The sequence below is a fragment of the Nicotiana tomentosiformis genome, chromosome 1, assembly GCF_000390325.3.
Source record: "Nicotiana tomentosiformis chromosome 1, ASM39032v3, whole genome shotgun sequence".
Taxonomy (NCBI): Eukaryota; Viridiplantae; Streptophyta; class Magnoliopsida; order Solanales; family Solanaceae; genus Nicotiana; species Nicotiana tomentosiformis.
Genome location: NC_090812.1, coordinates 2,020,459 through 2,092,547, shown reverse-complemented (window position 1 = coordinate 2,092,547; position 72,089 = coordinate 2,020,459). Strand labels below are relative to the sequence as shown.

Below are 72,089 nucleotides of genomic sequence, written 5' to 3'. Positions count from 1 at the left end.
ACCAGTACATGAGGTCGGTTGTACTGATGCTTGTCACGACCCCAAATTCCCTCCGTAGGAGGTCGTGATGGCACCTAGTCTCTAAGACTAGGTAAGCCTATCAATGCGGAATAATCATAAATATCTGAAAATAAATAAACTACAATTCAAATGATTACAACTCCCAAAACCCAGTAGAAATAAGTCACAAACTTCTAAAAATTTATTCTCAATGTTTCTATGTATCAAGATCTAAAGACAAATAAGGAAGCAACAATAAATGATAGAAGGGGACTCCGGAGTCTGCGGACGCTAGCAGATATACCTCGAAGTCTCTGTGCGCATGTAACTCAATGACGTCTAGACTGGTAAGATGTACCTGGATCAGCACAAAAAGATGTGTAGAAGCATAGTATGAGTACACCACAGCGGTACCCAGTAAGTGCCAAGCCTAACCTCAGTAGAGTAGTGACGAGGTCACGTCAGGCCCTAGTGGAGAATAGATAATGACATGGAAAAATGTTTAAACAATTTAATAAGATAAAATAACTATGAAAATGAATCAAATAGTATATCACATTTAATGACACCAAATAATTACAAATAATATCTCATGGAATCAAAACAAAATTTCTTTCAACTTTATGAAAATCACAACAATTAATCGAAGGCAACTATGGCCATAAATCAATATCAACAAGGGCACTACCGAGGTACCGCCTCGTAGTCCCAAATTATAAATAATTTCACAATATCTCATTTTCTTATATCACCGCGGGAGCCTTCACAATTTATTTAAAGAAAATATTTTTCCCGAAATAGCATCCCGCGTTTTAGCCACCCTTATCACACCGCATGACTTCTAGTAGTCACCCCTACTAGCCACGCGTATCAAGCCACCCTTATCTCACTGCATGCGTTTCAATACCCAGATCTTATACCACCGCATGCGTATTAATATCACAATATATCATAATTTGTACCTCAAGTGCCCAATATTTCAGTTTTCCACAATAAATCAACAACAATATTTTTCAATAATAAAGAGCTCACGGCTCATGCCAGAATAATCCAACAATAATATTTTTTTCACAATAAAGACCTCACGGCTCCATCACAATGAGTACCAAAAAAAATCTTATGAAAATATTCAAGAATAAATAATTCAGAAAAATAATATTTCAAATTTTTAATACGTTGCTTCAATATCAAATTTAAAAATGTCAAATACTTCATATTAATAATATTTAATTTAAAGAAAATCGACCTTCAAATAATGCACAGTATAAAAGAAACCAAGTTTCAATTAAACAGGTAAAACAATTAGCAGGAAAAGGTCAAACAAATTTAAAATATATATCTCAGATCAATGATGAAGAATATAACAAGATAAAATAATTTAATAAATGCGCAACAATGATCTACACAATTTAAAAATATAATCCTTCACATTTAGCCCATGTACACATTCGTCACCTTGTGTACACGACTTTCAACACATTTCAATAATTACATTAATATCAATTCTAGGGGAAATTTTCCCCACATAAGGTTAGACAAGTCACTTACCTCGACTTGCTCCAATTTAACCAAGTATTATGCTTTTTCCTCGATTTTCCGACTCCGATCGACTCGTATCTAGTCATAATTAATTCGATACAGTCAACAAAAATTATAGAAATCAATTTCATAAGAAAATATTATATTTTTCAATGAAATCCGAAATTAGCTCAAAAATTTGCCCGTGGGGCACACATCTTGAAATCCGGCAAAACTTACAAAATCCGATAACCCATTCAATTACGAGTCCAACCATACCAGTTTCACTCAAATCCGACTCCGGATCGACACCGAAATCTCAAAAATTCGTTTCTATGAGATTTCTAAAATTTCCCAAATTTCAATCTCAAAACACTAATTAAATGGTGAAAACAATGATATATTCGTGTATATCGACCAAATCCAAGTTAGAATCACTTACCCAAATATTTTCGTTGAAAATATATCAAAATCGCCTCTGCTCAAGCTCCAATTCGTCAAAAAGGCAAATGAGACGAAGTCCCCTGTTTTTATAACTTACAGATTTGTCACGGAGCTCGATTTTGTGAGGGAGCTCGATTTTGTCAGGGAGCTCGATTTGTCAGGGAGCTCGATTTTGTCAGGGAACTCGATTTGTCAGGTAGCTCGATTTTGTCAGGGAGCTCGATTTTGACAGGGAGCTCGATTTTGACAGGGAGCTCGATTTTGTCAGGGAGCTCGATTTGTGAGGGAGCTCGATTTTGACAGGCAGCCCGATTTTGACAGGCAGCCGATTTTGGCAGGCAGCCCGATTTTGAAAGGCAGCCCGATTTTGGCAGGCAACCCGATTTTTGACAGTATTTCCAGCAGAAAAATTGTAACAGCTTTTGCAGCAGCTAAGTCCCACGTTTGATTCGTTAACCATCCGAAACTCACCCGAGGCCCTCGGGACCTCAACCCAATACAACAACAAGTCCTAAAACATCATACGAACTTATTTGAAACCTCAAATCACATCAAACAACGCTAAAATCACGAATCACACATAGATTCAAGCCTAATGAACTTTAAAACTTTCAATTTCTACAAACAACACCGGAACCTATTAAATCAAGTCCGATTGACCTCAAATTTTGTATGCAAGTCATAAATGACATAACGGAGCTATGAAAATTTTCAGAATCAGATTTCAACCCTAATATCAAAAAGTCAACCCCTCTGTCAAACTTCCCAAAAATTCAACTTTCGGCATTTCAAGCCTAATTCCACGCTCCTAAGTCCAAAATCACCATATGGAGCTGTTGGAATCATCAAAATTCTATTCCGGGGTCATTTGCACATAATTCGACATCCGATCACTCATCCGGTCACTATTTGAACTTAAACTTTAAGTTATCCATATCTCGAGCTAGGGACCTCAGAATTTGATTCCGGGCATACGCCCAAGTCCCAATTCACGATACGGACCTACCGGAACTGTCAAAATACTGATCCGAGTCCGTTTGCTCAAAAGGTTGACCAAAGTTAACTTAATTGTGTTTTAAACATCTAATTCATATTTTAATCCATTTTTCACGTGAAAACTTTTCGAAAAATTTTACGGACTGTGCACGTAAGTCGAGAAATGATAAATAGTACTTTTCGAGGTCTTAGAACACATAATTAATTATTAAATTTAAAGATAACATTTTGGGTCATCACATTCTCCACCTCTAAAACAAACGTTCGTCCTCGAACGGAGTTAGAAAAAGTACCTGAGCTGGTGAATAAGTGTGGATAATGGCTGCGTATATCATGCTCAGTCTCCCAAGTCGCCTCCTTGACCGGATGACCCCTCCACTGAACCTTCACGGAAGCAATGTTCTTTGACATCAGCTTTCGAACCTGCCTATCTAAAATAGCCGTTGGTTCCTCAACATAAGATAGATCCTTGTCCAACTGAACCGAACTGAAGTCTAACATATGAGACAGATCCCCGTGATATTTTCGAAGCATAGAAACATGGAATACCGGATGAACCGCATAGAGACTAGGTGGTAGCGCAATTCTGTAAGCCACCTCTCCAACCCTTTCAAGAATCTCAAAAGGCCCAATATACATAGGGCTCAACTTGCCCTTCTTCCCGAACCTCATCACACCCTACATAGGCGAAACCCGGAGTAATACCCGCTCACCAACCATGAATGCAACATCGCGAACCTTCCGATCTGCATAACTCTTCTATCTAGATTGGCCTGTACGAAGTCGATCCTGAATCAACTTAACCTTTTCCAAGGCATCCTGAACCAAGTCTGTACCCAATAGTCTAGCCTCGCCCGATTCGAACCAACCCACTGGAGACCGGCACTGCCTACCATACAAAGCCTCATGCGGAGCCATCTGAATTCTTGACTGGTAACTATTATTGTAAGCAAACTCCGCAAGTTGTAAGAACTGATCCCAAGCACCCCCAAAATCTAACACACACGCACGAAGCATATCCTCCAGTATCTGAATAGTGCGTTCGGACTGCCCGTCCGTCTGAGGGTGAAATTTTGTACTCAACTTTACCCGAGTACCCAACTCACGCTATATTGCCCTCCAAAACTGTGAGGTAAACTGTGTACCCCGGTCAAAGATGATAGATACTGGTACACCGTGAAGTCTGACAATCTCGCGAATATATACCTGAGCCAGCTGCTCTGAAGAGTAAGTAGTAATCACAGGAATGAAATGAGGTGATTTGGTCAGCTTATCCACAATCACCCTGCATCAAACTTCCGCTGAGTCCGTGGGATCCCAACAAGGAAATCCATAGTGATCTGCTCCCATTTCCATTCTGAAATCTCTAACTTCTGAAGTAATCCACCCGGTCGCTGATGCTCATATTTCACCTGTTGACAATTTAGACACCGAGATACATACCCCACTATGTCTTTCTTCATCCGCCTCCACCAATAATGTTGTCTCAAGTCCTGATACATCTTTGCAGCACCCGGATGAATGGAGTACCACAAACTGTGAGCCTCCTGGAGAATCAACTCATGCAAGCCATCCACATTAGGTACACATAGCCTGCCCTGCATCCGTAATACATCGTCATCTCCAATATTGACTTCCTTCGCATCACCGTGCTGAACTGTATCCTTAAGGACAAGCAGGTGGGGGTCATCATACTGGCATTCCCTGATACGATCATAAAGAGAAGACTGAGAAACCACGCAAGCCAAAACTCGACTCGGCTCGGAAACATCCAATCTAACAAACTGGTTGGCCAAGGCCTGAACATCCAAGGCCAAAGGCCTCTCTGCTACCGGTAAATATGCTAAGCTGCCCAAACTCTCCGCCTTACGACTCAAGGCATCGGCCACCACATTGGCCTTCCCAGGATGATAGAGAATGGTGATATCATAATCCTTAAGCAACTCCAACCACCTCCGCTGCCGCAAATTAAGATCCTTTTGTTTAAACAGATGCTGTAGACTCCGATGATCGGTGTAGATCTTACAATGGACACCGTACAAATAATGCCGCTAAATTTTTAAAGCATGAATAATAGCTGCTAACTCCAGGTCATGTACAGGATAATTCTTCTCATGCACTTTTAACTGTCTGGATGCGTAGGCAATCACCCTACCGTCTTGCATCAACACTGCGCCGAGACCAATACGCGACACGTCATAATACACAGTATAAGATCATGTACCTGTAGGTAATACCAATACTGGGGCTGTAGTCAAAGCTGTCTTGAGCTTTTGGAAGCTCTCCTCACATTCCTCGGTCCACCTGAACGGAGCACCCTTCTGGGTCAATTTGGTCATAGATGCAACAATAGAAGAGAAACCCTTTACAAATCGGTGATAATACCTAGCCAAACCAAGGAAACTCCGGATTTTCGTAACTGAGGACGGTCTGGACCAACTCTGCACTACTTCAATCTTCTTTGGATCTACCTTGATCCCCTCGCATGAAACTATATGACCCAAAAATCCCACTGAATCAAGCCAGAATTCACACTTTGAAAATTTTGCATATAACTTCCTTTCTCTCAAAATCTGAAGCACAGTCCTTAGGTGTTGTTCATGATCTTCCTGACTTCGGGAATACACCAGAATATCGTCAATAAACACAATGATGAAGGAATCAAGATAGGGCTAAAATATACTATTCATTAAGTGTATAAATGTTGCTGGGGCGTTGGTCAGCCCAAAAGACATCACAAGGAACTCGTAATGACCATACCGAGTCCTGAAAGCAGTCTTCAGAATATCTGGCTCCCGAATCTTCAACTGATGATAGCCTGAACGCAAGTCAATTTTAGAGAATACCCTGGCACCCTGAAGCTGATCAAATAAGTCATCAATACGTGGCAATGGATACTTGTTCTTCACTGTAACCTTGTTCAACTGGCGATAATCAATACACATCCGCATAGAACCATCCTTCTTCTTTACAAATAAGACAGGAGCACCCCACGGCGATACACTAGGCCGAATGAAACCCTTATCAAGCAATTCCTGTAACTGTTCTTTTAATTCTTTCAACTCTGCCAGGGCCATACGGTATGGTGGAATAGAAATGGGCTGAGTACCCGATAATAAATCAATACTAAAATCAATATCCCTATCAGGTGGCATACCCGGAAGATCTGCTGGAAATACATCAGGAAAATCCCTTACTACAGGAACTGACTCTACAGTAGGAGGATCAATACTAACATCTCTCACATAGGCCAGATATGCATCACACCCCTTCTCAACCATTCGTTGAGCTTTAAGAAATGAAACAACCCTGCTAGGAACATGATCTGAGGTACCTCTCCACTCTAGCTACGGTAGACCCAGCATAGCCAATGTCACCGTCTTGGCGTAACAATCAAGAATAGCGTGATAGGGCGACAACCAGTCTATGCCCAAAATAATATCGAAATCCACCATACTTAGCAATAATAAATCAGCTCTGGTCTTAAAACCACTAATAACAATTAAACACGACTGATAAACACGGTCCACAATAATGGATTCACCTACGGGTGTAGATACATAAACAGAAGAACTCAAGTAATCACATGATACGCCCAAATACGGGGCAAAATAAGATGACACATAAGAATAAGTGGAGCCTGGATCAAATAAAACTTATGCATCTCTATGACAGACCGGAATAATACCTGTGATAACAGAATCGGATGCAACGGCATCTGTCCTAGCGGGAAGGGAATAATATTTGGCCTGGCCTCCCCCTCTAGGGGCGACTTCTACCTGCCCGACATCCACCTCTAGCTGGCTGTGCACTTGGAGTGGCAACTGGTGCAGTAATCATGGCCTGAGAAGCCTGAGGACCCTGTGGAATAGGTGGGGCCTGAGAAATTTGTGGAGGTGCACCCCTCCTAAATCTGGGGCAATATCTCAAAATATGACGAGTGTCACCACACTCAAAATAAGCCCTCGGAGGACGTGGCTGTTGGGACTGGCTCGGGCCTGATCGACTAGACTGTCTGCTGAAAGCACCCCATACAAGAGGTACAGAAGACACTGGTGGTGCATAATATGGAACCTGAGGTCTAAGAGTAGTCGGAATACCACTGGAAGTTGGAAGTATTGAATAAATAGGACGGCCCACATAACCTCTACCATGACGGGCTGCAACTGGGGCACGAGAATTATTATATGTTCCAGAATCTCGGGGTCTCTTAGCTTCCCTTTCTTCCCTCTCCCGAGTCCGCATACCTTCTAATCTTCTAGCAATTAACACCACCTGTTGGTATGTGATGTCCATCTCTAGCTCTCGGGCCATACTATATCTGATACTAGGGTGAAGACCCTCAATAAATCTGCGAACCCGCTCTCGAACAGTAGCAACTAAGGCTGGTGCATGCCTAGATAAATCACCGAATCAGACCGCATACTCTGACACGGTCATAGAACCCTGGCGCAGCTGCTCAAACTCTACGTGCCATGCATCCCTAAGACTCTGAGGAACATACTCCCTTAAGAATATATCCAAAAATTGAGTCCAAGTGAGTGAAGATGCCTTAGCGGGACTATCCAACTCATATGCCCGCCACCACTGGTAGACTGCTCCTCTAAACTGGAATGCCGTGAAAGAAACCCCAATGGAATCCACAATACCCATAGTACGAAGGATACGGTGACATTCCTCCAGAAAACCCTGAGCATCCTCTGAAGCTAAACCGCTGAAAGTGGGAGGGTGGTACTTCTTATACCTCTCGAGCCTGAGCTGCTCCCCCTCTGAAACTACTGTCCTAATTTCAGGTCTAACTGGGACAACTAGTTGCACTGGTATAACCTCTGGGGTATGATCAACTTGGGCACGTGGCTTTGGAGTACGGGTGGTGGGAGTCTGCGCTCCTCCCCCAGCCTGAGATGTGGTAGGAGCAAGTGGAGGAATGATAAATAGTACTTTTCAAGGTCTTAGAACACATAATTAATTATTAAATTTAAAGATAACATTTTGGGTCATCACAATGCTGCACTCTGCACTTTCTGTGCAGATTTTGATACCGGCTCAGGTTGATCAAGATTTGCTATTGGTCCGCTGTCCGGAGACTCAAGTAGATCTGTTGGCGTTTACAGACCGTGAATTGTGACTCCAGATCCGGGTGGTAGTAATTAATATAGTTTTATGATATTCCGCACTTATTATATTTTATCTTAGTTAATTATTGTTATTTACTGAATAGAAATAAGGAATTGGTTTAACAATTTTTCTAACGTTGGCTTGCCTAGCAAGTGATATGTTAGGCGCCATCACAGTCTCGTCGGTGGGAAATTTCGGGTCGTGACAGTTGGTATTAGAGCACTAGGTTACATAGGTCTCGCGAGTCACGAGAAAGCTTAGTAGAGTCTGAAAGATCGGTACGGAGATGTCTGTACTTATCCTTCAGAGGCTATGAAGTTTAGGAACAATATCACTTATTTCTTATTCTGTCGTACGAATTAATTCTATCATCGATGATTGAACTATTTTTCTCATATTCTCTAGCAGATGGTGAGAACATGTAATACCTCTACCGATGGACAGGGACCAGAACCCCCAGTGGCAACTATGGCCAGGGGTAGAGGTCGAGGTCGAGGTCGTGCTAGAGGTCGAGGCAGAGGCTGAGGTAGAGCTCAGTCCAGAGCTCGAGCAGTTGCACCTGTTGTAGAATCTCAGGTGGACCTTCAGGAGGAGGTTCCAGTTCAGAATGTACCAGTTAGACCAGTTTAGTTCCCGGAAGGATTCATAGCCACTCCAGTACTTCAGGACGCTCTAGTCTGTCTAGTAAGTCTTATGGAGGGCGTGACCCAGAATGGTACATTTTCAGTGGCACCAACAGTCTCACAGGCTGGGGGAGGAGCACAAACTCCCACTACTCCCGCTCAGGAGCATATGGCTCCCCAGAATTAGGCCCCAGCAACCCCGCCAGTTGGGGTAGTTCAGCCAGTTATTGCAGCACAGATCGGTGATATGCCCGCCATGTCTTTTGAGGCCTTATTGAGACTGAATAAGTTTACCAAGCTCTTTCTAGTTCACTTCAGTGGTACACCTTCTGAGGACCCACTGGATTATCTTGAACACTGCCATGAGGTGCTGCAGAACATGGGTATAGTTGAGACCAATGAGGTTGATTTTGCTATATTTCAGATGACGGGTTCCACCAAGAGGTGGTGCAGAGATTATACATTGACCCGACCAGTCGGATCGCCTGCACTTACATGGGAGAAGTTCTCTCAGCTATTTCTGGAAAAGTTCCTCCCTATCACACTGAGAGAGGAATTTCGCAAGCAATTTGAGCGTCTACAGCAGGGCAGTATGACTGTTACTCAGTATGAGTCCCGTTTTATGGATTTGGCCCGTCATGCTCTCCTTTTACTACCTACGGAGGGAGAGAGAGTGAGGGGGTTTATTTAGGGACTCACTCACCCTATCAGACTTCAGATGGCCAAGGAGACCTGAAGTGAGATTTCTTTTCAGGCGGCTGCTAATGTCGCAAGGAGGATCGAGATGGTTCTTGCACAGGAGAGAAGGCAGAGGTCCGATAAGAGGCCTCGTCAGTTCGGTGGTTTCAGTGGTGCCTCGTCTGGAGGCAAGGGTAATTTTGGTAGGGGTCATCCTCCTAGACTATTTCATTCATCACTTCATGCATCTCCCAGTGCTTCAAGGAGTCATGACCCTATTATGCCTTACTCTAGGCAGCCAGTATTCAGTGCACATTCAGCTCCTATCAGTGCACCACTACTCCAGAGTTACTACAGTGGTTATCCGGCCTATCTGGGTCAGCTTCAGCTTTAGCAGCCACGGCATCAGGATGGGTGTTATAAGTATGGAAACATTGGTCACATCCAGAGGTATTGCCCTAGATTGGCGAGGAACAGATCTCGACAAGATTCTCGTGCCATTATACCAGCACCGGTTGCTTCACCGCCTACTCCGCCAGCTAGAGATAGGGGTCAAGTAGCTAGAGGGGGAGGTCAGGCCATTAGAGGTGGAGGTCAGGCTATTAGAGGTGGAGGTCTGACCGTTAGAGGTGTAGGCCAGCCAGTTAGAGGCCGTCCCAAAGACGCAGTTCAGAGTGGTGGGGCCCAGCCCCTATTTTATGCTTTTCCAGCTAGGCCTGAGTTTGAGTCATCTGATGCTGTGATCACAGGTATTATTCCAGTTTGCCATAGAGATGTTTCAGTTCTATTTGATCCAGGATCTACTTATTCCTATGTGTCCTCCTACTTTGCTTCATATTTGGTTGTGCCTTGTGATTCTCTGAGTGCTTCTGTGAGTGTATCTACATCGGTGGGAGACTTTGTTATAGTAGATCATGTCTATCGTTCGTGTGTGGTTACTATTGGTAATCTTGAGACTAGTGTGGATCTTCTACTTCTTGATATGGTAGATTTTGATGTCATCTTGGGTATGGATTGGTTGTCCCCTTATCATACTATATTGGATTGTCATGCCAAGACAGTGACCCTAGCTATGCCGGGGTTACCTCGGTTAGAGTAGAAAGGAACTCCTGGTCATTCTGCCAGCAGGGTTATTTCTTATATGAAAGCTCGGCGTATGGTAGAGAAAATGTGTCTAGCCTATTTGGCTTATATCCGCGATCCCAGTGCGGATGTCCCTTCTATGGACTCAGTACCAGTTGTTCGTGAATTTCCAGAGGTATTTCCTGCAAATCTGCCGGGGATGCCACCCGACAGAGATATTGACTTTTGTATTGATTTGGCTCCGGGCACTCAGCCCATTTATATTCCACCATACTGTATGGCCCCGCCAGAGTTGAAAGAATTGAAAGAGTAGTTACAAGACTTGCTTGACCAGGGATTCATTAGACCTAGTGTCTCTCCCTGGGGTGCACCAGTATTATTTGTAAAGAAGAAAGATGGCTCTATGCGGATGTGTATAGACTATCGGCAGTTGAACAATGCCATTATCAAAAATAAATATTCACTGCCAAGAATTGATGACTTATTTGATCAGCTTCAGGGTGCCAAGGTATTTTAGAAGATCGATTTGAGGTCCGGTTACCATCAGTTAAAGATTAGGGCTTGTGATGTCCCTAAAATAGCTTTTCGAACTCGGTATAGGCATTACAAATTCCTAGTGATGTCATTTGGGTTGACAAATGCCCCAACAACATTTATGGATTTGATGAATTGGGTGTTCAAGACTTATTTGGATTCCTTTTTGGTTGTGTTTATTGATGATATCTTGATCTACTCCCACAGTCGAGAGGAGCATGAGCAGCACCTTCGGATCATTCTTCAGACTCTGAAAGACAGCCAATTATATGCTAAGTTCTCAAAATGCGAGTTTTGGTTGAGTTCAGTTGCTTTCTTGGGTCATGTTGTATCAGCAGAGGGTATTCAGGTGGATCCTAAGAAGATTGAGGCTGTCCAGAACTGGCCTAGACCCACATCAGCTACAGAGATCTGTAGTTTCCTGGGTTTGGTGGGCTATTACCGCCGATTTATGAAGGGGTTTTCATCCATAGCAACCCCGTTGACCAGATTGACCCAGAAGGGTGCCCCGTTCAGGTGGTCAGACGAGTGTGAAGCGAGCTTTCAGAAGCTCAAGACAGCTTTAACTACGGCACCGGTATTGGTGTTACCCACAGGTACAAGATCTTATGCAGTATATTGTGACGCATCCCGTATTGGTCTGGGTGCGGTGTTGATGCAAGGTGGCAAGTTTATTGCATATGCTTCGCGGCAGCTGAAGGTTCACGAGAAGAATTACCCTGTTCATGATCTAGAGCTGGCAGCCATTGTTCACGTGCTGAAGATTTGGAGGCACTATCTTTACGGCGTGCCATGTGAGGTATTCACTGATCATCGGAGCTTGCAGTATTTGTTCAAGCAGAAGGAACTAAATTTGAGGTAGAGAAGGTGGCTGGAGCTATTGAAAGACTATGATATCACCATATTGTATCATCCCGAGAAGGCCAATGTGGTGGCCGATTATTTGAGTAGAAAGTCAGTCAGTATGGGTAGCCTTGCATATATTCCAGTTGTTGAGAGACCGTTTGCATTGGATGTTCAGGCCTTGGCCAACCAGTTCGTGAGGTTAGATGTTTCTGAGCCCAGCCGTGTTCTAGCTTGTACAGTTGCTCGATCTTCTTTGTTTGAACGCATCAGAGATCGGCAGGATGACGATCCTCATTTACTTGTCCTTAGAGACACAGTACAGAACGAGAGTGCCAAGCAGGTTACTGTTGGAGATGACGGAGTTTTGAGGATGCAAGGTCGTATTTGTGTGCCTAATGTGGATGGACTTCGTGAGTTCAGGCACCGCCAAGATGTATCAGGACTTGAGGCAGCATTATTGGTGGAGGCGGATGAAGAAGGACATAGTTGCCTATGTAGCTCGGTGCCTAAATTGTCAGTAGGTGAAATACGAGCATCAAAGACCCTGTGGTTTGCTTCAGCAGATGGAGATTCCTAAGTGGATGTGAGAGCGTATCCATGTGGCAGTTACCTATTCCTCGGAACGATTAGCAGAGATTTATATTCGTGAGATCGTCCGTCTTCACGGTGTGCCCATGTCTATCATTTCTGATTGAGGTACGCAGTTTACCTCGCACTTTTGGAGGGAAGTTCAGCATGAGTTGGGTACGTGGGTTGAGTTGAGCAAAACGTTTCATCCTCAGACAAACGGGCAGTCCGAGCGTACTATTCAGATCTTGGAGGATATGCTCCGCGCTTGTGTTATAGATTTCGGAGGATCGTGGGATCAGTTATTTCCCCTTGCAGAGTTCGCCTACAACAACAGCTACCAGTCGAGCATTCAGATGGCTCCCTATGAGGCATTATATGATAGGCGGTGTCAGTCGCCAGTTGGGTGGTTCGAGCCGGGAGAGGCTCGGTTGTTAGGCATTGACTTAGTACAGGATGCCTTGGATAAGGTCAAGATTATTCAGGATCGACTTCGTACAGCTCAGTCCAGGCAGAAGAGTTATGTCGATCGTAGAGTTTGTGATGTTGCATTCATGGTCGGGGAGAGAGTGTTACTTCGGGTATCACCCATGAAGGGTGTAATAAGGTTCGGAAAGAAGGGCAAGTTGAGCCCTAGGCATATCAGACCTTTTGAGATTCTAGAGAGAGTGGGAGAGGTGGCTTACAGGCTTGCGTTGCCACCTAGATTAGCAGTTGTTCATCCGGTATTCCATGTGTCCATGATTCGAAAGTATCACGGCGATCCGTCCCATGTGTTAGATTTCAGCTCTGTCTAGTTGGACAAGGATTTGACTTACGAGGAGGAGCCGGTGGCAATTATAGCCCGGCAAGTTTACCAGTTGAGATCAAAGAGTTACCCTTCAGTTCGAGTGTATACTTACTGCGAAACTTTCCTTTCTACTCCAGAAAGACGGCAAGACGGTCCTTTTTCACAAACAGATTATTTATCAAAGCTGGAGTGCTAATTACCATTTAATTTATCCTTTGGCTGATGTGTTAGACTGAGTTCATGTCCAAAAATAAAATACTAGTACTAGTTTAAAAAAAGTAGATACATTCACAAAACAATAACTGGTTTGTTTCCATATACCGTCTTCTGATACTAATTTTAATCAAACACTTACAAATATGTTACTCATAATTAGTCAACACAACTTCGATAGATATTCTTCATTAGAGAAAGCAGAAAAAGGACACAGAATAATCCGTTTTCACTTCCTCAGCATTACGGATTCTTGTAGCACATGAACGGTTTATCATAATATAATCAATCTTTGACGTCGTCAAAATTTTAAAAAGAAAACGAGATATTAAAATAGAATTAATATTTTAGGCACAATCTATATATATAAAGGACTTAATATGGAATTCTTAGAAACATATACTACTAATAATTAAGTGATGGGGGTGCTTCAGATCTCTTTCTTTCTCTTAATTGGGATGCTTGTAACCACAAGTTCTTCTGTGTCAAGTTATAAGATCTCAGTTCCATTTAATAGAAGCAGTTTTCCATCAGATTTCATCTTTGGAGCTGCCTCTGCTTCTTATCAGGTTTTTGTATTAAATATCTTTGTTAATGCCTTTCTTCATATATAATTCGTTCTAATGCCTATATATGTACGTTTGCATAGTATGAAGGAGCAGCAAATAAAGATGGTAAAGGTCCTAGTATCTGGGATACCTTTACCCACAATCATCCTGGTAATTAATGTCCTTTCCCCTCTAAATTAAAGTTTAATTCCGATCCGATCCATAATTTTAAAAGTACAATATTTCATTATTTCCAATATCAAGATTTTTGAAGGCTTGAACCATTTAGGTTTAAATCCTGAATTCGTATTTATCATAAAGGTAGAATACTTCTTTAGATGTAGTAGCAAGTATTTGTTAGTAGCAATCTTTGTTAAGGGAAACTTTCCAAATCTCTAGTTTTATTTATTTATTGTTCGTCCAAGTGAAATTTCTTAGTAATTGGATGTGAGCTAACAAATTTCAAAGATCATCATTGTATCCATTTTATGTTTCTTTCTTAGCTTGTTTCGAACATTGCTAAATCTTTTTCTTGTCTATTTATTAATGACACAGTGAGAATAATTAAGTTGGCAAATATAGGGATCCGATTTACGACAAAAATAAATTATACAGTTTTGTTTTTTATTTCCTGATGTTTCTGCAGAAAGGATAGCAGACCGTAGCAACGGTGACGTAGCCCTTGATTTTTACCATCGCTACAAGGTATTAGTTCAAGCATTTTAAAGTAAGAAGCAAAAATCCAAGGAAACGAAAGTTTTTGCCAATGGAAATCCATGGTTCTAAATGCTAAACTTCTATTTTAATTCTACCCTATTATTCAATGTTCCTTAGGATGACATAAAGCTGATGAAATTTGAAGGGTTAAATGGTTTCAGATTTTCCATCTCCTGGTCAAGAGTTTTACCATGTAAGAATACCTCTGTTAGATTTACTTTATTGCAACATGTTGTATGTCACGGCCCAATTTCCCCTCCATGTGACGTCGTGACGGCAACTAGTCTCTACGACTAGGTAAGCCTAACATTTGCGGAATAATGAAATGAAAATATAAATTTAACAATTAACTGTAGCAGTAACAACATAACTGGGTACCATGACACCTGGCATGTACAATAACCAACTATTCAAAATACACAGAAATTCCAAAATCCGGAATATCGTGAATCACAAACTACAGAAGGAAAGTCTAGTGTGTCTATACATCAGAGTCTAACAAAGGAAAAATACAGAAGATAATGGACATGGGAAAGAGTAGAAGGGGACTCTGAGGTCTGCGGACGCGACAGATATACCTTGAAGTCTCCAAAGTTGTCCCGGCTCACTAATAGTGCGGCTGATAAGGAGCACCTGGACTGCACACAAAAAATATATGCAGAGAGTAGCATGAGTACACCACAATCGGTACCCAATAAGTATCAAGTCTAACCTCGGTCGGGTAGTGACGAGGTCAGGTCAGGGTCCTACTGGTATATATATAATAAAACAAGGTAGAATAAAATACCGCAGTAAAATAAAGACTGAAATTTAACAGGAATGAAATCATAGAAGACAACAGCTCAGTACACAGAGATAACAACAGGGGATCTCCCGAGATACTGTCTCATAGTCCCAAACGTAAATGTGTAGTATAGGGGATCTCCCGGAATACCGTTTCGTAGTCCCAAAGTAAATATGTAGTACATGGAGATCTCCCGAAATACCGTTCCGTAGTCCCAAAGTAAATATGCAGTACAATGGGATCTCCTGGAATACCGTTCGGTAGTCCCAAAGTAAATATGAAGTAAAGGGGGATCTCCCGAAATACTGTTCTGTAGACCCAAAAGTAAAAATACAGCTCAAACAATAGAATTAACAGCTACAACACGAAATCCTACAATTTAGACAAAGTACAAATCAAGAAAAAGCAGAAATTTCACTAAACATGTTGCACGGAGTTCAGATAAGCGATTAAGGCAAGTAGACATGATACTCTAAGCTAACAGGATACTACACATGTTGATGTAACTCAAATAAGAAGGAAACAGGTTATTACTTAGCAGAAATCGGGTTTTTACAACAATTAGCTCGTGTACGTACTCGTCACCTCACGTACACGGCGCTCACATATCAAAACAGTACTAAATCCTAAGGGGATTTCCCACACACAAGGTTAGGCAAGCCACTTACCTCGAACCAAGCTCAATCAATCGGTCACAATGCCTTTCCCACGAATATCCGGCTCTGAATGGCCCAAATCTAGCCAAAAGCAATTGCATATCATAAATAGAACCATAATAAACTCATCTAATTAATGAAATCAATACTTTAACAAAAATTTCGTTCGTCCTAAAAAGTTGACCCGGGCCCACGTCTCGAAATCGGGCAAAAATTATAAAATTCGAAAGCCCATTCACTCACGAGTCCAACCATACCAAATTTATCAAAATCCGACCTCAAATGACCACTCAAAACCCCAAATCAAGCTCTTCAAATCCCTAGCCTCCAACTCCCAATTTTCACCTTAAATACACACTAACTAGGTAGAAAAATAAATGGGGAAGCAAGATTATTGATCAAAAATAAGCACAAGGGACTTAATTCAAGAAACCCCTCAAAATGCTCCCAAGAAATCGCCAAACCCGAGTTCAAAATATTGAAAATGAGCAAAAACAGTAAACCTTTGGTTAACAAAATATCTAGCTACTTTGTCAAAAACCCGAATTTGGTGATAGAGTAAACAAAATATCTAGAAACTAAACGTGGTTATTATTTGGTTAATTGACAAGTCAAGTGGCTAGATATATGAATTCTTTTTTGTTTAATATTGCAACAGCATGGTTTTCTACCAATTGGCTCCATTTGATTCTTTAATAACAAATAATCTCATAGATTGGAAGTAGTAATCGCTCGCATTAATGACATTATACAAATAATTTCCCCAACTAACGAATCTTATCTTCTTCTTTTTTATACTTTGTCTCGGATGGGAAGCCTTGTAGAGGAGTAAACAAAGAGGGCATTGCCTTCTATAACAACCTTATCAATGAGCTCCTAGCTAAAGGTCAAATATATTATCTCTATACATTTATTTTTTAATTCTTAACTTTTTCTTATTGCGACTAAATAAGGGGCGAAAACACGTTTAATTCTCCCACAAACCCATTCAGGTATACAACCTATGGTTACCCTATTCCATTGGGATCTACCTCAAGTTCTTGAAGATGAGTATCTTGGCTTTCTAAACCCTCAAATTATGTAAGTAACACTTCTATAAAACAAAATTTTCTTTTATTCTTAATTTTTTTCTAAAAGAAGAGAGATAGTAAAGTGTGTAACATTATTATTGTAGCTATGATTTTCGAGATTATGTGGAGTTGTGCTTTAAAGAATTTGGTGATAGAGTAAAACTTTGGACAACAATAAATGAGCCAAGTGGTTATGCCCTTACTGGTTATGACTTAGGCATTTTCCCCCCTTTGAGATGCTCCATTGGTTGTATTGCTGGAAACTCTGCCACTGAGCCTTACATAGTTGCCCATCACTTGCTTCTTGCTCATGCACAAGCAGCTAAGTTATACAGAGTGAAATATCAGGTAATTAATTATGTTTGATTTCAATTTATATGACGTAGTTATACTCGAAACAGAAACTATGAAAGAAATGAAAACTTTTAAAACTTATAATTGTTGCGGAAGCCAAATGTATATAGTGTGAATGAGTCACAACTACTATACCAAAAATTATGACAATCACTAAATAATAAACAAGACAATATAAGACAACGATAAAAGAACATCAAAATTTACGAGGTTCGGCCAATTTTGCCTACTTCCTCGGACACAATCAATATTTTATTCCACTCCAAAATAACAAGTGAAATAATACTAAAGAGAGAAAATACAAATGCCTTAAAAATGCCTTAAGAAGATAAAAGGCAAATGAGAGGTGTATTTAAATCCTAAACATTAGGCCTCCTTTTATAGGGTGAAATTCTCATTCAAAATTGTCATCCACCGATGTGGTACTTTTGCCAATTTCAACAAATCTCCACCTTGGCAAAATTCCACATCTTCAATTTTCTCTCAATAACAAATTTTGGTTGTGTCTTCATCTTCAATCTTTAGTGTTCAACAATGTTGATCAAATCCAAACAATGTTGAAACTTGACCGCAGTCACCACTTTTGTCAGCATATCAGCAGGGTTCTCCGTAGTATGAATTTTCTTCACCGTGACTCCACCTTCTTCTATGATTTCTCGTACGAAATGATACCGAACATCAATGTGCTTCGTCCTTGCATGATAAACTTGGTTCTTCGCTAATTGAATAGCACTTTGACTATCACAAAAAATTGTAATATTTTTTTGTTCAATACCAAGCTCCTTTAGCAACCCCTGAAGCCAAATTGCCTCCTTCACAGCCTCCGTAATAGCCATGTACTCTGCCTCTGTTGTAGACAAAGCAACTGTTGACTGCAAAGTAGACTTCCAACTAACTGGTGCCTTTGCAAAAGTAAACACATAACCAGTAGTTGACCTTCGTTTGTCCAGATCACCCGCAAAATCTGAGTCACAATATCCAACTACAGACCGATTGCCTTCCTGCTCAAAAACTAACCCAACATCTACAGTACTATGAATATACCGTAGAATCAATTTCACAGCTTGCCAATGCTCCTTTCCTGGATTATGCATATATCTGCTAATAACTCCAACGGCTTGTGAAATGTCAGGTCTCGTACAAACCATTGCATATATCAAGCTACCAACAGCATTTGCGTATGGTACCCTTGACATATACTCATGTTCAGTTTCATCCTTTGGCGACATAGTAGTACTTAGCTTAAAATGGGGAGCAAGTGGCGTACTAATTGGCTTAGTCTTCTTATCTATGCCAAAACGCTGTAGTACTCTCTTCAAATATTCTTTCTGAGATAAACAGAGTTTCTTTGAACGTCTATCTCTTATTATCTCCATGCCAAGAATTTTCTTTGCCTCACCCAGATCCTTCATCTCGAACTCCTCCTTCAGTTGAATCTTCAACTTATCAATTTCTTCCGAATTCTTGGAAGTTATCAACATATCATCAACATATAGGAGAAGATATACAAAGGAACCATCATTAAGTTTGCGCAAATACACACAATGATCGTATTTGCTTCTCTTGTACCCTTGCCGCAACATAAACTTGTCAAATCGCTTGTACCATTGTCTAGAAGATTGTTTCAATCCGTACAACGATTTTTCAAGTTTGCATACCATATTTTCTTTTCCAACAACTTTGAATCCTTCTGGCTGATTCATGTAGATTTTCTCCTCCAAGTTTCCATGTAAAAACGCAGTTTTTACATCCATCTGAACTAGTTCCAAATCCAACTGTGCTACCAAAGCCAACATAATTCTAATGTAGGAATGTTTTACAACTGGAAAAAATACTTCATTGTAATCAATTCCCTCCTTCTGAGCATATCCTTTGGCCACCAATCTTGCTTTGTAGCGAACATCTTCTTGGTTAGGAAATCCTTCTTTCTTTGCAAATACCCATTTGCACCCAATTATTTTCTTTTCCTTCGGGAGATTGGCCAATTTCCATGTATGATTCTGATGAAGAGACTGCATTTCTTCATTCATGGCAATCCTCCACTTATCTTCTTCTGAATTTTGGATTGCGTCTTTATAAGTGGTAGGAACACCATCAGCTACAATTGAGGTTGCGCAAGCAACTGTTTCTATGAGACGAACAGGTTTCGTTATTGTCCTTTTTGGCCTGCTAGTTGCTATTGATTCAAGTTGTTATCGAGGTTCCTGAGTTGGAATCTCCCTCTCTACTGGCTTTTCTTCCCGAGGGTAATCTTCATGAGTTTCCTCCTCTGCTTCTTGTGTAGAAAAAATAAATTTTCCCTCAAACTCCACCTGCTTTGATGCACCACCAGTTTGTTTGACATCTTCAACTGTCACCTTATCTGTTATGGCAGATTCATCAAAGGTAACATCTATGCTGAATATAATATTCCTTGTCTCTGGACACCATAAGCGGTATCCTTTGACTCCAGAAGTAATCCCCATAAATATAGCCTTCTTTGCTCTCGGATCCAATTTTGACTCTTTCACATGATAGTATGCAATTGAGCCAAACACGTGCAAAGAGTCATAATCTACAGCAGGTTTTCCATACCATTTTTCAAATGGTGTCTTGCCATCAATAGCAGCAGATGGTAGACGATTAATGAGGTGGCATGCATATGTAATTGCCTCAGCCCAAAATTCTTTGCCCAAGCCAGCATTGGACAACATACACCGTACCTTCTCCAGTAAAGTCCGGTTCATACGTTCTGCCACTCCATTCTGTTGTGGTGTATTTCTGACAGTGAAGTGTCGGACGATGCCATCATTTTCACAGACCTTATTGAAATGATCATTTTTGTATTCACCTCCATTGTCTGTGCGAATACACTTGATCCTCCTGCCTGTTTGATTCTCCACCATCGTTTTCCATTTGAGAAAAATTCCCAACACTTCATCTTTCCTCTTCATTGTATACACCCACACTCTTCGGGAAAAATCATCAACAAAGGTTACAAAATAGTGCTTCCCACCCAATGAAGGTGTTTTGGAAGCACCCCAAACATCAGAGTGTACATAATCCAAAATGCCTTTAGTATTATGGATCGCTATACCAAATTTAACCCTTGTCTGTTTCCCTTTGACACAATGCTCGCAAAACTCCAAGTTGCAAGTCTTTACGCCTTTTAACAATCCTTGATTAGATAAAGCTTTCAAGGATTTTCCTCCAGCATGTCCCAAGCGCATGTGCCATAGCCTGGTTGCTTCTGCCTCTTTGTCATCACTGGATGTCACTGTCGCTGTCCCAATAACTGTACTACCACGATAGCGGTACATGTTATTATTCTTCCGATTGGCCTTCATTACCACTAGTGCACCGGAGCATATTCTCATCACTCCATTTTCTGCAATGATTTTGAACCCTTTTGATTCTAGGGCTCCCACAAAGATGAGATTCTTCTTCAAACCCGGTACATATCGAACATTTGTTAATGTTCTGATCATTCCATCATGGATTCTTAATCTTATTGAACCAATGCCATATGAGGTAAGAGGGCTGTTATCCGCTGTGTGAATGACTTCATATTCTCCTTCTTGAAAATTCACGAACCAGTCCTTGTTGGGACACATATGATAGCTATAAGCCGAGTCCATCAACCATATGTCTGATGATGTTGATAACTCTGTTGTAACTAATGAGAAGTCTGAATCATCACAATCAGCTACATTTGAATCCATAATGGCCTTTCCATTGTTATGCCTGGCCTTATTCTTCAACTTCGGATAGTCTTTCTTCCAGTGCCCCTTTTCTCGACAAAAGGCACATTCATCTTTGCTGGGTCTAGATCTCGACTTGGATCTTCCCTTCTTAGTCCTCGTTTGATTTTGAGGACGACCCCTCACAATTAGTGCTTCTCCTTCTCCGCCCATCTGTTTTTCTCCATTTCTTTGTTCATAGTTGTACAAAGCCGAACAAACTTCTCTGAGAGAAATTTCGTCATTTCCATGGAGTAGAGTAGTTTCAAGGTGCTCGTACTCATTAGGAAGTGACCCCAACAACATCAAGGCCAAGTCACCATCATCAAAAGTTGCATCCATATTTTGCAAATCTGTGACCAACTTATTGAAACTGGTGATATGTTCATTCATTGTGGTACCAGGAACATAGGTGAAGCGAAACAGTCTCTTCTTCATGTATAATTTATTTTGACTATTTTTCTTCAAAAATTTATCCTCCAGTGCTTTCCATAATTTACTTGCAGAAGTTTTCTTTGTGTATGGATATTTCTGCTCTCTAGCAAGGTAGGATCGAATGGTACCGCAAGCAACACGATTGATAATTTTCCAATCTTCTTCTCCAATAACATCTGGCTTCTTTTTTACAATGGCAAGATCTAGCCCTTGTTGAAAAAGAACATCTAGAACCTCGCCTTGCCACATCCCAAAATGTCCTGACCCGTCAAAAATTTCTACCGCAAATTTCGCATTTGACACAATTCTTGTCATAAGCGAAGATGCCAACGATGACGTATTATTGACACTTGATGTAGATTCTTCTTGTTTACTGTCTCCCATTTTGACACAAATATTATTTAGTAGCTGACGACACAAATCAAGATTATTTCCTTTCTGGTGTGGAAGATCAGACTAAGCTGCAACCACAGAGCATACTCAGACAGAACCTTGACTCAGTTACCAAGATAGATCTTTTCTGATGTGGAAGATCAGACTATGCTGCAACCACAGAGCATACTTAGACAGTACCTTGGCTCTGATACCAATTGTTGCGGAAGCCAAATGTATATAGTGTGAATGAGTCACAACTACTATACCAAAAATTATGACAACCACTAAATAATAAACAAGACAATATAAGACAACGATAAAAGAACACCAGAATTTACGAGGTTCGGCCAATTTTGCCTACTTCCTCGGACACAATCAATATTTTATTCCACTCCAAAATTACAAGTGAAATAATACTAAAGAGAGAAGATACAAATGCCTTAAGAAGATAAAAAAGGCAAATGAGAGGTGTGTTTAAATCCTAAACATTAGGCCTCCTTTTATAGGGTAAAATTCCCATTCAAAATTGTCATCCACCGATGTGGAACTTTTGACAATTTCAACAATAATCATAATATTTGTGTGACTATAAAACTTTTGAAAATTTGATTTTTAACATGCTATAACATTTCTGTGAATATAAAAAACTTTTCATTAAGAGTATAAACTGAAAAGGGGGAAATATGAATATTCTTTAAAAAAACAATGCAACTAGTCATTTCTATGAGAATAATGTCACCATTGGAAATTATTTTATCTGCTTGAAATCTAAGAAATATTTTTGAGAAATTATGCAGGCATCACAAAAAGGGGAGATAGGAATAGTACTAGTGGCTAGTTGGTTTAAGCCCTATTCCAAAATGAAGAAAGATTTAGAAGCAGCTCAACGAGCCATTGACTTCTCCATTGGATGGTGAGTACACTTTCCATAATTAATACTCTCATTTTATATCACACTAGACACAAAAGCTATAAAGTCGATTTGATTTCTGCATTATATTAGTGATAATAGAAGAGATCTTTAATTTAATTGTTTAAAAGTTGATTTACATGTTCTTTTTTTCAGGTTTATGCATCCATTAACATATGGTGATTATCCAGAAAGAATGTGCAAAATCGTAGGAAATCGTTTACCAAAATTCACAACCGAGCAAGCTGAGATAGTGAAGGGATCCTGTGATTTCATGGGACTAAATTACTACACATCATTTTATGTAGCAGATAATATATTTACTCCAAGTAAAGAGAACATTAGCTACTCAACAGATTACCAAGTAAATCAAACAGGTTAATTTCTCTAAGACTTTAATTTGTGAACCAATATACAGATTCTCCACCTCTAATTTTTCATCTTATTGTTTTATAGTTTTTTATTAGACACAAAATTCTATATAACATTTTTTATCTTTTGTTGTTTTCTCTCTTTTGTAGTGGAAAGAAATGGAGAGCTCATCGGTGAACCGGCACGTCTTCATTCTTTTTCATGATAAAGAAATTGCCATATATTTTATTTAATGGTTTAATAATATTACGTTTGTCTTTTTCTTTTTCCTCTTCATCTTGGGATGTAGACAGGATCGGCCTTTTTTTTTGTTGTCCCAAGAGGACTTTTAGAAGTTCTTGTCTACACAAAAGAAAAGTATAACAATCCAAAGATTTACATAACAGAGAACGGTATGATAAGAAATTAATTTTCACAACTGTCTTAACTAAATTAATTTTGCCGGATTATTTTAGTAGAAATTGAAATGTTATTTGTTTAATTATCAATAGGGATGAGTGATGGCAATGTAAGAATGGTTCAAGAAGGAATCAAAGACTTTCAAAGGGTGGATTTCCTACGTCGCCATCTCATGGCCCTCAACACAGCCATTAAGTAAGTCTATCCTTCACAAATATAATTTTGTCTTTCCTTTTCTTTTTGCTAATATCTAAAACAAAACTATCTTGCTCCACTAGTTAATGATTTTATCTAATGAATTTAAGTGAAATAATTACTTAACTATCCTCATTATTGTTGGAAGGTGTTTAAAAGGAATGAAGTATTCTCTGTTTCTTATATAGAACCACATCATACTTGGTAGTCGGTTGAATCATATGAGTCCACTATTGTGTAAACTAGCAAAAGCATTTTAGCGTCGGCCAACAAAGGAAATAAGTTATACAAAAGAAATATTGGTTGTAGTCTGGACATCGTTTATTATGGCAAAATATATTTTTGTTCCTTGAAATAGTTTTGAGGCTCTTTTTTACGGTTAAACTTAGTTATGTCATGTTGAAACGGTTAGGATTGTTGGACTGTATTTCTTAAATAGGTTTGCAAAGTAAAAATCTTAAATCACATCTTAACCATATATGTAAGCGAGATGACGATAATGATGGATTGGGTGACACAAATTAAAGAACTTAAAATCGAGTGTGTTATATTATTTGCTTAAAGAAGGTTTCACGAGAAGAGAGTTTTTCCATTTGAAGTTGCAGACAATAAAGCGCTAAATATTATTTTACATATTATATCATAGAGATTTTAAGACCAGGCATGAGTGAATTTTCTTCTAAATGGTTCTTGAATGTGTGTAGAGCAAAACAAATTACCTCTAAAATGCATGTTTTTAAGAGACTTCCAAAATTTTAAAAATAGAAATTATTTAAATATGTAAACCAGCCGCTATATAGAAAGCTATTAATCATAATTTATATGTTTGGCATATTCTTTGCAGTCATATGAGTAGTAGAGAAAGATATTATCATGAAAAGAAGAAAACTGGAAGTCCCTACCAAAGTCTCGACGCTCTTACAGGACTAGAAAATAAAATCTCTTTGATTTTAATTAATTAAAAAGAAAAACAAATTAGGTTAATTGGGTTGTGTTGATTACAACATGGCGCATGGTTGGAACTTAGAAGAATTGTTTGCTTAACTAAAATTACAAGATGATTGACTTTGCAACTAGAAGCGAATATAAATAAATGTGTTATTATTAAATATAATTGAATTTATAAATGCTTGATTATGCAACTTGATTGAAATAATTAGATTTAATGTGTTCAAACAAACAAAATAATTTGTTATAATTAATTTCATTTAATAGTTACTGCGCATCGCGAGGGTTCTAATACTAGTTATATTAAAAGAAGGGTAGTATGCATTGTGGTTAAGCCAAATGGTAAGCTAAAATGAAGCCACTAGGCAATTTTAGGACAACATTAATAATTAAAAATTATAAATGGAAGCATAATTAATTGAAGTAGTTTAATGAATCTTATACATAATCTAAATAAATATTAGACAAATCTAATCTATATATCTATATGTATATGTATATTTGTATCTATATCTATATCTATATCTACATATTGATCCACTCATAGATTTTCTTTTATATTAGCTAGAAATATGGAGGTAAAAAATTAATTAACAAACTATAATAGAAAAAAATAAAAATAATAGAAAGACGTAAATCTATTACTATTTATACTTTGGAGTAAGTTAAAATATAAAATAAAACTATAATTTACTTAAGATATTAAATATTTATTGAGTTTAAAAATTAAATAAATCCAAGCAGCAAAATAAGATCTTACATAAAGTATACAAAATATTTATAAGGTAAGAAAAAAATTAATAATCAGTACAAAATATTTTAATAACAAGAATAATAAAGTCATATTAATATTGATAAATCGGGCAAATAAATATTTTATACGTAAATATTACTACAACATTTAGACATAATGTGTTCAAATAATTAAGAAAATATTTTTCTTTGATTAGTATTTGAATTGAGTGCAGTTAGTTTAAGTTTGAAAGCATAACTTAATTTTTGAAAATGCGGTCCAATTTAAAAAATAGAATGATAAATATTATTTGAATTTGAGAAGAGAATGGTTTTCAATTTTTATCTATATTATATTAGAATGAGTGTCGTAAAAATAGGTATTAAATTCAAACAATGTAATAACATTAGGTATTGAATAATATAATATCAAAAATAAAGAATAAATTGGGGGAAAATATAAATTCAGATTTTTTATCATAGAAAAAAAGGTAAAAATTATTTAAATTTGAGATGAGAAAGTTTTTTATATTATGATAAGAAAAGTCATAATATGGATGAGTCCATGTAACTCAAGTCTAATAGATAAAATCAAAAATTAAAAATATTGAATAATAAAAATAAATTAGAGATAATTTGAGGATATTTATAAATTATAAGTTTAGAAAATAAAATAAAGAAAATATAAAATACATAAAAATATTATTAAAATATAAATAATTTAAATTTCCGATCAATATTTTTAAAACGAAATAAATATTTATTTTATGATTAAAATAATTATATATTTATCTATATTATATTAAAGAATAATAGTTGATAATGATATTAAATAAAGTTACAAGTTGATGAAAAGCCAAGACTATATATTAGATTAAAAAATAGCAAAATCATGTTAAATTACTAAAAATATACTATTAGAAATGAAAGGGAAAGTCTATTTGAATTTGAGATTAGACATTTCTTAAAACTATGATGAGAATGCTTAGCCTATGATTAATATCACAAAGTTGAAGTCTTATTTAAGAAAACTAATAAAAAATACAATTTTAAAAATACAAAAATAAATTTCTAATATAGGTGATTTTACTAATGAAAATTAAAAATTAAATTTGTATATTAAAACTAAAAAGGAAAGAAAATTTACGTAAAGAAATAAAATGACAGTGAAAATATTTCTACAATATTTAAATATAATGTGTTCAAACAATTAAGAAAATATTTTTCTATGATTAACATCTGAATTGAGTGCAGTTAGTTTAAGTTAGCAAGTATAGCATAATTATTTTTGAAAATGCGGTCCAATTTAGAAAATAGAATGATAAGAATTATTTGAATTTGAGATGAGATTTTTTTTATTTAATAAATTTTTTATTTTTGAAAATATTATGAAAAGAAATAAAATGACAGTAAAAACATTACTACAATATTTAGATATAATGTGTTCAAACAATTGAGAAAATATTTTTCTATGACTAAAATAAAAATTTTAAAAATACATAATAAATTTCTAATATAGGTAATTTACTAATGAAAATTAAAAATTAAATTTGTATCTTAAAGCTAAAAAAGAAAGAAAAGTTAACTGCATTTAATACAAAAATAATTATAAGAGAACTCAATACATTTGGAACATAATAATCAAATAACTTATGTATTAATATTTTAGACCAATTCAAAGTTCAATTTAAAATAAAATATAATATTATTTTGATTATAGATAAAACATTAATATAAAAACTAATTAAAATTTATAGTAGGGAAGAAAATGTATAAAAAAAAATAGAGGTAGTGTGAGGATACTTATACTTTAAATTAATTTAAAAATAAATAAATTAAATAATTAAATTATATTTAAAAAATATTACTGATAAATTTAAATGATTAAAAAATTTCGAATAAGAGGATACAAGCATAAAAATATACCAAATTTCAAGAATAAAATATTTATATTTATTAAAGACTATTAAAAGGATAATAAGCAAGCCATTAATTTAGTTATTAAGCTAATAAAAAAATATTTGATAGTATAATAATATTAAATAATAAATAATACAATAACTATAAAGAACAAAAAGAAAAATCATTTGCTTAAAAAAAGATGTGATGAATAAGACATATTTGACTTTCAGATAAAAACAAAGTGATACGTAAGAGTTTCGTTAAAATAATATGATCTAATGTGCTCAAACAAGACAGATCACAACATGACATATTTAGTATTCTTTAATATTGACAGCGAAACGAAATGCAAGTACTAAAATCAAGGGGTTAGGTTGCTGCATATATATAAAAAATAGGTTGTCCACTACAAGATTTGAACAATAATTTCATATCCTGCTTCATAATTAATATCTAATGTTATATAATTTTTATTTGAGTGGTTTATATTTTAAAGTTATTTACACATGATTCAAATAGCCTACATCATAATTTGACATGATTTGTGTCCGCACAGTACGCGGGTACTAATACTAGTTGTTATTAATTTCTCACAGGAGAGGTGTGGACGTCAAGGGCTATTTTGCATGGTCGTTTCTGGATAATTTCGAATGGACCTCAGGATACACTCAAAAATTTGGCCTTAATTATGTTGATTATAAGGACAATCTAAAGAGATATCCCAAACGCTCTGCTCTTTGGCTGAAGAAATTCCTCCTTAAATAGAGACTGTCCGAATTTCTTGCTAAGGCCTATTTCAAACGATGAAAGGCACGCACGTATCACCGCTTTGGTTCAACAATATATTATCAACTCCTATTTTCAATGTTTGCTGAAAACGTTCTATGATGATTTAGCATAAACAGAATCAGAAAAAAAATTGAACAAATAAATTTTTGATCAAATAGGGAGACACAATCCACTACGTACAAACAGAAAATCAGGATCTTTCAATGAACAAACAATCAATTGACAAAAGCACAAGTTAAAAAATTCTTTTGCGTTCCTTTAATTTAGTTTAATGTTCTACCTTTTTTTATTTTTGTTCAAGTAATTAATTTTCATGATTTTTTTCGTCTGGGCTCCACGCCAGCCCAACCCACCCAACTGACTGACTGGAGTTGGGATAAAAAGGCTCAGTTTGAAATGGGCAGAAAAAAATCTAAGTCCAAATTGGTTAAAGAAATCAATCTAAAGATTTATAATCCAAGTTTGCCAAATGATTGAGCTGTCAACCAGTTTGTGTCAAAAAAGATGAACACTTCGGGTGATTTCCAAGTCACTATTTCTTCGGATTGAACTGACTGAGTGAACCCCAAAAGCAACCATCTTGTTCTTATACCTTTGACTAACTAAGAGAAAAAAGAAAAAAAAAGCAGAAATTTAAAAGAAAAAAATTACATGGCATAGCTCCCGTTTGGATATAGGATTTTTCACTTTTTAAAAATAAAAATATTGTTTGTTCATGAATTTGATCAATTTTTGAAAAAAAAAAAAATCAAGTTCCGAAAATTGATTTATGAAATTTTTTCTTCCACTCACAAAAGTTCAACTTATTTTCAAGTAAAATGCATATAGAAACACAACGTTAACTTTCAAAAATTATTTTCAACACAACTTCAAAAAATATTTTTTCAAGTTTAAATCAAATTTATGTCCAAGCGCTAGCTTAAAATAAAGGAATTTGATCAATTTATGAAAAAAGTTTGAAGAAAAATTTTCAAGTTCCAAAAAACTGGCCAGTTTTTTTCTTTCACTCACAATACTTCAGCTTATTTTCAAGTAAAATATATATACAAATATAAATTCAACTCTAAAAACTATTTTTAACAGAACTTCATAAATTCTTTTTTTTAAGTTTTAATCAAATTTATGCCTAAAACAAAGGAATTTGAGTCTTAAATGAATCATATATATTAAATGACAAAAAGTAGGCCCAAAGGCACACAACTTTTAAGAGAAAAGGTATTCCTAAAAAGTGAAAAAGTGAAGGGCCCAATCTCCAAGTTATGACTCTGAAATAATATAAGCTTGAACAATATTAGAGGTTGTGAATTTTCTGATCAGAGATAAAGAACTAAAGGGAGGAAATGGGGCCATTGGAAGGAGAACATAAATGCACATGGGAAGGGGACATTACTCACATGTAAGAAACATGGGTTTTTCTTTTCTTTGTTTCCTAACTTCTTAGCATTCCCTGTTTTGGCTTTCTCTTTTGGTGCACTCTTTTTTCTCCCCTTATCTGATCAACTTATCAGCCACATTAACACAACAACAAAACCAACAACAACCCAGTAGAATTCCACTAGTATGATCTGGAAAGGGTAGAGAGTACGCACACTTTATCCCTACCCAAGGAGGTAGGGAGGCTATTTCCGGAAGACCCTCAGCTCAATAGACGAGACAATAATATCAGAAAAAAACAAAAGAATAAATCTGTAACAACAAAAGAAACCAAAAATAATACTCAGCAATCGAACGAGACAACAAATAAGTGGAAGAGTAATAACCCAATACTATGCAAAACGAGAAAAACAGTGTTCACACAACATAACCCGCTAGCATTCCTAAACAAAATTCTATCAGACTAACCGGTACAAAGAGAAAAAACGCTTGACTACCCCCTAACCTACAACCCTAATGCTCGACCTCCAAACATTCTTACCAAAAGTCATGTCCTCAGAAATCTGAAGTCGCGTCATGTCCTGCCTGATCACCTCGCCCCAATACTTCTTAGGCTGCCTTTTACCTCTTCTCGTACCTGCCAAAGCCAACCGCTCATACCTCCTAACCGAGACATCTGGGCTTCTCCACCTCACGTGCCCGAACCATCTAAACCTCGCTTCCCCCATCTTGTCGTCCATGGGAGCAACGCCCACCCTTTCCCGAATATCTTCATTCTTAATCTTATCCAGTCTCATATGCATGTGCATCCACCTCAACATCCTTATCTCTAATACTTTCATCTTCTGGATATATGCATTCTTGACTGGCCAACACTCATCCCCATACAACATAGCCAGTCTAACCACCGCTCTATAGAACTTACCTTTAAATTTTATTGGCACATTCTTGTCACACATAATTCCAGACGCTAACCTTCATTTCATCTACCCCACCCCAACACGGTGTGTGACATCCTCGTCGAACTCCCCGTTTACCTGAATAATTGACCCTAGGTACTTGAAACTTTCTCTCTTGGCGAGTTGAGCCTCACTTCTACATCCGCTTCCCCCGTCACGCCACTGAACTTACACTCCAGGTATTCCATCTTAGTTCTACTTAACTTGAAACCTTTGGACTCCAGGGCTTGCCTCCATACCTCCAGTCTCTCATTAACGTCACCGTGCGTCTCATCGATCAGAACTATATCATCATCTTATAACATACACCATGGCACCTCTCTTGAATATGGTGTGTTAGGGCGTCCATGCCAGGGCAAATAAGAACGGGCTGAGCGCAAATCCTTGGTGTAACCCCATAACCACCGAAAAAGGCTGAGTCACCTCCCACAGTCCTAACCCGAGTCTTAGCTCCATCATACGTATCCTTTATCACTCTAATGTAAGCTACCGGCACACCCTTCGCCTCCAGGCATTTCCAAAGAACGTCCCTAGGAACCTTGTCATACGCCTTCTCTGGGTCAATAAACGCCATGTGCAAATCAGTTACATTAACATAAAACTATGAAAGACTCAACTAAGAAGTACTAGTGATTAGGAAATCATTAAAATTCAAATTCCTAATACTGCGATTCAAATCGTGAATTTTATCCAATGAATTTACCTGTCAATACCGGGGTATCGCCGATAATAGTATGTATTTGCACTTTTTGGAATTATTTTGTTAAAACTGATAGAGGATTGGATTGATGATGTATTTCCAGCAATCTCACTTACCCTAGAGCCAATCACATTTATATGTAATGCATGTTGTTTTAGGTGGTGCTCAGTCACATTAACACAAAACTAAGAAAGAATATGCTTTATATATTCAGAAATCTGTGGATTGTATTGCAAGTGTATTAAGAAGGAAGAAACTGAATTCTTTTTTCTTTTTGGCTCAGTAGCTGATCCATTTAATAAATCAACCTAGAAATCATAACTAAAGACAAATAATACTTTTTTTGGTAATAATACTATTCTACTTACCAACTTATCTTATTTGGATCTTGAAGGTAATCAATTCAAGGAAAATCTTCGAAAAAGTAAATTTGGCAGCACTTTTTAACGTGCAATGTTGAAAATCCAGTAGTATCTGTAACACTTATGGAATTGATCAGTTATCACAAGGATTGACTTTTACCCATCATGCGAAGAAGGGAGTTTATTTTGAATTTTATATTGTATCTTTCACTTCTTTCCAATGACTCAAGGGAGCTTTGAAACAACTGTTGAAACAACGGTAAACTTATTTCAGTGTGACCTATAGGTCATGAGTTCGAGCGTGGAAGCATCCACTAATGCTTCTATTTAGGGTAGGTTGTCTATATCACACTTTTTGAGGTGCGACCCTTCCCCGAATCCAGCGTGAATACGAGATATTTTGTGTACCGAACTGCATTTTATCTTTCACTTCCCATGGCCTTCTTCAAGAAACTGAAGAAGGCAATGTAGATAGACACCAAGCTCTCTGATTTGAGTTTATGTTAAACAGAACAATTAAGAGGGTTGGAATTTATTGATTGACCCCCCAAAAAAAGAGTGAGAAATATTACTCTTCAAGCATAAGATTCTCTTTTTGTTGGTGATTTTCAAGAGTAATGTTCATTATTAATTTATACCTTATCCTGTTCTAGCTTTCTTGAAATACACAGAAATTTCATTGCACGAAATTATGCTATGTCAGTTTCAAGATCCAATGGAACAAATGCTTAGCTAGAAAAATATCCTCATATAATTAAAAACATCCATGATTAAAACTTGAAAGGTACTCCATCTTTAGTTGCACCTAAACTTTTTGAGCAAAAAAAATAATGTTTTGTCCTTCTAAAATTCTTGTATATTGTTTTGGATATAGCCCACTAAATATTAAAGAGGTGCTCTTTTTAATGCTCTTTAGATTTCTATTGTATTAAATCACTGTTAAATTCTAAAAAACAACGAGCACATAGCAATTAATTAATCTTAATCACCGCAAAAGTAATATAAGCTCGCACCTCCTTAAACATTTATATTTCCTCTCATTATTTTCTAAAGTTTTTCTACAAGTTGTCCGGCAGAAAAAACTTTTTGAACATGGTAAAAGAATTTGGGATTGTCGGTCACTTTTGTTAAAGATTGGGATGAGCCGATGTCGTGAAAATACTTCGTGATATCAAATTTAAAAAACTAGTGAAAGGTTCCGTACTCTTTTTTTATCCTCTTAGGACGGAGTGGAAACCTTGACTTGAGCGAGAGTGCAATGTGTCTGGAAACTCGAGATCATAAATGAATTCGAGTACCATTCTAATCGCCTCTTTCATGATCTTTTCCATAGGTAGAACTAGGTCGTTCTCTTCTAGAAATTCATCTTTAATTGTTTGTTATCTAAGTTGACATTGTGGAAGAAGATTTTGAGGTCATCATAAATGTCACTATTTATCAAGCTTTTATTTTCTTACATTGAATGCAAAGCATACTCTCTAAAAGTCCAAACTATGAAATCATTTGAAACAGACATTGATCACACAAATATTAGTTAGGCATTTTAGTTGCAATCGTAAGTAGATTTCGTACGTAATAAATCTAACAACTATATTTGATTAAAACACCTCCAACTAAATTATTTCTTTGTATTAGCTTCAAATGAACAAAAAATAAATGAGTTAAACAAATATATTCGTCTACTCTGCTCTATCTGCTACTAAAATTAATATCAATATTACGGTTGTTTACCTAGTCCTTACCCAATCACCTCTAATAGTTCAGTAGTTGTAAGTTTCTTCAGCTAAACAGGAAAAATTATATGATATTGCAGAAGTATACCAATCTTGATTACAACACTACCACATTTATAAATAGAACTTGAATATTAAAATTTCTGGTTGTTGAACTCCTCGCAAATTAAAAAAAGGAAATGGCCGAGAATCAAAATTTAGCTATAACACCTCTTTCACAAAACCAAAAGGGATTTTTTTTATTTTTTATTTTTTATTTTTGTAAAGAAGCAGTATTTCAGTGTAATTTTCCTGTGTCATTTGACATAAAATCAAGTAAATGTAAGGCCACAAATGGCCTCCCTGATTAATATTTTCTAGTTATTTGTTGAGGAATGTATAATTATTACCCGTTCCGAAAAATAACAGCCAACATAATGTATATTTTGTGTATATATGTTTATTATATGCATATTTTACATATGTTTTGGCTAACGAATGCAATTAATTTTAATTTTGTATTTTGCCCTTATTTATAACTCATTAAGATTTTCAACAGTAAATGAACTAAAGGTAATTATACTATTTGCAATCAGTGGATATTTAAGCATTAGACCAAAATTTGGACGCAAAGTGTGTGTAATTAGTCCCCGAAAACTATTTTCAATAAAAAAAATCATCTAGTAAAGCAAATTTATCGCTTAATCTTTCATAAATTGCTCGGTTGAAAAATATTAAAGTGACATATATGCAAGAGTTGGTGTAGTCGCTGGCCAGCAATTTGAAGCATATACATACCAAACATCCACCTCATAAAAGGGATTATGCATGAAAGAATTAGGTTTATAAGGTATCAATCATTTTGGAGAATATTATTGAAGATTAATCACTAAATGCCACATATTATTGAAGTGGTTAAGGAGTTGCGTTTGCCTCTAAGTTCTGGCTCCAGCTACTTATGAGAAAAATATGAAAACTTTACAACTTATATTTTATTTTAGTATATAGTAGTAATATTTTAAAAACATATAGGAATATTATGGAACTGACTGGCCTTCCAACTCCATGGATTCTTATCTAGAAAAGATTGCATACCTAATTCTTCTAATAATTTTTAACTAACCTCTACGATTCGATAGCTTCAGTATATGGCTGTTGGAATAATCGTTGCCTAATTATCAGTAAAGCCATCTAATTTTTGCATTTATTAACAAAATATACAGTCTTGTTAATAATTTGTACCTTAATTATTCTACGTCTGTTGAGAATCTGATTTGATCCTTTTAAGTGTTAAAATTCTTCTTCGACGACCCAATGTAAAAAAAAAGTTTTTACGTCTTTTCAAATATAAAAATACGTCATAAAATTTTTCTTAAGATAAACAAGCTTAAGGCATTTTGGTTGTACTTTAATTAATGTAGCTACTTTTGGTAGCTAACGAATACAGTTGCGATAAAAGGGATTAATTTAGATAGCAAAAGCTATAATTTATAAGATTAAAAAAAGCCTACACAAAACTACAAGGGTGTAAATTATTCTCTTCTAGACCAATTATATGAAGAAAACGTTATTTTCTAATAATAAGCCTAAAATATAGTATTGCTAGATATTAACATTGCCACCACAACACCATTTTATAGAATTAGAGAATATATAGGAAATAATTGGTGATTATTGTGACTGCCAGCTCTCAAAAGAAATTTAGTTCGAAGGGCACTTTTTCAATTTATATTATTTCAAAGGAATAATATTGCACGTCCAACGCACGATTTCACTAAGGAGTAAGGATAATTAAGAAACTTATGAAAAAGAAAATACTAGAGAAATATTCTTACAACAATTTCCTCTTTTATTAATCACATATGCAGGATGTCGCTTCCCTCAACTGAGCTACTACTCATGTAAAACACACCCAAAATAGTTTGGGAATAGGAATCTTTATTTTTAATAATTGGAATCCAGAATGTAAAAGATATTTTTATCGACACATATAAGGAAAAGTTATTGAATTCCATTAACATAACTTAGAGAAGTTGAAACTTGAGAACAAGAGTATAATTTCCCTAGTTATTTTCTTCAAAGTTCATAGAAAAGTTACAATTGTAAGAATAAAATAAAAAGTAACTAAACGCCAACAAAGATAGTAAAACATTTGTGGGCTAATTCCAGGACTAGTAATCCAACTTTTAATTCTATGCATCAAAGGTATAAGACTAATTTCCTATTAGGAAAAATAACTCAACTATTTCCATGTATCATTAAAAAATAAAATAAAATAAAAAGGCGTAAAATGATCAATCTGATCCAGGAAAACGCGAATAGGCTGCCAATGTATAAAATTGACATGTAAATATATGGCCATGTTGTAACGCACATATATAATACCCCACGTGGCATAACTAAATTGTTTTATTTTAAATGAACGAAAGAGAAAATTGTCCTAAGCTTGGATTGCTACTTTTACAAGATATTGCAATTTTTCAATGATGGAAATAAAAGGAAAAATAAAAACTTTTTACGTTGTTTACATAATAACTTTTACATTTTCTTTCAGTTTAAGCAAATTTTGCTAAAAGAGAAACGTACAAGAAAAAGAACTACTAAGTAACGCAAAGAATATTTGAAATTTACTCCAACTTCCATTGCAATTTGGTCCCAAAAAGGTAGCATTATCTGTATCGTTACACAATTTCATTGGAGATTGAGAGCTTCTTTAATGGATCTTCATGATTTTGAGTCATAATTTCTCAAATATATAAATTTATTTTGCTTGAACACAAATCAATCTGCAATGAATACAATCCACTTCAAAATTATATTGCAATTGACTTCTAGCAAGGCAATCACCATGTGGAAAATAATTGTGAGAAAGTAGGAAGTCATTTTCCTTGTAACCTAATTCACATAACTAATCATATTTGTTTTTCCATTTTTTCAAAAAATACTCTTTAAAAGAAACATGAAAGGGAAGAAAATGGGGCCTCGTGATAATGAAATCATTTTTTTCCCTTTTTTTGGTGCTTATCTGAAAGTAAACGCAACTAAAAAATGGCTATAATCACTTTCTTATTGGACTCTACTCTAGTCTCTAGTGGAGCATGAAAGCAGCCAAAGAGCTTCTGACTTTCAATATTAAAATAATGAGTTTTAATTAACTGAAGCATTAACAAAGAAAAAATGAAACATCAGAATTTCTAGCATAAAATAAAAAAGTAAGTAACTAAATAGTAAAAATGTTTCATAGTTGAGTTGTTAAGGAAGCAAACGGACTGTTGCCTTTTTGGGTTAGTCAAGTCAGAATCTTACTTGTAAATTAATCCGTAATTATGATAAGTTTGTTAGGAAAAGAGATGATGGTTCCCTAGTGAAAATTAATGAGGAGCTTAATTATTTCTCTCAATAATTACTTTGTTGAAGAAAATCACCAGGTAAGTTACAGAATCACAGTACACAATGTTAGAGTACTGTCCCTCCTTGTCCCATGAAAAATGAAAAAGAAACAATAACATATGGTTAACATGTCGAAGGGGACGCTTTGTTCTAAAACGCTATCTGCTCCCCAACCAAATGTGTGGCAGTATAATAATGTTACATAAAACCATGTCCCAATAAATTGAAGACTTCATATAATTTTTCCACTGAAAACTTGATGTTTGCTTCAAGCGTACACTAGCTATATATTCTGAAATGGTATATGAATTTATTTAAAAACAAATGGTTTTTTGGTTTCTAAAAAAACAAATAATAAGTAAGGAAAGAATGGGGAAGTTTATATTTCATAGCCAACTTTGAAATTAATAATTGGTTTCGGAGTTATTTGTGAATTATAATGAACACACTAAATCAACCCCACTTCTCTTTTATTTAAACCTTTATTGTCGGTCTCAACTCTCAAATCTCAATGGACTCCGAGGTGGCCCGTACGATCCCCGATAATTTTAGAAAAAATATAAGTATATATGTGTATATATCTTAAATATCGTATATTGAATGACACCTTAAGATTCAAAGTTGTATCAGCCGAAAGTTTTATTTGATAGTAGTAATATCGCGACTTTCAAATCTTTGGTTCTGCCCTATGTCCAAACACCAACGAAGACGAATGCTTATTATATGCACATACGGGACAACAGGAACCTGTCAACTAATTCGAGGTTCCACCAGTTGTAATTTTAATTTCTACCGTTAACTTTTTCATCAAATGGACAAAATGAAGGAAATTGTAGCTAATTCAAGCCCCTCAAAAGCCTCATCTCCTGCACCCCAAAACAAAGACAAAGTTCAGTGCGAAAAGGAACCCCACAAACAGAGGTACGTGGCAGTATGTTGAAAAGTCACCATCGAACACGGTGGCCAAAATGCCAGCGTGTAATATACTGTAGTTGTCTAGCTGGCATAGGAAAGTGGACGAGTTAGTACTATCTGATTGTTACTCCTATTATTATTATTATTAAAAGAAGCAGTAAAATTATTGGGAACTAAGCCTATCATAGGCAGAGGGGATTTCCTAAGGAAAGAAAGCAAAGGAAGCATACAATAGATAACAGGCTGTCAAAAGAACAAAGGCGGCAGGCAGCTCACATGTTCCTTTTTAGCCACCATTTTTTAATACCCAGCTGGCTACTTCATTACACGACACGATCCCTTCTCGAGCTCTTAAGATAGTCATTATCCCAAAAAATAAAAAAAATCTATAATTTCAAAAGCACAAAACATTCATCTTTCACGCATGAATATTATCATTATTGATTGTTTTTACGGTTTGAACTCGTCACCTATAAATCACATTGAATAATTTTATCATTATTTTAAAGCTAATTTTCTATTATAAAATTAGCTTTAATTCCTTATCCTCCTAACCAAATGACTTCATACATTTTCATGAGAATTCGAATTTACCCCCCAAAAAAAAAAATGTCCCTCCCCCACCCCCGGTGAGCCGTTTTGTTTTATCTTAAACATTATTACAACTAAAAAGAGCTAGTATTACTAAATTTGCATTTTTGGTTATTATTTTCGCTTATCGAATATTGATTTATTTAGAGCTAAATTAGACAATTAATTTATTCATAACTTTAAATATTCAAAATTACATGCAAAGTCCTGTGAGATACAATTTTATTAAATCAACTGGTAAAGAATCAAACTTTATTTTTTTTAATCCCTAAATGAGAAACTTCAATAATTTACTTATTGTATGTTTACTCGTTAGCTCTTCTTCAATTTATATTATAGTATTTGATTGGAACATGAAATAAGTATGGTTGAAGATTTGATCTATGATCCCTCTACAAGTTTTGATTTAATTAAAGATCTTCATGTTTTTCTTCCTATATGTTTGAAATTAAAATATGACCTTCATTGATTAAAGGACGTGGATTATCAATCATAGGTTGACATTAGTTCGACTTAGTCATTCACATAAATGCCTTTTGTCACTCAAGCAAAAAATTGATTATCGATCATGGGTTGATAAACAATTAAGAAGATAACTGTTTATTAAAAAATGATTGATGATCGCCCAGGAAACTGGTCGATTTATTGACTATAGATTGATAATCGATCACGAAAGTGGTAGACACAAAAAAGAGAGGCGATTATCGACAATAGGTTGATAATAGACAAAGAAGGGGTTGATTGACAATCACCGGTGGATTTTAATCCAAACATCAGCAAGAAGAAATTTAACCTTTAAAAAAAATATATTATTTAGTGTAATAAAATGATTATCCACCTAACCGAAAAATCCTTTCCAATTGAAGATTTAAAAGGGGTCACTTAACCAACGTAACTGTTCTGATAAAACATCACAGAGAGCATAAAAGTTGGATAGGTTAACGATTTTGAATTCTTATAAAAGTTGTATGGAAATGAAAATGTACTAAATATTAGAACATCTCAAAATAGGAAGAGTACTGCACAATATTTAGGTTAGAGGGAGTAATCAGATAAGCAATAAACATATTGATAATTACATAATGTATCTTGGACTAATTAGAATGGTCCAAATCTGCATAAGGAAACAATAGTTGTCCTAATCTTATGCTAAGCCTGATAGTTGATAATGACTTAGTTTTTTTCTTTTATCATATGTTTAGATATAATAATAAATAATTATAATAATAACAATAACAATAACAATAAAAAAAAATTTAAAAAATAATAAATAAGAGAGTTGGGCGGTGGTGGAGGGATGGCATGGAAAACGTATATTCTTTCATTTTTTTTTTAAGTGACGATTACATTAGAAAATCATTTGGTTTCAAACGTTGCGATCTAAAATAGTTGAAGTTGGAAAACTCTAAGTGGGCGTTTGGACATAAAAATTATAAAATTTTAAAAAAATATTTTTTTTTTCAAGTGAAAATGGTATTTGAAAAGTAGAGTTTTGTTTGGACATGAATATAATTTTGGGTTGTTTTTGAATTTTTGTGAGTGATCTGAGTGAAAAATTTTGAAATACAGTTTTTCGGAGTTTTTCAAATTTTCAAAAAATTTCAAAATTAATTTTCAAGTGAAAATTGATAATTTTATTGCCAAACACTGATTTCGAAAAAAAGTAAAAAATTTTCGAAAAAAATAAAAAATATTTTATGTCCAAACGGACTCTAAGATCCAAACATGTTTCACGCCATTTTGAATGGAAAGTAGAGAGAGAACATGATTTTTTTTTGCGTAACCATTCGTTATTTAAAATTCATCCGACTAACTCAAATTTATTCTACGAGATTATTAGAACAAGATTTCGACAAGGTGAAGGAATACGGAAATAAAACGGCAAAATTAAAAAGTAGCTGCTTTGCCTGTGGCTAAAACTGTTTAGTGCAACACTTATCTACTCATTTATTTGTTAATGTTAGGTATTATTGCATAAACAACTAGTGCTATTTGGCAACCAGTAACTCAGTAAGACTGAGTTTACAAGTAACAATAAACTATTTCCAGTCCAGTTTCTTTGTTCGGGTAACTTCTTTTTTTTCAAACTTTAATTTCTTGCATTTTATTTTCTTTTTTGGGGAGCGAGATGGTTCGCAGTGAGAATTTGATAACAATAAGGGGTCGTTTGGCTTGAAGACAAGTTATGCTGAGATTAGTTATACCAGGATTAGTTATGTGGAGATTAATTATCATGATATTATTTTTTATAACTGTTTGGTATGTTGTACTAATCCTGGATTGTCAATTTTACTGTTTTATCCTGGGATAACTTATTCTGGAATTATTATTCCACCATCTGACATGTATAAGTTATCTCGGTACCTTTTTTAATCTTGGAATAACTTATTTTAGGATTAGTAACTAAACAAGGGATAAGACGATATCGAATTTTTATAACAGAATTATTTATACTTATCCGTTATACTAAACGACCGTGAGAGTTCTACTAAATAAAAGCTCATTTTTCCTACCGGCCTTTTCACTCTTAATCCATTCATTAGATATATACTACTAGTATATTTTTTGAACCATTTCCTCCGGACCAAAATCTCAAAAATGAAAAAAAATAAATAGTGTCAAAGTTTATAAGGATTGACTTTGTCTTGGTTCTTAGCCTCGCATAAAAGGAGTCAGGAACCTAAATATGGGCTTTTTGGATTCAAATGACCTAAATAAGTGGGGGAAAAAATAATGTGACCAAATTATATATAGCGCTCTTTTAAAAAGCACTATATGTGAAGTTGATTAGACGTGCAGGTATAACGCAGTTTATTAAACCCCTCCTCCCCCTCTCCCCCCCTCCCCCAATTTTTTAATCAAACCAGCAGGTCCCCCCTCCATTAACGACCCAAAAAAATTCGAGTGGACCCCACCCGTCCCACAAAAAGTAAAGATTATTGGTCTCTCATCCTAGCTAAGCCTTCTCTCGTTGTGGGTTGCTCGTTTCGGATTCAAATCTTCAACTTTTCAAAAAACATAAATCAAGGTATTCTGACTTAGTTTTTGTCGAAACTCGTATAAAAAAATGCATATTAGTTGTTTTAAACGTGTTCTATGTTGTTTTGTATTTTTTTTGCGATTAAACTAGTATGTTATTTTTATCCGGACTAAGATATTAGTGTGCTAAAAAATATGTAAAAATTAAGAAATCATTATTATTTGTTAAAAAAATATTAATAAGTTACTTTTTACTGCTGTATATGTATTTTCGTGAATGTTTTGTGATTAAATGTATTTGTTATTTTTATCTGGTTTAGATTATTTATTTGCTTAAAGACTAGTATTATAGTGCCCTTTTAGCGTAGTAAAATGTAGTATCTTTTAGTGTAGTATCCCTATAGTTATTGAAATTAATCATTTAAGTATCTCTTATACCCAAAAATACGTTAAAATAGCTGATAGATCAAACACAAACTCTGTCCAATTCTAGTCAACGATCGTAAGAAAATAACATGAGAAAATAACAATATTTTCCGGATATCTTGGTGCTATTGGGCCTCAAGATATCGAGCCTGGAAACCATTTATGAATATTTAATAATTAAATCTTGTATAATTATAAAAATTAATTATTTAATTTTATTATAGTAAAAAATAAGTGAGTAACAAATAAACATATAAAATAAAACATGTAAAATAATAAAACTATATATAAATTAATAAAACTAACACATACAAGAATTCAGGATATCTTGGTGCTATCGGGCATCAAATATCGAGCCTCGAACCCATATGTGAATACTTAATATATTGTATAATTATAAATTCAATACCCCTTTTCCATCAATGACGTTGTAGTTGCAGCCCGTTCAACAAACCTCTCCGCCATCTACTTGAATGACATTCGCACCATGGCAGTGACAGGTAATCCTCGTGCAGACTTCAATAACCCGTTGAAAGACTCTGACACATTTGTAATCAGAATTCCCCATCTTCTGCCACCATCCGCATGCAAAGTCCACTTTTCAGGCTTATGTCGCATCAACCAATAATAGGCTGCCTCGTCTTCCTGCCTGATAGATTCCACGTGCCTCCAGAATTTATGCTCTCGGTGATCTGTTGCAGCCATCTACGTTAAATCATGCAAATCCTTGTTGGGATATGCCTTCTGGAAATTGGCCTTCAGGTGCCTCACACAGTAACGGTGGTAGGCATATGGTTCTTGCCATGCTGGCAAATTCTCTACAGAACTTATAATACCACCATACCGATCAGATATTAGACAAATACCTAAACGTTGTTTGACAACTTGCTCTTTCAAGTGGTTCAAAAACAGTGTCCACATCTCTTGGCTTTCATTGGCACAAATAGCAAAAGCTACATGAAATATACTTCTATTAGCATCTATTGCAACGACGATCAATAGCTTAATATCATACTTTTCATAGACATGCGTGCCGTCTATGGATATTACCGGACGTCAATGCATAAAACCATCAATTGCTGGTTTAAATGACCAGAACACGTATTTGAATATATATTATGGTATTCCCGAACTCCGTTCAAGTTTCCATTCAACAACGGTCCCGAGGTTAAAGTATTGCAATGCAGCCATGTACTTGGGTAGAGTTGCAAATGATTATCCCAGTTACCATAAACAATTTCAAACACACGTTTGCGCCCGAAAAATGCCTTTATTTTGGTAATGGTACAGCCATATTCCTGATGGACGGATGTAATACACTATTTGATCTTGTACCCTATGAATGCTTCAATGTGTGGAATCAAGACAAGAGAAATCAAGTCAACATCCAAGTTAAAGTGATTCCCACTGAATGTGTCCATTTTACAAGTGTGGATGCCAATGTATTTGCCCACTTTTCACATACCTGTTTTCTTCTTGCTCGCACGCAGTATCCAATGAAAACTCGTAAACCATCTATGACAAACAACCTTGTATACATCCGGAGTTGACTCTCATACCGTCATCTCACGATACTCTTTTACGCTGTATATTTTCGCCGCCCTGCTTAAGCGCGTTTTATCAGGAAAAAGCATGCCCTTTGCTAGAACCGTTGGTCTAGACTCATCCCACATTGCTGTCCGAATTTCGTTAGTATCCCTTGTGAGGGCATCCACATCCGGCATACTTGGCAAATGATCAAGGTAGGGAATCTCTCTTAAATGAAACGACACTTGGGACTCGTACACTCTTGGTCTAATGGGGTTGGGGGGGGGGAGGAGCATGCTCCCTCGTCAAATCAGGTCCATCATTCTTTTCCTCCTCATCGTCACCCTCATCAGGGAAGGGTGTGTCATCTTCAGACTCATCGACATTATTGTCATAATCACTGTTCTCTTCCTGACTCGGTGCATCTGTCAGATCCTGATTAAATATGTCGTCTTCGGGTAATTGAGTCAGGACACGAGGTTCAACTTACTCGTTTTCACTGCACAAACAACAAAATAATGAGCTACTCAAATTGATAAATACTTTACATATAGCTATATCACTTCACTTACAAGTCGTAATGTGTTGACATCCCATGATGGACATTATCCTGTTGGTGATGACTCCCGGATGGACCACCATGATCCAACACACCAGAAGTACGCATATTCCAACTGGGCGTGGGTTCATAACTTGTAAAATTCATACCTGGCCGGTATTCCTTGTGGAATATATGGGTGTTAATACAAATTCAATACAACAAAAATAAATATCGCAACACAAAGGAAAATTGAAGTTTATTACTCGTCTTGTGGATTATGTAAAGTAAGAGATAAATTATTTCCTTGCTCTTCATTCACCCGTGGAGATAAGTTTAAATCAGGCCAAACTCTTTCAGCCGGAACCTGTTCGGCAAAAACTTCTCCAGAATAACCACCCGATGACTGAGGGTTATCCTTGCTTTGCGCAACCTCATTATTGCGAACATCTTCAAGTTTCACGTACATTTCCAACATTTTTATCAAAAGAAAATTCCGGTGTTAATCCGGAGTCCTCAAAAAATAACTCAAAGTTTCATCATGCTCGATGTTAAAACTCAGCGTAACAAGCAACCCCTTGCGGAGTGAGAGAATACGGATATCTTCCGGTTACTTTAAGATTCACCGAACGTTTGCTCACACTCATTTTGTTACACAAGAACGATACCAGTCTATCGTACTCCATTGTAAGTGGCAACTTAACATGACACTGTGGAGATAAACTATAGCTCACTAAGTTATTCGCCACCACAATCTCATTCCCCAATATAATGAAACCCTTACTTTTCGCTCTTCAGATATTATGACAAAATGCTTGAGAATTTAACAAGAAGAAAAATTTAACACGAGTTGAGAATATTTCTGAATGAATTTTTGCAAAATCCTTAACGCCTTTAAATAAGGCAATCCCCAATCCGGGGGGTCAAATTTTTTGAGGTATAATTTGAATTATTGTTATGTCAGTTAAGCGCAGAAAAGTTATTGGTGGGCCCACAAAATATGTATAGCGCCGTTTATAAAGGCGCTATACCTGACAGTCTAATTAACTTAATGTATAGCGCCCTTTAAAAGTGCGCTATGTATAGTTTGGTCACAATATTTTTTTTTCCACTCATTTTGGTCATTTAAGTCCAAAAAGCCACATTTAGGTTCCGGACTCCGCAACAAATGAAAAAACTCTTAAATAACTCAAAGACATATCGTTGTCACAACTTCACAATTATTCGTTTTTCACGAGTAATACTAGTCCAGTAGTTTAAGAAATTCAACACCTCAAAAAAAAGGAATGAAATTCACGCATGGACTGAGATTTTCTTATTTATAATTCTTATTCTACTTTTGACCAAGAGCAATATCGTCATTTCAATAAAACTATAATTGCTTCTCAATTTGAAAAACCAAGACGTTAGACTAAACACATTAATAAATAATTTCTTCCCCCACTTCACACACTTATATAAATACCCTCAGCTCTTCAATTCCCCACTAAGAAAAAATTGAAAAAAGATCTGACACTACGCTTACACCTTGTCTGACTTCCACCATTTTACATCCAATACCAAACGCGCATTTAATCATCGTATTTCGTGTTCCCGCCGTTCTTCTTTTACACCCTTATTTTCCTTTCTATTTGCAGAAACTTTCTAAGAAAGTCTCTGAGAAAAATCTTGTGTTAAAATTAAACACACCAACAATTTACACATATATAAAGGAAGAAAAAAGGCTTTGTTTTCATTGTTTTTGTGTTAAAAATGGCAGTGTCAAAGAGCAACAAGAAGAAGCAGCAATGTTACATAGCAGTGCCATCTCAGATAATAAATTCACTTTCGTCTTCAGGACTTCAGTCTCTGTTACTTTCTCCCAAGAAAAAGAATCCATCTTTTTCTGTAAAGCTCAAGCTTTTGCTCAATAATCCAAGATTCTGGGTTTTGTTTCTTTTTGCTTTTGGTTTTGTTGGTATGTTAAAGATGTGGTTTAATTTTGAAACTTTAGTTCCTTTTACACCAAACCCATGTGAGATTTTACAAGAAAAGAGCTCATTCTCAAATGACAAACAAGTTTCTCAGCTCAGTATTGGAGCTTTAAATGTGGGGAAAAAAGAAGAAGGGGATGAAAAGAGTGAGTTTTGGGAACAACCTGATGGGTTGGGTTATAGGCCATGTTTGGATTTGAGTGCAGAGTATAGGAAAACAAGTGTAGATATTGTAAAAGGAAGGAAAAAATATTTAATGGTGGTGGTTTCCGGTGGAATGAATCAGCAAAGAAATCAGATTGTAGATGCAGTGGTGATTGCTAGGATTCTTGGTGCTGCTCTTGTTGTTCCCATTTTGCAAGTTAATGTCATTTGGGGTGATGAAAGGTTTGTTCCTTTTCATTTTTGAACCATTTTTCTTTGCTTCCAGCTCAAAAGTTTTAATCTTTTTGGTCTGTTTTTGTTTCATTCAGTTAGGAAAATGTTTATTTTCCTGCCTAATTCTCTGAATTTAGGCAACTTTATCAACTTGACAAGCTTATTTCATCTATTTGGAAACTTCAATTATTGAAGCAATTCTGAATTCTGGTTATTTCCATAGAGTAACATTGTGGTTGGTCTAAGTTAGATTTTTATGCTATTCTGGGGTGTTTTTGATTTCTTAACGTATGTTCTATGTTTCTTTTTGGTGTTTGTTTGCAGTGAGTTCTCTGATATATTTGACTTGGATCATTTTAAGGAAGTATTAGCAAATGATGTAAGAATAGTTTCATCACTTCCATCTACACACGTGATGAGTAGACCAGTAGAGGAGTCAAGGACTCCTCTCCATGCCTCCCCTGAATGGATTCGTTCACATTATACCAGAAAGGTATAAAGATTCATTCAATTTTCTATCAAGTTACTTTCCTTGTTTTGGTTTAGTAGGTGTTTGGTCCAACTGCCTAAAATTATTGAAAGCAATAAACTAAAAATGGGAAGGAAAAATGATTAATGGTTTTCTTTTTTAACTTTGGTAGTTGAGGTTCAGTGTATGATTAATGGTCTTTTGTAAGTCCAAGCTGTTGGACAAAATCAAGATTGTAAAACTTGATGGCTTTTGAATTTTCTATATATGGAGAAAATCAAGATTGGTTTTTTTCTTTGGTTAATACCAAAGTTGAGGTCTTTGGAATAAATTGAAGTAGTATCTTTCAAGTTGGCTAGTTGGACAAAGTCTTGAAATTGACTCTATGGCAGCTGGAATGAATTACTATACTCTTGAATAGATACCTGAACCCAAAAACGCAAATACCAATTCAACTCTTAGACTTTTTCATAAGGATATTTACTATTCATGTAGATGTTTTCATCTTTTTTGTTTTATTTAAGAAGAGTCTTTAGTGCATTGAAGTTGAAACTAAGTTTTGGGAAATTACAGAGGAACTGATTTTGATTGTTGAATTGATGTTCCTGCAGTTTAGGAGGGATGGTGTTCTACTTCTGCGAGGCCTTGACTCGAGACTTTCTAAGGATCTTCCCTCTGATCTTCAAAAACTTCGCTGCAAGGTAAATTTAAATCTCATTGTTCTATTATGCAGATATTGTTGGTATGTGTATTCTTATTTCACGTCGTATTTGGTAGTATAAAGTACAACACCAACTGCAAGAATATTGATGCAGAATATAGTTTTGGTATTATTCGAACAAAACAACTGCTAAATGTTTCTGTAGGCATTAGCTGTCAATTTGACAAAATTCTAATATGTGAACTTGTAGGTGGCATTTCATGCTTTGAGATTTTCCCCATCAATCTTAGAACTTGGTAACAAGCTTACTGAGAGGATGAGGAGTAAGGGACCATATGTTGCTCTTCATTTGAGAATGGAGAAGGATGTGTGGGTGAGAACAGGTTGTCTTCCTGGTTTAAGCCATGAGTATGATGAGATGATCAACAATGAGCGAAAGCAAAGGCCCGAGCTCTTAACTTCACGTTCAAACATGACTTACCATACCAGAAAACTTGCTGGTCTCTGTCCCTTGAATGCCTTAGAGGTCACAAGGTAAGCATTAGCCTTCATAAAAGTTTTATTCTGCTTATGCACTTCTAAAATATTGTCTACTTAAACAAATTTACAATCTGTGGTTAGGTTGCTAAAAGCTCTAGGAGCACCAAAGAGTGCAAGAATATATTGGGCAGGAGGAATTCCTTTAGGTGGGAAAGAAGCATTGCAACCACTGACAAGTGAATTCACTCACTTCTATAACAAAGAGGATCTTGCATTGCCCGGGGAACTCGAGCCATTTGCAAAGAAAGCATCCCTTATGGCTGCTCTTGACTACATAGTATCCGCGAACAGCAATGTTTTCATGCCATCTCATGGTGGAAACATGGGACATGCTATTCAGGTATTGTCGCGTCCCTTACACTACAGTTGCTAGTTATAGTTGAGGAGCCACTAGTTTGGAAATTTAGTTCTGAGATTTTTCTCTAACTAGTGATTGTAATTTGTATTACAATAGGGTCACAGGGCTTATGCAGGACACAAAAAGACTATTACTCCCAACAAAAGACAGATGCTTCGACATTTTCTGAATTCATCTCTTTCTGAAACAGAATTCAACAGAATTATACTGGAATTGCATAGAGATTCCTTAGGTCAGCCAGAATTGAGGAAAGCAGGAAGGGATGTGACAAAATACCCTGTCCCAGAGTGCATGTGCAATGGTACTATGAACCATTCGTCGATGTAACTACTCCTTACGAGGGAATAACATGTGATAAATCGTACAGTCTTACAACATCCTGAGAATTTTGGATAAGCCTCACTATGCTTTTTAAGAGCAGACAAGGTGGTTTGAGGTGCAGTTTTCGACTCGATTTGGAGGTGAATGGTTGGTGGTTATAACTTTATAGTAACATGAGTCCGATGCAGCAAAACTGGGAAGGTGATTCTGTGATACTGCAGCAACATATTATACAAGTTCAATTCCTATTTCTTCTTTATAGTGTTCTTTTGAAGCTGGGGAGCAAAGGTAAAGTTGCATTATTTGCTTAGGGAAATGAACACATTTTTATTCATTCATTCTTTACACTGTATCAATGTAAGCCACCATAGTCAATGTATATGTATTAATGTATATAATCATACAAATTTTGAGGTATATATGCCATTTTAATTATATATCTCTCTGAGCCAGTTGATAAATCCTCTATAACGTAATGGCAGAAATCCTTCATAATATGTATGTTAAACATTGAGCAATCGGAAAATGTCTTATCTTCTTCAAATATTACCCCTAATAACAAATTAGCTTGGGAATGTGAATGTAGGAATATACGTGGATTATGTATAGATTTGGATGGGGTGGGGTGTGGGGTAAAGCTGCCTTAAAATGGGGCTAAAGTGCAGTTTTGGTTTAAATTCGGAAAAGCAAATTCTAGTGGCCCTAGCTACTACAACTTAGTACTTTCACCTATTTCTTTAAATAAACAAGAAAAGAATAAGAGGAGACAGAATAATTTTATTTCCTGATAGGTGAAATGTACATTGAAGTACCATCAAAAAGTGAATGCTGGGAAAAGTTATATTAAAAAAAAAAAAATGAACCATTACAACTTGCAAGTCATGGAATGCACTAAGGAAATCAACAATGGCCAACTTATCATTTACAGTATAGGGGATATTTTCCACCAAAAGCCAAAGCAAAAATATACAATTGCACTTAACATTAAACTAGCGTTTGGCCATAGAGTCCCAAATTTGTTTTGAAAAATTTGATTTGGAAGAAGTTTGGTTTGAAGATGAAAATGTGTTTGGACATGATTTTTCAAAACATATTTCACTTTTTAGTTGAAAAAACATGAAACATGACTTATACCCCACAAGTTCTAAAAACTATCATAAATACCCAATAGTACCATTATCACAAACCATAGTCCTGAACATAAATAAGTTTGGTATAAAATTATCATTTTTATAATGAACTATATAAATCATTAATTACAATGAAATCCCATTAGAGAATTATGGCTCCTAATTAAAAAGAAAAAGTTAACTGATATGAGTATTCAGAAAGCCATTTAGCCTACAAATCAGAAGCAAAAGTAAGATACACAAAGGATTGAGCTAATAAGGGAGCATATTTATCAAATATTTAGTTGGTCGTAATAAATGCGGGCTCATTTACAAACTATAAAAATTTAGGGTAATATTTAAAAATTTTAAAAAATATATTGGTCATGTTTTGGCCCAAAATCACCAATTGAGGTGATTTTGGGATTTTGGATTTGGGATTTGAGATTTTGCTAAAATGTGGGCAAAATCTATGGCCAAACATATGTTTGCCAAATAAATCCCAAATTTATTTTGGCAAAATTCATGGCCAAACGGTCATAAGTATAGAGCCTTGTATGTTTTCAAAAAAGCTATTGGTCCTATCCTTCCAAATGGACAACCAAATGGCAGCTGGAATGAGGGTAGACAGAATAATTCACGATAAAAGATAAAGTTCTTTTGACACATAAATATAATGTTCTACTCCATTTTTAATGTGCTGTACACATTTGGGTTCTTTCAAACTATGTTTTTTTTTTTTTTAAATGGAACTGGCATACTATTGTCAAATGATTGCAAATAAGAATAAGTCATAATCGTTATGGTTCAGATAGGCTCCCAGTTGTATATCTTTAACAAAATGATACTAATAAAGAAAGGAGTTGGGAGCGTATCAAAATGAAGATGTTCATCCATTTAGTAATGTACTTAAATATTTAATTCTAAGATACATTTTTTTCTAAAAGGTTAACTGCTCCAAAAAAAAATGAAGAAGATATATACAGCTCAAATTCATTTGTATATGACATTTCCTAATAGGAGAGCAGCTCTTTTGGTACAAACATTTTGGATGCTAATGTAGCATTAACAAATTTCATATGCAATATATGCAGGTCGTTTAGTGCTTCCCTACTGTCCTGCCGTTGTGTGTGAGAGAATTTCAATAATTATGTAAGATTTGTTATGGAAAGACTGTTAATTCCTGAGGATTGTAGAACGACAACTAAATAAGTTTAGACAAAAGGGGTTGCTCTAGTAGTGAGCGTATACATTACCCTCCCCAGACTCCACTAATGAGATTATATTGTGTTGTTGTAAAAAGAGTTGCTCTCCTGATACGCGTTAAACAATTGGACTTTGGTCTGGGCTTTAACAAACTAACAAAAAAAACCAATTTTTCCTCTGTAATGGGGACAGCTGAAACACCTCGAGAAAAGGCAGTCTTGCTCAACAAGAGAATAATAAGAGATACAATCAACGGCAAAGGGCCAAATATACCTCTGTACCTTCGAAAATGGTTTAAGAATACCCTTGTTGTATTATTGGGTTATTTATATCCCTCCCTTCATACTTTGAAATAAAAATACCCTTATTTTGGATGGAGTGCCACGTGACAGCACCAAATGAAAACGATTCATTTCTTTTTTTTACCCTATCCGTTTTAAAAAACCTACCACCCGACCCAATTTTCACCCAAGGCTAAACTTAGCATCTTTTGTTCTAAAGCAATTTTTTTTTGTAAAAAATGGGGAAAAGAAATTCAATAAAATATTTTTGTTTTTTTAAAACTAATGCACCTGTAGTCCACTGCTTTAGAAAAGTCCTTTTTTTTCGGTTTTTACAATTTTTTTTTTTTTTAGTTTTTACAAAACGAAAATATTTTTTTGAATCTTTGTTTTTCAGTTATTACAAAAAAATATTATTTTTTTTTCAGTTTTTACAAAACGAAAATATTTTTTTGAATCTTTGTTTTTCAGTTTTTACCAAAATATTGCTTTAGAAAATTGCTTTTCGTGTATGAGTAATGGGTATGGTTATGATTATAGGTCTTTTTAATTAATATTTTTCAGTTTAAAAAAATATTTTTCAGTTTGTTCAGTTTTTTTAAAGCATTTTTTTTTTGTAAAAACTGAAAAAAAAAAAGATTTTGCAAAATATTTTCGTTTTTTTAAAACTAATACACCTGTAGTCCACTGCTTTAGGAAAGTTTTTTTTTTTTTTTTTTTTCAGTTTTTACAAAAAATTATTTTTCACTTCTTTTAAAGTATTGTTTTTGTAAAAACTGAAAAAAAAGGACTTTCCTAAAGCAGTGGATTACAAGTGCATTAGTTTTAAAAAAAACAAAAATATTTTGTTGAATCTTTTTTTCCCATTTTTTACAGAAAAATTGCTTTAGAACAAAAGATGCTAAGTTTATCCTTGGGTGAAAATTGGGTCGGGTGGTAGGTTTTTTTAAAACAGATCGGGTAAAAAAAAAAATTGGATCGATTTTATCCGGTGCTGCCACGTGACACTCCATTCAAAATAAGGGTATTTTTGTTTTAAAGTATGACGAGAGGAGTATAAATAGGGGTATTCTTAGACCATTTTAAAAAGGCCAGCAATTTTTAGAAATACACTAAAACCCAAAAAGCACAATATCCTTCCAACTCAATTTACAAAATTATCAATTATTCGATAGATACATTGTGCTCCTTTATGAGTGCTTATGGATTAATATTTGCTTAAAAAAATCTGATATCGATCAAAATCTTAAAGTCACTTGTTGGCTCTTGAAAATACAGCAAGAGTTGCCAGCTTTTTGGAATGAGTAAACATCCCACCTGTTGATGTTCATGCTGGCTGGAGATTCTTCTCCAAATATCGCCACAGCACCAGAAATGAGACCGCCTCTACTGTGCTAGACTTTCAGTCTGAAAGAGAACTGATCGGGTTGCACATCTTTTAGCAAGCAGCAATGTCCAGTTTGGCTGCAGGAAAGAGAAGAGGTTTTGGGATCACAAAGAATCATACGTTCACCGAGGCTGCCCTATTGCACTGTGTTGGTTGAAGGTCTAGTCTCAACCAAGATGGGACTCTCTTCAGCAGAATGTCGCCATAATGGTGAAAGCGCCACAACCTTCCCAATGATAATCAAGGTTGGTGACACTAGCTGGTTTGATGCAATGTCGTCAGCAAGATTCTTCAATTCTGCAAACACCTGAATGAATTACAAGGGCAACTACAATCAGCCGCGCAATCCAATATTCCTGTCAAGTTGAATGCTTAAATAGGCAGAAAGGAAACACTGGTATAATAGCAAAGAACAACTCATCCAATCCTTGAATGTGAAGGCTGGAACCCTTGTTCCTATTGTTTACAAATAAACACTACATGCAGAATTTGCTATTATCTAAATCACTTCAAAGCTTTATTTCAGATAGCTTCTCCAAGTTAGAGATCTGAGACAAGGCTCAGTCTTTCATTTATTCTTCACTCCACTTTATATAAACAACCTTCCAGCACATCTCTTAACTTCAAACAAATGCTGCTTTCACGATCATGTTGACTATAGTAACCAATGGAGCTGAGCATGACATGAGAATAGAGGTTGTAGTCTTAGCGCAAAGGTTATGAGTCCAATATTTCTAATACCAGAGAGCTCTGTAACCAATGGGGTGGTAATGTGACCAGGAAAGACTATCCTGAGTATTTATCCAAAAAAACAATAACATTCACGGTTACTCACTAAGGCCAAGCTTCATGTCGTCTTTGAAAAGGCAACCAAAGGAAGCTTGAAACGTGGTCGTAATGACGCCAATAAGCCCCATTTAGGGACCAAGGATCCTTGCACTACACTGTTGTAATATCTGTGCACCTAAAAGTGCTTTTCTCTCAATTGGAAGGTCAACGTCAGAAAAATCTCAGAGGGGAAAAGTGGATGTCTTTTTGACATGAGGACCTTTTTGCAATCTTCCATCAAGAAAACAATAGACCAAATGGAAGTAGCCTATCTTCATTCTCAGGAAGAGTGGTTGAAATATTTCATAAAGCAAGATTAATAGTGTAAATGTCCCTGTTGTTCCAATTTTGTTGCGTGCAGTTATCAAATAACAAATGATTTATTCTCCCAAGGTAGCTGACAAAAGCAACAACCTTCCCAAATAATGAAGGAATAAGAGAAAGAGAAGCAACTTTGTTCGCTTACCATGCGTTGTTGGGGTGTTGTCCCTCGCTCAATGGCAACAGCTGGTGTGTCAGTTGGCAACCCATGATGTATCAGCTTTGAGGCCAGGGAAGGAAGAGTTGACAAGCCCATATAAACAACTAAAGTACAGTCAGGGTCAGCTGCATTCTCTGCAACGAAAAGCGGGTCTGTTCCGCCTTTTCTTGAGTGACCGGTGAGAAATCTAACACTATTTGCAACACCACGATGGGTTAATGGAATTCCCAACTCTGCTGATATACCAGAAGCTGCAGTAATACCTGAAATGAAATGACCACAATGAGGCCTACATCAAGTTGTGTAAGGCAGAATGAGATTCCAGTTACACATAACTAGCCCACTCTTACCTATACAGAAAAATTATAGAGCAATTACAAAGTGTAGATGAAGTCTATTTGGAAATTAAATCCTTTCTATCAACAGAGGAACTACCAGCGACCATAATATTGGTAAACATATAACTGCACAAGTCTTTCTGAATGTTAGAAGATGGGTCTAAAGAGAGCACATTTTAGCATACAAATCTGCTCAAATTAACATAGATACTGGATTCTCAAGAGAGACTATGCATATTTCTTTCAGGATGCCTAATGTCCTATTCAACAGAGGCTAAGATAAAAACTCTCAGCATCTAATCTGAAAGGAAAAATCTTAAAATTACAGATTAAACTTTCAGAAAGAAGACATGATCTACTTGGTAAATTGCAAGCCTATGATCATTATAGAGAGACTTGCTTTTGTTCCCCAAGTAAATACTGAAGAAGATATACTTTCTCCGACTACTCTGCACATTGCTACTTCTCAACACTGAAACGCCTCTTCTCAAGTAAAAAATATTTTCAGTGGGATTAAGTTAGCACGCCAGCCAACTGAATGACACTTGGAAAGATAAAATTACATTCTGTGGTTTTACAGCTCATTTGAGTTCTTCGTGGGATTCACAAACTTATCATACCTGGAATTACTTTAACTTGAATTCCCTGTTGTTGAAGAAAATCCATCTCTTCTCCACCCCGTCCAAATACCTGATAATCCAACAAACACCCCCAATTTTCAAATCTGGAATTGTAAAAATCAGCTACATACAAATGTATAAGCATATACCAAACATCTAAGCTGGAGACATACCAGCGGATCACCGCCTTTTAGTCTCACAACATTTGCTCCAGCTTCTGCAAAACTCAGAAGCAACTCATGAATTTCTTCCTGCAAAACACAAAATGCAAAATACAACTGTTATCTTACAAATTCAATGCTAGCAAATATGAATATATGTCATGAGCACAATGCAATCTGGCTGGTTGTTGTAGTGACATGGGAAAGACTAACATTCAGCCAAGAAGGTGTAGCACATAGGTTTTCAACCATCAACATTCCACTGCTTAATGCACTGCTAAAATTCAACTATTTGAGCAATTTTCATATCTAGGCTAATTTCAGGCATCATCTAAAACACAGAATAGAAGAAAGGCTATATCTTTTCCACCATTACAATAAAAGCCGATCTATCGGAATCCAATGCTGCATTTCAGAACTATATATTGCGAAAATTCCAGCATTGGAAGAAAATGATAGGAAAGCCCAATTTTTCACCTAAAGTTTTCTAAAGTTCTTATCTAAAAATGCATTCACTTTCTAATCATCCCCAGCATTTTCCAAATGATTAAGTTCCCACTAAATTCCAAAGCCAATTGTCACAAAATTGTCAATAGAAGCATCATTCCAATTGAAGGAAATTCATGAATCAAGCCAAGGATTAAGTTCTCTATCCAAGGATCAAGATTAACCAAAATCTATTCAACTGTGAATCTAGAATTCAGTAAATCAAACAAACATAAGCAGAAATGTTCAAAAACCACAGAGGAATTGCACCAACCTGAGTCCTGCTATGGTAACCAGCAGTTTTACCAACATAAAGAAGTCTAGCATCAGGACCAACCAAATCCAACACTTCATTAGAAACTAATCTATCATACAACAAAAGATCAGCATTCTGAATAACCCTCAAAGCCTTAAGTGTCAACAACTCAGGATCCCCTGGTCCAGTACCAACCAAGTACACATTCCCAGGCCCTCTTTTATCACCCCCTCCTTCACTTTTCCTTTTCTCCTTCAAAACCCGAAGCATTTTCTTCAGCTCAGGTAGCTGTAAAGCTATGTCATAGTCCCTAACATAGCTGGGATCAGGTAGAATTGGGCAAGAACCAGATTTCTCCTCCAATTCATTCTTGTAAATCCAATTGTCCCTTTGGTATCTCTCAATTGAATGCTTCTCAGTAAAGGGGGAAGATGATTGTGATACATAGTTTATGCAAGAAACAGGTTTAAGCCCAAAAGATTTGATTTTTCTCAATTGGGTTGCTCCAGAAGAAGGAGAAATTGAAGGAATTCTACTTACAAGAGCCATACCCTTTACTATCAAGAAAAGAATGGCGGTTAAAGGTGTAAACTTTTTTCTCTAAAATGTGGATTTTAGAGGGGATATATATGTATGCAAGTGCATGTGTCAAAAGGGGTATTTGGGTTTGAATTGGGGACCTTTTATTTTGAGCTTTAAAGGGTCATGAGAAGGCAATTTCAGTAGCTTTTGATGCTTTGAAAGGAACACGCTTTCTTTAGGAGGCTTTTCACCAACGTAGAGATTCTATTTTATTAGTATTTGGAGAAAACAAATCAAAATAAAAACAAAAAGAATACAAAAACTAAGAAGGCCAGAAATTTCAAGAAATTTTGTGAAGAAGATGAAACAACTTGGGGCTATGATTGGTGAAAGCCCCAAGTAGTAAAGAAAGATTTGACCTTTGGAACAAGCTGTTGAAAAGGGCAAATGAAAAGCGGCTAAATGGGAGAGGGGTTGGAGGCGGCGAGGATAAGTTTTGGGGGTGGGGGTGGGTGGGAGGTGTAGAGGCCAATGTGTACTGGTCTGTACCTCAGTTTCGACCAAATTCATTCAATTAAAATTATGAGATTTATTAACCTTACGAATTTAGAATTAGATACTAGATTTGTAACCACAAGTTCCTTGATCTGACCTGACCAATAAGTTATGTTCCCTAAGTTGTGCAAAATTGCACAACTTAGATATAAACATTTCTTTATCCTGCTTTGACGCTTAGGTCGGATTAAAAGCCAAATGAAAATGAAAAAGATAATAAAGCCACATAAGAAAAACCCAAAAGAAAAGGAAAAAGATAATAAAGCCACATAAGAAACACTTTCATCTATTTGCCAACTGAACAGGAGATAGAACAAAACAAAAGGTGGTCCAACTAAGAAATTTTATTTTGCCTTTACTTTTATAGAGTACTTAAAAGATACATACATAACTTAAAATAAATTACAGGAAAAATAAAAAGAAATACTACATAACTAGCAACATGTCATTACTAATATAAAACAAACATTATGAACATTGAAATACTTCAAATAGTAATATAACTTCAACTAGTAGGAAAATAGGGAACCACAATAGGTGCTTCCTTTGAGGATTTCTTCTTTTATTCATTTGATGAGGAAGATAATTTCATGTTACAGACACCATCATCGTTAGAAACCTTGGATGTAGGCGACATTGGACAACATTTTTGAAATGACAAAAAGAAAGTCATTCTAAATTTTCTTCGATTCAGGTATAGATTTTTTGATTTTTATGATGGATCAAAAAGTTTTGTGTTGCGTGTCTTTGAGTAACGGTGAGATCAACTTTAATTTATAGTGAGACACAGGTGAACATTATATTGGGAAAGAAAATAATATTCACGGTAATAACATCGAAATAATAACGTACCGAGATACGGTAATCAACAAGAATAAAAATAACAACAAGGACACATATTTTAATGTGGGAAACCCTTTTGAATAATGAAAAAAATTACGGGCCCGAGAGAAGCAAAATAATCCACTATAATGAGAAATTTTTACACTCCGTAGTCCCGAGTAAATACTCTAGGAACTACTACACACTAAAAAGAAATAACCCTCTATTTAGATTCCCACCTTACTACAATATCGCTCACACTCTCTATTTTTCCCATACAGTATATTTCTCACGATGCCTGAGAAGTGCTCTCTGCAAACTGTGTTGCTTCTCTTTTTGAGTGTTTCAACAAAGAAGTCAAGAGCTCCTTTTTATAGGCAACGTGACCGTCCACTCCAACCAATCAAATTGATTGGTTTGCAAATTGTTGTTGCTAACTTGCCGATTTGCTTTTGTTCCAAATCAAGATTTGCTATCAGATTTGATGTTTCCTTCTTTATTTTTCTTTTCTTTTTCTTTTTTTTCATTTATGAGAATGGTCCCCACAAATCTCTCCCTCTAGTCTCATTTTCCTGGAGGAGGTAACACCGGACTTCTAACTTGAGTGCATGTCGACAAGTTCTTTGTACAACTCGAACTTGTCCCTTGGTACCATCTTGGTCAGCATATCCGCAGGATTCTCACTTGTGGAAATTTTCAGGATTTGCAGAGATTCACTCTCTACTTTTCTCGGATCCAGTGATATCTCACATCAATGTGTTTGGTCCTTGCATAGTACATGGAGTTCTTTCTCAAGTCTATTGTGCTTTGACTGTCACAATAGACAACATACTCCTTCTGATGCAAGCCAAGCTCTTGAAGGAACTATTTCAGCCATATTATCTCCTTGCCAGCTTCAGTAACGGCAATGTACTCCGCTTCAGTTGTAGAAAGTGCGACACACTTCTGCAACTTCGACTGCCTTTTTATCAAATTCAATACCTTTCTTCTGTTCGAAGCTTTTTACAACAAATCGAGCTTTGTACCTGACCAACTTGCCATTTCTATCTTTCTTGAGTTTAAAGACCCATTTGTATTTGAGTTGTCTTTTACCCTTTCGAAGTTCAACCAGCTTGTGCATGCCATTTTTCTGTAGAGATTCCATCTCATCTTACATGGCTTTTATCCACTGGTGCTTTTCTGGATGAGACAATACCTCCTTAAGACTTTCTGGCTCCCCCTCATCACTGATGAGGACAAACTCTGTGGAAGGGTACCTGTATGACTCTACCCTTGGCATTTCTTATCTCCTCAGAGATTGAGGTTCTTCTTCTTCCTGAGTTGGGTACTCCACTTGCTCGACATCATCATCAAGTTGCTCCCCCTGCTCAATAACCTCACCAAGTTGCTCTCACTGCTCGGCAACCTCGTTGGTCCTACTTTCTACACTTGTGGGATTATTAGAAGTAGAATGAATAATAACAAGGTTAGGAATTATACCATTCTTGGCATTCTCTGACTGATCATCTACAGTTCTAACTTCACTCTCTCGGAAGATTACATCTCTGCTTCTGATGACCTTCTTCTTTACAGGATCCCATAATCTGTACTTGAACTCTTCATCTCCATATCCAATGAATATGCAGGGAATAGATTTATCATCTAGCTTTGTTCTCTACTTTGGTACATGTGCAAAAGCTCTGCAACCGAACACTTTCAGATGTGAGTAGGACACCTCTTTGTTGGTCCAAACTCTCTCTCTGGGACACCTCTCTGGGATGCGTCACCCCAGAATGACTTAGGTAGTTTAGCCATTCTGAGCATGCTTCTCACTTTCTCAACAATGATTCGGTTAATCCTCTCAGCTACACTATTGTGCTGTGGGATTTCAGGAACTGTCTTTTCATGTTTGATTCCATGGCTCGAACAATACTCTTCAAATTCCCTTGAAGTATACTCACCTCCATTGTCACTTTGGAGACACTTTAGCTTTTGGCTTGTTACCCTTTCCACAAGAACATGAAACTTTTAGAAAAGTTGAAATACCTAATCTTTGATTTTCAAGATATAAACCCACAATTTTCATGAAGCATCATCAATAAAAGTGATAAAATATTTGTTATCGCCGGTCGATTCAATTTCTATTCGACCACAAACATCAGAATATACCAAATTAAGTATATTCAATTTTCTTTCAGACGATCTCTGAAATGAGACTCTATGCTACTTACCAAATAAACAATAGTCACAAGGTTTTATCGCTGTACCTTTGGCATAAGAGATGAGTGATTTCCTGGCAAGAATATGCAATCCCTTCTCGTTCATATGACCCATTTTTTTGGGCCACAAATCTGCAAAAATCTCATCTTGTGCCGCGTTCAATTCACCTAAGCATATTTCTGCATTTGTCCTGTACAACGTGCCACGAGCAACTCCTTTTGCAATCACCTATGATACCTTGGTGAGTCTCCACTTTTTATTTGCAAAATAGTTCTCGTATCCATCTCGATCAAAGCTATTCCCGATATTAAGTTCATCCGCAAATTAGGTACATGCTGCACGTCCTTTTTAACCTATGTGCATCCGATATTTGTCTTTATACAAATATCACTAATCCATGCAATCTTTGAGTTACTCATGTTACCCATTCTCACAGTGCCGAAATCACCTACTACATCTGCACAAAATTTCTCTTACCGGTGTGGCATGGTAAGATGCAGCTGTGTCAACCACCCATTTCGACTATGGACCTGCCAAGTACATGCATTCCTCTTCCTCATTTATAAAGAGAACAACATTATCATTGTTTTGCACCATAGCGGTTGTGTTGTCGTCATTATTCTGTCTATTGCTTTCACCTTTGCCCTTTCTTAGATTTGGGCAATCTCTTTTGAAGTGACTCGGTCGATCGTAATTGTAGCAATTTCTGGCTTTTGGTCTGGATCGATTCTTGGACTTCCCACAACCTATGGATCTACCATAGTTGCTCGAACTCCTTTGGTAACTCCTACCTCTACCTCCTGTGATGAGAGAATGTCCTTGATTTTCAGGTTTCTTTCTCATCTTATCATTGAGTAGAAGAGCCAATGTGACGTCCTTCAACTCAATAGTGGTTTTGTCGTGTAGGATGGTTGTTGCCAAATTATCGTACGAAGATGGCAATGATTTCAAGAGTAAGATGGCTTTATCCTCTTCCTCGATATTTACTCCGAGGTTGGCAAGCTGCGTGATTAATCCATTAAACACATTTAAATATGTAAAGCATATAATTGCTTCTTCGGGTAAAATTTATTTGTCAGTATTTTATACATGTATAGGCTTTCCAACCTTGTCCAAATACCACATGAAGTATCTTGATCAATGATGTTATTTACCACATCATCTGCTAAGTGTAACCTGATTGCACTAGCAGCCTTTTAATCCAAGTCAACTCAATCCTTAGCTTTTATGGTATCAGGCGTCTTGGCGTCACTGTCTAATACCTTGTGTAATCCTTGTTGGATAAGCAGATCCTTGCCATATTGAGTAACCGCTATCTCCGCTGAATTTTACTACTTCGTACTTTACTCTAGACATTTTATTTTTCCACCGAGTATACTACTACCGACCGTGAACAGTATTTCTGTGAACGAGCGGAACCTGTCCTCTGATACCAGTTGTTAGGAATAAATCCCCCATAGAAATTAATATTTACGGTAATAACAGCAAAATAATAACGTAGTACCGAGATACAGTAACCAACAAGATTAAAAAGAATAACAAGGACACAAAGATTTTAACTTGGAAAATCGTTCTGAATAAGGAAAAAAATTACGGGCCCTAGAGAGAAAAATTAATCCACTATAATGAGGAATTTTTACACTCCGTAGTCCCAAGTAAATGCTACAGGAACACTACACACTCAAAAAAAATAACCCTCTGTTGAGATTCCCACTTCACTACAATATTGCTCACACTCTCTATTTTTCCACACAGTCCATTTCTCACGATGCTTGAGAAATGCTCTCTGCAAACTGTGTTGCTTCTCTTTTTGTGTGTTTCAACAAAGAATCCAAGAGCTCCCTTTTATAGGCAAAATGACAGTCCACTCCAACCAATCAAATTGATTGGTTTGCAAATTTTTGTTGCTAACTTACCGATGTGCTTTTGTTCCAAATCTAGATTTGCTATCAGATTTGATGTTTCCTTCTTTATTTTTGTTTTTTTTTCTTTTATTTTATTTATGGGGATGGACCCACACATTATATTTTGTTAGCATCTTTTTATTCTTTTTGTCTAGCTAATGAACATTCATATTAAATTCTTGTATATATGGCAAGAGTGACTTCTTAATTATTCACAACCTATGGGTTAGTAAGGGGTTTATTTTCACCTTGACTATTACGCGGAATAATCAAGACGCACATAAACTTGTTTTGACATTGAAATTTAAAAATATTTATGCAATCAGATAACTTATTAAGTAGTTACAGCTAAATTTCTTGATAAGCATTAATTAAAAATGATATGCTATCACATATTACAATTTACTGAGAATATAAAAAAATATTTATACAAACAATGTATATAACTTAAATCCTAAAAAGATGTTAGATTGCTGGAGTTTATGATTCTAAAAAAAAATTATTGTAGACATCGAACAAGAAGGGTATTGTGGATTATACTATTACAAGTAATACTTCTGAACATAAATAGATACTTTTTGTTGGGTATTGAATTCGGATACCGGGTCGCTCAACGTGGACTGACCCAGCCCATTTAGGGAAAGATAGAATTTATGAATAAAATAACTTCTCTGAAGAGGTTACTACACGTTTAGGTATAGTTGAGAGTAGTTTTCTCATAGCAGTTAATTGCTTTTTCTTTAAAAAAAAAAAACTGATTTAGCCTCCTTCTTCTTCTTCAGATGGGTAAGAATGAACAACAAAAAGGAATTACTCTCCCTTCCTCCTTAATCTTCTTCTTCCTTAATAGAGAAAAATTCTCTTCTTCTTTTTGCAAAACATACAAAAAAAGAAAGGCATTTAGTCTGTAGAACTAAATTTTGTTTTCCAAGAGAATCAAAGTTAGACTTAGGGGCTACCTTTCTGGGTTGTGATTTTACTCCGCTGCATAACATGTACATAATTCTAATTTCTGTTCTTACTATATTTTATTAACAATGGCATTAGAGCATTCGTTGTGTATTTTGTTGATAACTATCAAATTATATATACTTCCTAAAGTAATTTCGTTGTTTATGTGTTTCTATGGATAAACTACAGTAAAGAAAATATTTTGAGAAAGAGTCATATTGTCGTTCCAAAACTGAATTGGAGGTGTCGTCATTTAGCCTTAAAGCAAGACGAGATTTTGTCTTTATTCCATTCTAATATAGCAGTGGCAACAGAAAACTTGCTTTGATGGTGTTCTGAAATTCCTTGGGTTTGATGGAATTTTCAGCATTAAATTTGAGAATATTGGTAGGTTAAAGTTTAGACCCCACATTGATTATAATTTTCTATAAAGTCTATTTGATTCTATCGGTATTCTTTGATTGTTGTTTTCTGAAATATGAAAGGAATGCCAAAAGGCTAACACCAAATTGTAATATTTCAAAACTCTGAAATATTTTCTTGTCCGTTGACGACAAAGCAGAAACATAATAATCAACTAATATCAGTTAGTTCAATATAGACAGTAAAATGGCAGAATCTTTGTAAATACTTGCCTTTTAGTATTTTTGTTGTTGTTTGGTTCTCAATGAAGGCAAGGTAAAAATATACATAATATTTTATTTTAGGATAAGATTCTAAAACAGTGAATGGTTATTGAAAACCAGAATATGAATTGTTACTTATTTAAAGTAATGACAATAAGAACTCCACTGCCTTCTTAGTATATAAAATTAATTTAGTCATAATCCCTCGATTGATATTCTTCTACGAGTTGATTGTGGCATTTGTTGTCATATTGAATGGTAGTAGCCATTCTTATTGTTTCCATGTTCCTATTTCAGATATGGCTAAACGGGAACAAGCTCGAATTACTTCCAGTGGGAGTTTTCAAAGTCGAGCAAGGGAACAACACAGAAGGGTGTGTTATCGCAGGTATATTTCTGTAATGATTCAGACTCGGAGCCTGAAGTCACGAGGAATATCCCAAGAGTGAGGCGAAATGAGTTAAGGGATCGAAGGGCTGAACGAAGGGAAGGAGATAATAAATTTAGAGAGTTTAAGGAATTTAAAATGGGTCCTGATGCTTTAATTCCTGAACATGTACATATTTTTCAATTAAAAAGAGTTGAATTGTCTAATTACATAGAGATTAGTGATTGAAAAGCATTAGCTATTTTAGCGGACTCTCTTCGAGAGCCTTGGGGTGAAGTTTTAACTAATATTTATCATGATATTTGGCCTAATGCACCTTTTAGCGTATACGTTCAAGAGTTAGTATTCCGTTGGTATATGTATGTCCTTGCAAATATGTAAATGGTTATTATGTGTTTTATTTTAATAAAATTTAAATTATATTATTTGTCTCACCAATTACATATATTATTTATTATTTTATTTTATAATGGATTGATACTTGAAATGAAGTACATACTAAGAAGTGATTTTAATATTAATTAAAATATTTAGATATAGATGATGAATGGAAATGTAGTGACCTTTTGATTCTATACCAAATGTAGAATTAATATTATAATTAATTTGCTTGAGTGTGTAATCACATACATAAATTGACTGAAGTATATATTGATGAGTTAAACTTGTAGTATTGTCTCTAATAACAAACATGGCATTGAAAAGTATCATTGCTAACTTGAACAAGGGTGACAAACTGAATGGTGAAAATTATGACATCTGGAGCCGTAAGATGTGGTATATACTCGAAGATCAAGATGTTGTTAAAAGTATTAACCATGTTATGAGTCACCCAAAGAAGGGTAACACTGCCCAACACAGGAGGGATCTGGAAACTTACAATATTTGGAAAAAGAAAGATTCCACTGCACGTGAAATTATTATAAGTTCAGTTGATGATGATCTCATCCATGAATGTGAGAAATATCCTACCGCTCAAACTATGTGGGCACATTTAAGAGAGACATATGGCGGTACAACTGTTACTCGCCTTAGACATCTGATAATTAAGTTTGATACGTACAAGAAGCGTCATGATCACAGTGTCAAGCAACATTTAAGGGTGATGTCAATCATGATTGCTCAATAAAAAAATGATGGTCATGTTCTCTCTGATGAGCAGCAGGTTCAGGCAGCGATCCGGTCTCTTCCCAATGATTGGGAATATTTGAAGGTTAAGTTGACCCATAATGACAACATAAAAACTTTTGTTGATGTTGCCCGTCATGTAAAGTTTGAAGACGAGCAGCTTGGTGCTGCTAAAGTTGTACTAGTGCCTTTGTGACAGAATCAAGTAGTACAAAGAGATCAAGCTTCAAGCGTAAGAGAAATTGAAAAAATGACGGAAGAGTTAAGGAGATCGGAGATGGATCCTCCAAGAAAAGAAACAAGCCAAATTCCAAGAAAGAAAAATGGTTCTACAAGAAAAAAGAGAAGAGCAAGATGAAGTGCTACAATTGCCAAGTTCTAGGGTATTTTGCTCGTGAGTACACTGAGCCGAAAAAGGTAGCATTTCAAAACGCATCTCTTAGTGCTATATAGCTTTTTAGCATTGTTTTACTAACTGAATCTTATCTTGTGTGGATTGTAGACTCAGGGGTCACCAACCATGTGAGCCGTGATAGAGAAACGTTTATAGAGTTTCGTCGAGTTCCACCTGGATCAAAGCATGTATATGTGGGAAATATCAGCTTTCTTACACTTTGCAAATGGCTTACGTGTAATCTTTCTGGCAAGACAATTTTCACAAGTTGGCATTTCAATTTTAGAGAAAGAACCTAAATATCCTTCCTTAGCCAATCTATTTATTCGATCTTGCCCATATAATAACATCAACACCATTATTACTAGAAAACTATGCCATAACACAACGGTCAACATAATAGTTATACGTAGAAAGATTACAATCTAACACAATAAAACTATCATAACGATGTCCAAAACGATAAAAAAATATTGTTTAGAGTAATTCTAAGACCGTTGCGACTAAAGTTCAAATTGAAATCTAAATCTAGAAGAACAGACATTGAGACTAAGTTTCATCGAATCTCTAGAACATATAGGACGCCATGCAATATCAAAGATCGGCCACCACACATGTCCATTCCGTAAATGTTTATCCCTTTGACTTCAAGCTTTACATTATATATGTGGTCAAATGAATGTGGGGGCTAGGTCTGGTGCTTTATATTTCATTACGTATATTGATGACTTCACGCACTTTGGTCATGTCTATTTAATTTCTCATAAATTTGAATCACTTGAATGTTTTAAGAAATATTTGAATGAAGTAGAGAATCAATTAGACAAAATGATTATGACCTTAAGAACCAATAGAGAACGTCAACATTTATCAAAAAAATTTGAAGAATTATGTAACAAAAAGGGCATCACCAGACAACTAACTATTCCTTACATACCTTAGCAAAATGGTGTAGCAGAGAGGGGGAATAAAATATTATTGGGTATGATAAGGTCCATGATGGCGCAAACAAATTTACCTATCTCCTTTTGGGGAGATGCATTATTAACTGCAGCCTACATATTGAATAAAGTGCTTTCTAAATCAGTTTCTTACACTCCTTATGAGCTTTGGACTGGTCATAAACCAAACTTAAATGATTTACGACCTTAGGGTTGTGCTGCATATATAAAGGATTCTTTTATCAAGTTTGGTAAATTAGGTCCAAAAGGCAAAAAATGTATCTTTATAAAATATTCAGAACACTCCAAAGGGTTTGTGTTCATTGGTGAAACAGAAGATGGAAGTGTTACTGAGACTGAATCACGAGATGTCACATTTCTGAAAAATAATTTTACAAAGAAGGGCAAGATAAAGAATGGAGAACCTCTTTATGAAATGTTGAACTCAGATAGTCAGCAAATGTCTTCTGTCACAGTTGATAATCAAATTGATCAAGATCTTATTCTTGATCCAAGTGGGAATGGGAGTTATCAATCCCGAAATCCTTTTGACGAATCTGAATTTCAATTACGAAAGAGTACCAGGAAAAATATACCCAAACGTACTTATGAGATTGAAGATTACATTTTCTTGGTATCTTACATAGAAATGGATGAGCCAAAGTCTGTGACTAATGCTTTATCGAGCCCCGGGAAAAATGAGTGAATAAAAGAAATGAAAGAAGAATTAGAGTCCATGAAAATAACAAAGTCTGGGATCTTGTTGACCTTCCGCCTGGGCGTAGAGCCATTGGGAATAAATGGGTACTAAAAGTTAAATGTAAAGCGGATGGGTCAATAGAAAGATAAAAGGCACGATTGGTGGCAAAAGGTTTTACTCAAGAAGTTGGAATATATTATAAGGAAATATTTTCACCAGTTCTAAAGTTTACCTCAATTCGCTTACTTTTGGCTATTGTTACACGTTTGGATTTGGAATTACACCAAATGGATGTGAAGACAGCTTTTCTCAATGTAGAACTAAACAAGAAAATATACATGGAATAACCTATAGGTTTCATCATTAAACGCCAAGAAAAGAAGGTTTGTAAATTGAAAAGATATATTTATGGCCTGAAGTAGTCTTCGAGGCAATGGTATTTGAGATTTCATAAGGAGGTGATCTCATGATTTGAGCATGATTAATGAAGACCATTGCATTTATGTGAAGAAGTTCAATGGGATGTTTGTAATCTTTTCTCTTTACGTGGATGATATTTTATTGGCCGAAAATAATTTAGAGTATTTAAAAACTATCAAGTCATGTCTTTCAAAGTCATTTGACATGATTGATACGGGATAGACAGACTATATTATTGGTATTAAGATCCAACAAGATCATTCTAAAAAGTTATTGAGTCTATTTCAAGAAATTATAAAGAAAGTTTTGGAGCATTTTCGCATGAATATCGCAAATCCATGGATACTCATATAGCAAGAGGTGAAACTTTAAACCTTAAAATATGTCCAAAGACTGAAAATAAAAAGAAAGACATGTCTCGAGTTCCGTATTCAAGTGATGTCGGGAGCTTGATGTACGCTATGATGTGTACTCGCCCAGACATCTGTTATGCAGTAGCTCTAGTTAGCAGGTATCAATCCAATCCTGAAAGAGATCATTGGAAAGCTGTGAAAAGAATTTTCATATACCTGAAAGGAACTACAGATTATTCACTATATTATAGTAGAAATAATTTACACTTGAGAGGATATACAAATGCTGATTGGGCTGGTGACTGGAATGATAGAAAATCAACATCCGGTTATGCTTTCTTACTTAATGGTGGTTCTATTTCATCAAAAAGTAAGAAACAAACTTGTACAACCCTTTCGACGATAGAAGCTGAGTTTGTGGCTTGTGCGTTTGCAGTACAAGAAGTTATTTGGTTGAAGAGATTCTTTGAGCATTTGGATATTATAAAGAACTCTGAGGGTCCCATGACTCTATATTGTGATAGTCAAGCAGCTATTGCATACACAAATATCCTAAAGTATCATCGCAAGACCAAATACATTAACATCAAATATAACTTTGTGAGAGACATAGTAGCAAGTGGAAAGATAAATTTATAGTATATTCCTACGCGAAGCATGATAGGTGATCCTTTTACAAAGGCGATATCTAGAGACCTGTTTGAGAAACATGTTATGGCTCTAGATTTGCAAAGGATATGAACATATTTATGTATTGTAAAATGACTTGATTATTATAATATGCTCATCAATATTTGAATCTTGAATTTATGCTTATATCTAGTATGCATGTGATGATGATTTTAAAGTGTGTCGAACAAGTCATGAGATTGGTTCTCTCACATGAGTAATCGCCTCTTATGTTAAGAATTGTGAAGAGATGAGACCTTATAGAACCTTGGATAATGCAAGGTTAAATTTACTTGTAAAGTTTGGTCTTGACAACTAGTCAGACATACGAATTTTACCATTCGATTATGACTTGTTTTGTAAGCCGGATGCGAGAGTCTCCAAAAGGTTGGATTTGAGGATTATTGAAGTGTTAGACATTAGAAGATGTCTAGACCAAGATCTATACAGTGTTGAATAATTAAAAGAATAAGATACATGCTCCAATATACGGTGAAAATACCTAAAAGAATAAGATACATACGCCAATATAAGGTAAAAATACCATAACATGTGTTTCATACCACGTGTGCTATCGACCAGTGGGATAATGGAAGAATGAATACCTGATTCTTCATTGTGTGAGATCCCAAAGAAGTTATATTAATTTTTATTGGAATACCCTTTGACCTTTCACTGTCTCTTGAAGTGGCAATCAATGTTGCTCTTTTAGCATGTCACGTATAGTCATGAGTGATTCGGCAATGCACTGCATGTCTAGAAAGGCAATTGATTTGGAATGGAAAGATTTGAGTAGAAAGGGAAGACCACTAAGAAATTTAGTAATTTAACTTGTACTTATATGTCACGACCCGAAATTTCCCACCGACGGGACCGTGATGGTGCCTAACATTTCACTTGCTAGCAAGCCAACGTTAGAAAAATCGCTAAACCAATTCCTTATTTCCATTCAGTAAATAACATTAGTTAATTAAGATGAAATATAATAAGTGCGGAATATCATAAAATCGTATTAATTACTATCACCCGGATCTGGAGTCACAATTCCCGAGCATTCTAGAATTTAGTACAAGTAATAGCCTAAAAGAAATACAATTGTCTGAATGAAAGAAAATAGTAGGACATAAAAGATAGAAGGGGACTTCTAGGCCTGTGAACGCCGATAGATCTACCTTGAGTCTCCGTACATACGACCAATAGCAAATCTCGATCAACCTGAGCCGGTATCAAAATCTGCATAGAAAGTGCAGAGTGCATCATCAGTACAACCGACCCCATATGCTGATAAGTGTCGAGCCTAACCTCGGCGAAGTAGTGACGAGGCTAGGACAAGACACCCACATATAACCTGAACAGTATAATCACGCTAATGGAAACAACAGTAAATAAAGAAATAACGCAGAAATAATAGGAGGGGAACATACAATGGGGGAATACAACATAAAGAGTGAGAATAATGAAAAGACAGAATTAAACCGGAAATCCTTAAACGAATTGAGCAATTAAGGCAGCAAGGAAAACTGCACGGCATCACCCTTCGTGCTTTTACTCTCAACCTCACCAAATAATAAATATGACTGCACGACAACACCCTTCGTGCTTTTACTCTCTTTCTCACAATATAAATAATTCATGCACGACATCAACCTTTGTGCTTTACACTCTTCCTCACCATATAAATAAATCATGCATGGCATCACCCTTCGTGCTTTACACTCTTCCTCACAATATAAAGAAATCATGCACGGCATCACCCTTCGTGCTTTACACTCTTCCTCACCATATAAATAAATCATGCACGGCATCACCCTTCGTGCTTTACACTCTTCCTCACAATTCACAGAATCAATAACAACAAATATAGAGAAGTTTCACAAAGAAATCAATATTTCATCAATGATTACTTTCACAATTTAACATCTCAACCTCGAATCAATATTCACAACTTTATCGACCTTGGTGGAATCGGATACAAGTCTCCTAACATTTCAATAACAACAATAAGCATGGATAACAAGATTTAAGATTACAAATTTACAAAAATGGAATTTCACTCGCATACTATGATTCGACCACAACGTATAGATGCTCGTCACCTCAACTATACATCGTATTCAACAACAAAACATGTAGCAAATACTCACACAATACCTATTCCCTCAAGCCAAAGTTAGACACAATACTTACTTTGCTCCGAAGGCCACTTAATTCTCAATCACAGCTTTTCCTTTGGAATTCACCTCCAAACCACTCATATCTATTCAAAAATGACTCATTAATATCAAATATTGCTAAAGGAATCAATTATATTTCATAAATTAAATTTCCCAATTTTTTCCTCCAAAAAGTCAAAAAATCGACGCCGGGCCCGCTTGGTCAAAACCCGAGGTTCGGACCAAAATCCTTTTACCCATTCATCCCCGAGCCCGAATATATAATTGGTTTTGGAATCCAACCTCAAATAGAGGTCTAAATCCCCAAATTCCCGAAATCCCTAGTTTCTACCCTAACCCCTAATTCTACCATTAAAACTCTAGATTTTAGGTTGAAAATTCAAGAAATGTAATGGGTAATTGAAAGAAAATGGTTTAAAATCACTTACCAACAATTTGGGAAAGAAATGGCTCTTGAAAAATCGCCTCTCACCGTTTGGTTTTTGAGAAAATGAATTTTTGGCTAAAATCCCGTTTTTGGATTCTGTTAAGTGCTGGGCGACAGTGTTCATCGCGTTCGCGAGAGAAGTGTCGCATTCGCGAAGGGTACTGGCTGCCAAGCCTACACGTTCATGAGACCCAGCTTGCATTCGCGATGGTTACTCCCCTTGGCCTTCGCGTTCGTGAGGCATTGCCCGCGTTCGCGATGAAGGAACGACTGACTCCCCCTCCCCAATGCCTAACACTACGCGTTCACGATGGGCTTGTCGCATTCGCGAAGGGTAACGCCCCCATCGCTTCGCGTTCGCAAAGAAGAAATCTTCAGCTGCCCAGTTTACTCTTCGCGTTCGCGAGAGTACCTTCGCGAACGCGAAGAAGGACATGCCAGAACACCTGTTGCAGCAAAATACCAGATTTCCAAAGTCCAAAATATTCTGTGGCCTATCCGAAACTCACCCGAGCCCTCGGGACTCCAAACCAAACATGCACACAAGTCTAAAAACATCATACGAACTTGCTCGCGTGATCAAATCTCCAAAATAACACCTAGAACTACGACTTTAGCACCAAATCAAATGAAATTCTCAAAAACACTTTAAAATTTATATTTTCTCAACTGGATGTCCGAATCATGTCAAATCAACTCCGTTTCTCACCAAATTTCACAAACAAGTCTTAAATATCATAATGAAACTGTACCGGGCTCCAGAACCAGAATACGGACCTGACACTAATAATGCCAAACATCAATTAATTCTTAAAAATAATTAATTTTTAGACTTTTAATTTTCATCAAAAATTCATAACTTGAGCTAGGGACCTCCGAATTCGATTCCGGGCATACGCCCAGGTCCCATAATTCGATACGGGCCCACCGGGACCGTCAAAATATGGATCCGGGACCGTTTACCAAAATCAACTAAAATCAACTTTTAAGGTATAAATTCTTATTTTTATCAATTTTTAACATAAAAGCTTTTCGGAAACCTGTCTGGACTATGCACACAAATCGATGAGGGTGAAAATGAGATTTTTAAGGTTTAAGAGCACAGATTCGAGTTCTAAAGCATAAGATGACCTTTTGGGTCATCATATTCTCCACCTCTAAAACAATCGTTCGTCCTCGAACAGACATAGAAAAGTCTCTGGGCTGGTGAAAAGGTGGGGATATCTACTCCGCATATCGGACTCGGACTCCCAAGTATTTGCCTCAATAGGCTGA

The 72,089-nt window shown here is 35.9% G+C and overlaps 4 protein-coding genes and 1 long non-coding RNA gene across 5 annotated transcripts; 3 read left to right on the top strand and 2 right to left on the bottom strand.

Annotated features, from left to right (window-relative positions):
- Positions 1–13,609: 13,609 nt before the first annotated feature.
- On the top strand, positions 13,610–28,314 carry LOC104088605 (furcatin hydrolase-like). The gene is made up of 13 exons (XM_070175759.1): positions 13,610–13,979; positions 14,060–14,129; positions 14,605–14,663; positions 14,793–14,951; positions 16,932–17,001; positions 17,108–17,195; positions 17,290–17,533; positions 22,866–22,981; positions 23,135–23,355; positions 23,500–23,531; positions 23,640–23,742; positions 23,842–23,944; positions 28,123–28,314. Exons 1-13 carry the CDS (start codon positions 13,830–13,832, stop codon positions 28,289–28,291), a joined length of 1,584 nt encoding a protein of 527 aa, XP_070031860.1. The 5' UTR covers positions 13,610–13,829; the 3' UTR covers positions 28,292–28,314.
- A 1,688-nt stretch (positions 28,315–30,002) lies between these two features.
- Positions 30,003–31,518, bottom strand: LOC138897871 (uncharacterized). The gene is made up of 2 exons (XR_011410746.1): positions 31,352–31,518; positions 30,003–31,203 (listed from the first exon to the last, which is right to left on the bottom strand). It is a non-coding gene; the product is annotated as an uncharacterized lncRNA (long non-coding RNA).
- A 13,763-nt stretch (positions 31,519–45,281) lies between these two features.
- On the top strand, positions 45,282–48,927 carry LOC104116920 (O-fucosyltransferase 20-like). The gene is made up of 6 exons (XM_009627885.4): positions 45,282–46,148; positions 46,464–46,632; positions 47,220–47,309; positions 47,520–47,803; positions 47,891–48,149; positions 48,264–48,927. The coding sequence occupies exons 1-6, from the start codon at positions 45,541–45,543 to the stop codon at positions 48,492–48,494; spliced, it is 1,641 nt and encodes a 546-aa protein (XP_009626180.1). The 5' UTR covers positions 45,282–45,540; the 3' UTR covers positions 48,495–48,927.
- Positions 48,928–52,197: 3,270 nt separating this feature from the next.
- On the bottom strand, positions 52,198–56,338 carry LOC104116919 (S-adenosyl-L-methionine-dependent uroporphyrinogen III methyltransferase, chloroplastic). The gene is made up of 5 exons (XM_009627884.4): positions 55,660–56,338; positions 54,912–54,989; positions 54,739–54,808; positions 53,766–54,043; positions 52,198–52,778 (listed from the first exon to the last, which is right to left on the bottom strand). The coding sequence occupies exons 1-5, from the start codon at positions 56,188–56,190 to the stop codon at positions 52,608–52,610; spliced, it is 1,128 nt and encodes a 375-aa protein (XP_009626179.1). The 5' UTR covers positions 56,191–56,338; the 3' UTR covers positions 52,198–52,607.
- Positions 56,339–67,529: 11,191 nt separating this feature from the next.
- On the top strand, positions 67,530–68,183 carry LOC138891647 (secreted RxLR effector protein 161-like). Its single transcript, XM_070175398.1, has one exon. It carries the CDS (start codon positions 67,530–67,532, stop codon positions 68,181–68,183), a length of 654 nt encoding a protein of 217 aa, XP_070031499.1.
- Positions 68,184–72,089: the final 3,906 nt, after the last annotated feature.

Coding starts and splice junctions, on each gene's coding strand:
- LOC104088605 (XM_070175759.1), top strand. CDS start 13,830: ATGGGGGTGCTTCAGATCTCTTTCTTTCTCTTAATTGGGATGCTTGTA. Junction 14,130..14,604: donor CTTTACCCACAATCATCCTG/GTAATTAATGTC, acceptor ATGTTTCTGCAG/AAAGGATAGCAGACCGTAGC. Junction 17,002..17,107: donor CAATGAGCTCCTAGCTAAAG/GTCAAATATATT, acceptor AAACCCATTCAG/GTATACAACCTATGGTTACC.
- LOC104116920 (XM_009627885.4), top strand. CDS start 45,541: ATGGCAGTGTCAAAGAGCAACAAGAAGAAGCAGCAATGTTACATAGCA. Junction 46,149..46,463: donor GTCATTTGGGGTGATGAAAG/GTTTGTTCCTTT, acceptor GTTTGTTTGCAG/TGAGTTCTCTGATATATTTG. Junction 48,150..48,263: donor ACATGGGACATGCTATTCAG/GTATTGTCGCGT, acceptor GTATTACAATAG/GGTCACAGGGCTTATGCAGG.
- LOC104116919 (XM_009627884.4), bottom strand. CDS start 56,190: ATGGCTCTTGTAAGTAGAATTCCTTCAATTTCTCCTTCTTCTGGAGCA. Junction 54,809..54,911: donor TAAAAGGCGGTGATCCGCTG/GTATGTCTCCAG, acceptor TTGGATTATCAG/GTATTTGGACGGGGTGGAGA. Junction 54,044..54,738: donor TCAAGTTAAAGTAATTCCAG/GTATGATAAGTT, acceptor ATTTCATTTCAG/GTATTACTGCAGCTTCTGGT.
- LOC138891647 (XM_070175398.1), top strand. CDS start 67,530: ATGGATACTCATATAGCAAGAGGTGAAACTTTAAACCTTAAAATATGT.